At 38.1% G+C, this 72,089-nt stretch overlaps 1 protein-coding gene and 1 long non-coding RNA gene across 5 annotated transcripts; one reads left to right on the top strand and one right to left on the bottom strand.

Moving 5' to 3' along the window:
- The first annotated feature begins 12,827 nt into the window (after positions 1-12,827).
- LOC128817678 (uncharacterized) lies at positions 12,828-15,130 on the top strand. Its single transcript, XR_008440256.1, has 3 exons — positions 12,828-13,044; positions 14,106-14,175; positions 14,663-15,130. It is a non-coding gene; the product is annotated as an uncharacterized LOC128817678 (long non-coding RNA).
- A 32,072-nt stretch (positions 15,131-47,202) lies between these two features.
- On the bottom strand, positions 47,203-70,770 carry SLC35B3 (solute carrier family 35 member B3). Of its 4 annotated transcripts, none has more exons than XM_053977213.1 (10): positions 70,722-70,770; positions 67,049-67,327; positions 65,687-65,808; positions 63,671-63,825; positions 62,143-62,250; positions 59,908-60,005; positions 57,448-57,540; positions 56,935-57,046; positions 53,959-54,028; positions 52,253-52,896 (listed from the first exon to the last, which is right to left on the bottom strand). In XM_053977213.1, exons 2-10 carry the CDS (start codon positions 67,247-67,249, stop codon positions 52,746-52,748), a joined length of 1,110 nt encoding a protein of 369 aa, XP_053833188.1. In that variant the 5' UTR covers positions 67,250-67,327; positions 70,722-70,770; the 3' UTR covers positions 52,253-52,745. The 4 variants fall into 4 exon arrangements, with proteins under 4 accessions (XP_053833179.1, XP_053833188.1, XP_053833158.1 ...); XM_053977183.1 differs by lacking the exon at positions 70,722-70,770 and adding an exon at positions 70,590-70,658; XM_053977204.1 differs by lacking the exons at positions 52,253-52,896; positions 53,959-54,028; positions 70,722-70,770 and adding exons at positions 47,203-47,755; positions 70,590-70,658.
- Positions 70,771-72,089: the final 1,319 nt, after the last annotated feature.

The following is a 72,089-nucleotide window of genomic DNA, read 5'->3' as shown; positions in this document are numbered from 1 at the left end:
GTTTTGTAGGTCTTTATACTGCAGATCTCCTTTTGAATAAAAGCATAACTAAGACTTGAGGGTATGTCTGATATAACAGAAAATGTAACCATAAAAAAAAGAACCCAGAATAGAAATCATCTGACTGCTGACTATCCTGCTGTGCTGCCTGAGGCAGTTACACATTTCCATTGAGTTATTTTATGATCAGGCCAGTATGTTATTGAAATATTATCTCTTTAGCCTTTCTCATTCTGATAAGAAATGACAGGCTCTCAGAACACTAATACACATGGAGAACAAAATATGGAGCTGTGGAGAAAATTCAGTTGGGGCAAGGAACAGCAGCTCAAGTATATTCCTGTAAAAGCTTCCTCACCAATCTTGTGTTGGATTTTAAATAACTGTCCCTATTTTTATTCCAAAGTGAGCATCAGAAACATTTACTCCTACTATTAGTACTATTGTTACTACTGCTACTACTACTACTATTGCTACCACAAAATTTTGTCAAATAATTTAGCAGTATGAAATACTTGCTATATGGAAAGTCTCCCATAATTGGGAAACATTTAAAAGGCAGTGAACTGCTCATTACTGGATTTGTAAAGCATTTTGAGAACCAAAAATCACTGGCTGTTCCTATTGTCTTCCTCCACCCATTGATCAGGCTCCTGGCTGAGAACATCCCTCCCCTTCATGAAACTTTCAAAGGTAAACACTTACACAGATGTCTGTGGAGGGGGTTGCTGGCAGCTGTTGTGGTCACTTTGGGATCAGTGGGAGACAAAGGCAGCCACCTTCCTCTCTTCCAGAGTGCATGGTGTCTGGGTTAGTGTGAGCAGGTTCCTCCTCCTTTCCCACATGTACAGGGTAGAATGGAAGAAGCACTCTGGATGCTCCAGGAATTTGGAAGCACCCTCTGCACAATCAGGCACAACCAGTAGGGGAAAGTGTGTGGCATCATGCATTAGTTGGTACTGGGATGAGCAGTACCCAGACAAACTACCATAAGGAGACAACGATTTTCACATGATGATTTAAAACACAAAAAATGATTTGTCTGTATTACTGATCATTATTTTTGCCCAAATGCTATTAGGGTCACAAGAAAACTTAGTTTTCTATATTTTTGACAGTCTTCTCTTCTCAAATGCTGCACTATCAAGAGTGAGACTCAGCGCAGCTGTTGATGGATTGGGAGTGTCATTTTTTGCCTGCTTTTTGCCCTTCCTTCAAGATTATCCTCTTGTGCAGGGCAGGAAAAAAAACAGCCTGAGCAAGGTCTGAGTACTTAATTATGTATTCATTCCAGCAGTAATCAAGGATTGCATTTAGTTAGTGATGCTGGTTTCTGTGAGTGATCCTTTTTATGGGTAAGATAGCGTGGAAGAAGCTTGGTGAGGATCTTTCTAATGCCTACTAGCATCCTCTTAACCTATCCTATTCTGCACAAAATAGGAGTTAAAAGCCAAAATGGCATCCTGCTTTTAATCCTATACCTACAGCAGAGAGAAATCCTCCAGAAGACCATTTTGTTGCTGTCAGATGAAAGAAATTCAAACTGTAACCTTTTACATCTTATTTGTAGTCACATCATGATTTCAGGTACATAAATGTTACCTGGTTAATTACTGTTTATAGATAAGAATAAAAAGAAAGGTCTCACTCCCTGTTCTGAAAGCATGACTATCCCTTCTCTTCCCCACACCTCCTATCCAAGTTAAATAACTTTCTTTCATGAAATTCCTCTTGACTTTACATTAATGTGAGACTAAACACAAGACCTACAGTTGTCACCCTGCTTCAGAGAGTGGGATATCAAATCCCCTCAGTTCTTACTTCCCATGGACATTATGGCATAAACTGACCTCCAACTAACTTGGAGCGAGGATTCTCAGCTGCTCAGCCCAGTTTCACTGTAGTTACAGAGCTCGTGTGTGTTTTGCTTCCTTGTTTTATAGCGTTAATGGAGAAGCAGATGTTGCCTTTCTCCGTGTGAATGCTATATACAGTGAATCATCTTAGTCTCTCTGTAAAATTTCAACTTAATGGAGTCCTGGCATTTGTGATGAGCTGAGGAACTTAATTTTATAGAACAACCTATTGAACAAGCTGTTCTTGGACATTCCCATCTCAACTAAATGTTAAAAGTATTAAAATTCACATTAGCACAAAAGGAAATTTTGCATGGGTAATCCTTTAATACAGTGTTTTATGGCTCTATTAGCTGCACAGCAGCTGGTGACATGATGAATTTAATCCATTAAAAAATTCAGTAAGAGGTTTAAAAGTCAGATTTTAAAAACATAATCTTGCTGCAAGGAAAGAGAACTTCTCCTCAGGGCCAGAGACATGGTGAGTTCACAGTGTGGCAGGTATACGAAAATACACCTGCATGACAGGCTTTCATATGCTTATGGTTTCACACCTAGCAGAGAGCTTATGGTGATGAAAAACAACTCAGGAGCACACAGGAATTCTTAAAGGAACATGTTTAAGTATTGCATGTGACCAGCTTTCTCTCCATCTCTGTTTATATTTTTTCTATTAAGGGGCTTAATACTGCAGAGTTAAAAGGTTGCCTTTCTGCTTCTTATATGTGTATTCCATATAAAGACCATAACACAGGAAATATTTACTTCTCTTTTGAAATTTACTACCTGCCAAAGCTTGGTATTAAATATACTACATGAAGAAAAATTACAGATTTCTGAAAAGCCCCTTGTTTTTCTTTTTTTTTTTTTTTTTCATACAAAGACAGAGGTTAGCATGTTTGTGTGCCACATGTGTTTTATAAATATGTATGAATATACAGTGTTGCCAAGTTCTTATTTTACCATGGTATTTAGTAGCCTTCTTGAGCAAAATCCTATGGTCACACAGACTTAATAAAAATCTGAGCTTCCATTCACTAGTTTTTCTTAGAAGTTTCTTTGCAGATGCAAAGAAACACATGAAAACATGAATTAAGTTCCTACAGCCTTGTAACCTAAAAAGTTAATAAAAAGTACCTAAAAATTAATTATTATTATTTTAAGCTGTGTTATTTTTAGGACATTTTAATTATTTTTTGAGCCCTCTCCCAACACTGCTGGCAGTGTTATTATCATATATCCTTGTTCCTTTCCAGCCTTCTGGAATCAGCCCTTTACAAAATTAGACTGACTAAAATTAATTTTTCTTGTCTGTGAAGTTTCACTCATGATTTCCCCATACAAATATTTCACCAATATTGACATTCTTCTGGATGACTTATTTTGCCAGGCACAAATATATTCTAGCTTCCCTTCCCAAACATTCACCTTTGCTAGGTTTCCCTGGGGAAACACTACATTGTTGTAGATGGCGGCGAACCCAATGAGAAGAATGATGATGTCTGACTTAGTTCAGAAGGCCGAATGATTTCTTTATTATAATTATGTTATAAGACATTAATATACTATATAAAAGAGGATACTAAAAACTACATGCTACTTTAACTATCATATCTAACTACTCACAGCTCGTGACCCTGTTCTCCAGAGCCCAGACAGAGGTGTATCCGATTGGCCATCAGGCCGAAACAATCCACCATGATCCAACCAAGCGATCACGCTAGGTAAACAATTCTCCAAACACATTCCACAAAAGAAAAACAAGGAGCAGAAATAGAAATTGTTTTCTCTTTCATTTCTCTCTATGTACCTCTATGAAAAATCCTGAGAGAGAGAGAAATGTGCTTGCCACACCACATGGGCTTTTGATCAGGGTAAGCACATCTCTTTATGTAACCCACTGGTAATTTTCATTTATTGTACATCTGATTATGATCTATGATGTACTGTTGCAGATAATAAAACAATGAAGGACACTTTAAATAAATAAGAAATCAGTTCTTTAGCCAATCTAACTATGCCAAGGAAGATTCCACAGTGCTTTAGTAACATTTCCCTTTAAATCCTTCATCAAGTTTAAGAAAAAATCCAGTGGCATAAAATGCTTTTATTTTGTGTATCCTACTTCTTCTTCCTTCTACCTTTGGAAACGGTTGAAGTGTAGGTGAGCAAATACTGTACAGAGACAATGTATTCAAATTGATTGAAAACAAAACCAAGGGAAACACTTTTTTTCTTCATTGTATTTGAAACTATGTGACATAATTTTATTTACTTTTCCTCTGATTGACTTTGTGCTTCTTACTCTTCAGCTGGGTGCATATGAAAGTAAGTTTCATTACAAAATTAAGTCAATAAAAAGAAATTTCTGAAGAAATTGCAATTAGTAAAAAAACCCCATACAAACCCCAAAGCCTAACAGGAATATGTGCTCTAATTTGAGCTAGCTAAAGGCACATCTACATGCTCAGCTGTCTGATGTTGTGCAGTAGCTGTGCCCCTACTCAGATTTTATTCATGATTTGGAGTCTCGGAACATCCAGAGATTAATTGTTAACTGGTATATTAGATATGCAGAGAGATTTAGTCACAGAAACCATTATAGTATTCAACATCCTCTTAACTTGTTTATGGGGGGATCTCTCATAATTTACTTTCTGATCACTTGGAGACTGTATTTCACTAAATAAAGCTCATGTAGGTGCTCTAATTTGCATCTGCTGCATGCATCCACTGTACTAGAGAGGCACCATGACAGTGCCATTCTTATATTTTGGGAGAACCTTTTGACATGAAAGTGTGTAGAATGCTGCACTGAAGAGTTCGACTTCCCTGCTGCTTCATGGTGTCTAAACTGGGGGATGTGGTATATGTGTGCGTGGGGGGATTATGGGTGTCTCAGAGTCCATCCTGGCTCTACACTTGCTTTACATACACTTTTATGGCCATGCCTGACATTATTTCTCATTATTTCTCTCTTCTGACTTACTGTCACATCATTTGAACAACTGCCCTCAGTGCAGTGAGTTGGGTGGGTCATTAGAGAAGTATGCCTTTATAAATCTAACCTCTGGAGTGTGGAGGTTATTCGGGTGGTATATTTAATAATCAGAAACTTGTACTTGGCTGTCCTTAAAAAAATCCTGAGATTTTGCAAAGGACAAAGATAATCTTAAAAAAAAAAAAAAAGAGAGAGAGAGAGATCAAAATGGAAAGCAAAAACCACACATGCTCCTAAAGATCTCTGCCATGCTTTTCCTGAAAACCTGTTTCCAGATAAACTGCTGTGAAGGTTACAACACTAGCTAAAAGAACACATTGTCCTTTGTCCCCTAAAGTGCTCTGGTTGTCTAAAGTATATAAATTTGTATGGCTTTTTTTGGTTTCTTGATTACAGTGGTGTACAATGCAATTAACATCTCCAAAAGCACAGAACGAACTTCCTTGAGATTAATGTAATTACCATCGAAGTAAAATCTAAATTCAAACTACTCTTAATCACCACATACAGTGCAATTAGTAAAGAGAGAAAGAACTTATTTGCCTGTTTAGAGTCATGAAATGTGTTATAATACATCCTTAGTCATAACTTAAAATTAGGTTTATCAGAGTAGCATTTACTAGCAGCCTTGGTTCATTTTTTTGTTATTGCAGTGTGTATCACAGATGGCTGATTTATAGACATTCAAATAGCTAACTGTTTTTCACACTTACAGTACCAATGATTTTTAAAATAAGATTTTGATGCAGGGAGCAAAAACTGAAGAAAGATTTAGAACACAAAGAATAATACATTCACAGAATGATTTGCATATATATGTAATATATACACGCAGACACATACAACATAAATGCTTTGCATTTTAGAACTGTGAAAACGTGGATAAAACATCAATTAATAAATGTCCACATCATATCTCTGAAGTATACATTGTTATTTCACTCACATAAATAACAGAAAAGAGCTTATCAAATGTAAATGGGTGGTTCTTAATGTTTTTATTATTGAGACACACAATTTAAAGTGTTTACTGTGTAGCATAAAAGTGTGTGCCTATAGGCAATTTCTGAAAGCATGCATTCTATCTACAATAATAAAATATTACATCTTTTATTTTGTTACTGGAAATGGCCTAATACGGAGAAGAGCATTTTAAAGATTTCTAATACCTCTTATTTGATAATGTCAGTTAACTTTCTTCTAAGTTTAGATTGTGCATTCTTTTGAATCTTTCATTTGAATCATGTTTGAATTGGGCAAGACAGATTTGTCTGTTTGGCAACTCCATTTTCTGTAAAAACTGCAATAACTTTGTGATATAAATTAACACTACAATTTAATCTATCACTTGTTTGTCATTTAGCCAGTTACTGAAAAAACATTTCTAACTTTAAGAACACACATTGTCCCTATAAAAACAAGGTAATGGATTTGATTTGACAGAGGTCATTGACTGAGCAATCTCAGTACACTACACTTAAAGAAGAACTCTGAAAGATGAGACAAACAGGACTATTCATACTACTTTTTGCTAGCAGCTTCTCAAGAGGGCCCGGAACAAACAAACAAACAAAAAAGACTAAAAAAATAAAATAGTGTAATAAAAATATCACACTGTCTAGAAAAGACAGTCCAAGGTAGTCTAGTCTTACACAGGACACTTCAGCAATTGGATGCCTTTATTATCTGCTTCTAATTTGTGATGTCATTTTGCTATAAAATTAATATAAGCCATATTTTAAAAAGTGAAGGACTGCAAAAAGTCATATAAGGAAAGAGAAACAGGGCTTAGGAGTTATTTTAATGACCATTCAGATAAGTAATTAAGTATGTGCAGCCATCACATTCTATTTGAACAGTACCTGCACGTTGCCTCAGCAGTTATTGAATTCTTTACTGCAGATGTCCAAGCATGTGAGTAACAGGGCCAGGAATATGGGTTATTTTAACCTTCATGACAACTTGGAAGGAAACAGGTATTCCTTGTAAGTTTTTGTTGTCTTCCCTAGAACCACCGACTTCAAAGACTACTGAGCAGCTACGAGGGACACAGCCAGATGCTCCCTGCAGTTATGAACGACAGACTGTCAAGAATATGTTTCCGTAATCTCTGTTTCCTGCTGTTTCACTTCCAGATGAGAGGAAAGGTGGTGATCAGTGATTTGAATAGCATTTTGTCCATGCCCCATCACAAATAACCTTACTTGGAGTCCTGCAGTCTAATGAGGAGTGTGTGGGAGGTTGGCATCTGTAAAATTAAGATGTTAATATTTCACAATAACCCCATTTTATAATGATGAAACAAGCAGTTTTTGTAATGTTTTTAAAGGGAATAAAGAGGCTATAAAAGTATTCATTGCTGTCACTAAATAAGCACTCTGAGGTGAGCAACTTTCATTGGTATTATTTCAAAAACATTTAGCAACAATTTCTCTATGGGAGCTGGAAGAATATAATTCATAAAAAAGTTGTGGAAATACTACAGCAAATTAAGAGAGACTCTATCTAAAAAGCTGTTTTACTTTGTGAAGAACCGCAAACCATCAGTGACAAAAAGGATCTTTTAAGTTGTCAAATAAGGCCAGAAAGGTATTGCAGGGAAATAAGAGCCATCCTGGAAATGGTTCAGAAAAAGAATGTGGAATCTCCCACCTGTGAAGGGACAAACAAAGCAAGTAATGGAAAAATGAGAGCTGACATGTGTGTCATATGTGAAGAAGACAGAGTGGATAACAAGAACTGACATGTGGGAAGATGCCTTTGTCAAATTGCCAGAAGTTCCAGGGCTGTGACACCTTGCTGAAGGCAGATGAGGTTGGGAAAGATGAATGCACCATGCCACCTTTCAAAGGTCAAGACTTTGCAATGGCATTGATGAAACTCTGCCACAGCTGCCACACAATCTAGGTAGGGAAAGAAAGCTTTCATTCCTTCCTGCAACACAAAATTTGAAGGGAAATCTAGTAATTAGCCTATTACAGGATAGTCAATCATTTAACTACTGAAAATCAGGGGAGACATATTCTAATCTCATTTCACTTGAGAAATCCTGTTGCCTTTATTGGCAGAATTCGTGCCACTGATGGGAAATCTCTCATTCTGACTTCAAGAGCAGTTGTTCTCTGGCGGCCTGATTCATTAAGTTAATGGGACACTTTCTCTTGAGTCCTCTGAGAATAAGATCTGTGCACTGATGAATCTCAGTAGTTTCAAAAGTTCATCTAATCAAAGGTGATCTGAATGTCTTCCATCCAATTACTGCGCCAAAGACAATCAGTTTCATAATACTTCCAGATACTGCTCTTTCAGCTGGGCCCATCAAGCCAGGAAAACCGGTTCCTTGCACTTTACTGTACACCTGTATCCTTGCCTGTAGCTCCTGACAACCCAGAGGAAAAACGGGCAGGATGGGGGGAAGGGGAACAGTGGAACAGTCTCTGTTATGCCAGCACAAAGAAGTGAGATTAAGAGTTTAGGACAGATTTGGAATCTGATGTCATTTTGTTTAAACCACTACAATCATTCCTGGATTCTGAACCACAAAATGCATAACTGTTTTCTGTGAAAATTCCATATTTTCTTGTCTCCCATGGCATCTTTGTCCCAGACACTGGTCCAGTGCTCACTTGTCACTCTTCCCTCACATTTTTTACCTTCCTATCCCTGGTGTCCACTTGTTTTTCCTAAGTTACTAATATATGGAGTTTATTCCAAACAGTTTCTTGTTTGTTGATTTTCTTCTATTATCAGAGATGCTGTCTCTTTTGTGCACCTACTTTACCCACGACTGCTGCATTTAGACAGCTACACACGTCTGAGGCACCCTCTCCTGATTGCCAAAATGTCAAAGTGATCTTTGCTTCTAATACACGATAATTCATTGTCCTTACATTCCAAACTATGACCAAGACACTACGTTTTGGTATGACTTTTATGATGTCTAATGTACTCACATGATATTCAGAAAAGGTCTTGCAATAAAAGCAGTAATCCCCATTTCACCAATGGAAACTCAATCAGCAAAACCCACCTGCTTTGTACTTCCCTAGCATTGGTGATTAGATTATGTTAATGGCAGTGTAGGGGAGAATAGGTTAGCTGAAACTGATATATAAGCAGTCTCACTGTTTGTAAGAACCCAGTGCAGACTTCATGGCTCCTTGTCATGCTGCTTCAGGTCGCTTGTCTTTGTCTGCAGCACTGGGCAGCTCTGATTTTCTTGAGAGGCACTGGAAACTAGGCAGTGCACATTGGAAACTAGTGCACAAAAACAAAGGGAAGGTGCTTTGCTAGTCAATTTGGCTGTTCTGATTGCTAAGTGTTGGTGGGCTTGAAGAAGGCCTTACAAAAGATGGGATAAAAAACCATCACACTGCACTGGTCTTCTTCAGCACTGACTGACTGCTAATCTTTCCCATTTCAGTGCACCTGATGGAGATGAGAGATGGAACAGCTAAACTGCTCTCAGTTACAATGGGTGACCTCACTGGGGTCATGTATTTGGTCTGAGTAATTGTCTACGTGTTAACAAGACCCGTATTTAAAGGAACAGAGAACAAAAGGGGTAAATTGCTAAAATTTATCTGCCTATACTATCCATTCTTACTAGGGACTAGCTAGAGCAAATGTTCCTAATTCCATCAAGGGCATATCTTCCGTTTAATGAGCACATAGGAAAGAGAGGCATTGTTCAAGTACAAGGGTTCAGTTTGCAGCAAGCCACAAATCACATTTCATTTATCAGGCCTACAGATGACAGGATATCATCAAATCCCCTGAGAGTCATATTCATTAAAAAGAAATCTTAAGTAATTACAACAATTAATTGACTTGAAACAGTTTCGGGTGGAGAAGGTTTACATAATTCATTTGCCAGACAAAACAAGCCTTATGAAGTTGGGGCAACATATTATTTAGAAGCATCCCCCCCTTCCTGTTGTCTTGAAAAGCACAGGATAACAACAAACACCTGGAGACAACTGAAATAGGCAAACAAACAAACAAAAGACAGGAAAAGAACCTGAACTTTTGTAGCTTTATCAAAGGGAAAATGTTTCACTGACCTGCTCTGATCATTACTTAGAAATCGGAGAATAAAACATTCTCCCATTTCTCCTTGTTTATTCTAAATAGGCAGAGGATTTCTAAGGATTAATTATGTAATAATAAAATTTGAAAATTGGGCAAACTAAATCACTTCACACAGCCTCTGTACAATGCAAACATCATGTGCGTCTAGGTGCAAATTTATCCTGAATCTTCCTCCTGGTTGTGAAATATGCAGACTTATTTTGCTGTTTCCTGTTGACTGATCCTGAATTTCTAGATACCAGAATGCCATTCTCATGCCCATACTATGAATAAAAAGAAATATTCCTCAGATTAAACCTATTATGCTATCCAGTATTTTCTTGTGTCCCCTAACCTGCCTGTTTCCCAGGTTTACTTCTTGCTTTATATTCATTTTACACAGAGGTTTTTTCCTTTTCCATGTGTGTTTAGGATCTAATACTCATGGATTAATGGTATCAGTCCATGAGTAGGGCTTCTAGGTATTACAGCAAACAGGCATAGCACTGAGATTTCCACAGTAACTCCAACTTCTTGAGCTGAGAGAAGTTCTTTAAGTGCTCAGACTGGTTTTAAATGTGTTACTATTTCTATTGATGGCCCCAGTTGGTCTCCACTTCTCTGCACATACATATCAATGTCTTTGGGGAAATAAAGGAAGAGAATAGTCATGGTTCACACAAAGTATTTGCCAGAATAACAGTCACAGAAAAGCAAATGCCTGGGATGTTTATGAAAATGTTTAGATTCAATATGCAGGTATACAATTCATCTATCATATAGCTTTGCTTGAAGAATGAGGTAAATATTATTAAAAAACTTAAAAAATAGTTTCCTACATAATTAACTAAGATCTGCAACTCTACATAAAAAGAAGGAAAATGTTTGATTCAAATGGTTAGTGATATGAAGGTTGACAAAAATCAGTGCCAGTATTTGACAAGGAACAATGCCATCTTTATGAAATTGACAGTTAAAGATAGTTTCTCTTCATGAGTTTCTGGGCTCTGCTCTCTGCCTGCTATTTCCTGTCACTAACAAAGATCCTTGTCTCATTTCAAAGATCACCCCATGATGTCTCCAGGAATGAAAAAGAAATTGATCCTTACTTCTAGTAATGCCATGCAGTGGGAGAATAAATAATGAATTTCCTGTATTTTCTGGCTATCTATAATTTCAAAAGATTAATTTCAGGTATATTCTGTCTATTTTCCAGATATTCTGATTGTTTTTCAAGTCATCATTGCCTTCCTTTGAAGGGTTTGAGCTGCATGCCATGGTGGAAAAACCCACACATTTATGAGTTTTAATGTGGCATCTTTTCCAAATGTACAAATATATAACCCTAAACCCTGTCTGACGTGAATTCCATCACTCTAGTAAAATGCAAGAGGGGCAAGTAATTTTGTTTTTTCTTAATTTGTTAAGCAGTCTACATCCATCAAAATAAGGTAACATAGAAGGGTTACATTTGCCTCAAATTTCTATATGCTTTGGAGTTTTAATTTGCAATTCACAAAGACTGAGTATGACTTTGGTTTTATTGATACAACTGAAGGAGCGTTTTCTATACAAGCATTGTGTTTTCCTTTGATTCTGACCATAGCAAGCAGTATGAGAAAAGAACAGAACATATAAAAGCACTGTACATATTATTTTATAAAAGACTGAGGCAACCAACCCATCACAAATAAGACATTGTGACTGCAGCAATGATTAATGAGACACTAAGTGTAAGTAGAAAAAAGTATTTTCTGCCTAAGCATAGAATCAGAACATTCTGCAAATATTTTCAGTAGTGCACATGTGCTGGAGCCTACAGAGCAGAAGAGATGCATTTAAGTAGCACAGATAATCCACACACTGAAATCCAGAACATTACAAATGTAGACAACCTAAAAAGAAATGTTACTAAGATGTCAATTAGGCAAGCAAGCGAAGTAAAAACCTTACCAACACGAGAAAACTGGAGCTTGATCACAGATCATGACCCGAGCTGGGGCTGATTCCTGCCACAGTTCCCACCGAGGCAGGTCTCACTGAGAACATCAAGGTGCATCTCAGCACAGGCCATGTCCTGGCAGATCCCAAGCTTTTGCCTGCCAGAACCTACTTTAAATAAGCAACTCTTCCCTATGCCCTTATACTATCTCATCTTGGGAGTCTAAATCCAGATACTCCTTGGAGGGGAGAAAAGGCTCAGTGCTTGTGTGTCCCACTGACCGCCAGGCCTGGGGCTGTGCCCCCACTGTGACTCCCAGAGACACTCCCAAGATGGACACTCACCTAAGGGGGCTGCTACGTTCCTCACAGCCCCTGGGAGCCACCTCTCCCTCAGGCACCTGTGGCTGCAGGAGTGTGGCTCAGGGAGATGTGACTGCCCTTGGGATATTTCCCCTTGCAGGTTTATTTCCCAGGGCAGCCTCAGCACCCGTGGCATTGCCCTGCACAGCAATGGGCTGAGCAGGCCTTGCCACCACAGTTCTAAGGGGGCTGTGATGGGATTGAGTCCTGCCTGCACTGGTGACAAAAGCAGAGAACCACAGGACTGCACAACCCTCCTGCCATAATTTTTTTTTTGCCTTTTCTTGTTAAGAAACAATTTAGCAAGGTGGGTTTAAGCCCTGAGCCCCCAGTTACTTTGACCTCTTGTCCTGTCCTTACTCCTCAGAGAGCCACCTCTCGCTGCTGCTGGTTCCCCTGCAGGCCTCCATCGCTGGTGCTGACAGGATCCAGGATCCTGGCCTGGATCCTGGATCCTGGATCCTGTCCATGGCAGCAGCCAGGATTTGGGCTGGCTTAGCTGTTGGGACAGGGCTCTTTGTCACAGCCACCACCGTGCTCTGCCCCTCATAAATAGGTATGGGGACCTGGGCAGGCTGCAGCTCTCTGATGAAGGGAGCTTCTTTCTCTCCAAAGCCCATGAGGCAGAAGAATCATTGTTAAAGAACTATACTGATTTTTTATATGTACTTTGCTTTGTTTTATAAAATAAGGAGGCAGTGTCCTAACTGGTGTGATCCAGCCTCTTCAGTCACACAGGTGCAGATCAAATGAAGTCCAGAGCAGCGAAGGCCTTTGCTTTGTCTAACTGGTTATTGCTGGGCGATGCTGCTGGTAAGTGTTCATCTACACTGCCTGTGAAAGGAATAAAATCCATTTTATGTCTGTATAATTGTGTTCATCAGGTACTGTTTGACCTCAGGAAACAGTCCCTCTATAGCCTTCTGTGCTTCTTTTTCTTCTCAATTTTTTTAAGGCATTCACAAATTAAAATGAAGAAAAGCACAACAGCACTTCTTCAGAGGCTTCAGTTTTAAAACAGAGCAAAAGAGAAAAAAGGCCTGGAACAGAAAATATCTTTATTTTTGCAGGGAAAGCTCCAGGTCAGCAGCCATTCCAGGTTTATGGAAAAACACAGCAATTCTAGACTATGGGTTCAGAAGTAGTTTAACTCCCATTGAAAGGGTGTGGGACAAATTCCTCCCTTGTTGAGAAGACAAAGAGGTTTAAGAAATGTATGTAAGTCAAAGAACACATAAAATCAGAGTAATACAAAAAGAGAAAAAGGACTGCTTGGTGTAATTCACCTTTGCCAAGTATAACCCTGACAGAAGGGGCAGCTTTTCAAGTGGTGTAAACCATTGTCACTCTGCTGACCTCAGTAAAGTTGCTCTGTCAGGGGATATGACCCTCTTGGTAGTTCTCAAGGCACAGCAATAATAACTAAAAATGTAGAAAATTACCTAGAGTTATTCACATATTTAATATTGTGCTTCATAAATCCAAAATTCATGGAACTCAATAGGAGATTTTAATTTAATCTATCGGTTTTGGATTGCCACGTTCAAACTAAGCATGAGTCTACAGTCATGTTACAAACCCTAAAAAAATAGTGTTTGCAGTGGAATTGCTGACAAATCCTTAACCATAGTGGTGCTAGGGAGTCACTATAATATTGTAAATAAGGTGAATAGGCTTTTCTTATCTCATTTCACAGCTGAGCAGTGTATTGCCAGATAAATCAAATCAGGGTAAATGGTTTCATCTAATAAACTGGGTCAACATATAATGTATTTTTCAGGTTTGCACTTTCATTGATTCTCATTTGATTTAAGAAGAGATATTTCAGTTTGTGTTTACAACATTTTAAAATATCTTGTTTGCCCCTTCTCCAGAGAACAAGCAAACAAGAGAGAGACTATGCAAGCTGGTAACATCACAATAATGTCAAGTTTTCTGTTTTCTGTAAGTTCTGCTTTCCATTTTTATGCATCTGGGAGAGAGTGGGGGTAGGGAATGAGGGAGTTACTATCTCATATCTGCATTTTCTCAATAATGTTTTAGTGATGTTTGCTAATGTATCATTCATTAACCATCAGCCACTATAAAAAACATAATCTATCTCACAAAGTGGACATTATTATCGCATTAAATCATTTCACAATATACCTGAACGGTTCCACATGAGGGGCCTGGCCTGACTGAGCTCAAATGCCTTGGGGGCAGACTCTTCAGTAGTAATGAGATACGAGGTCTGTCTGTGATGAATATGATATTACTCGTGTCAGTGGCTGTGGACTGCACCCAGAATATTTTTTCTTACAGTTTTTTCTTTTTCCCTATTGCAAAGGAACTCAGGCAAAGCACTATTAACCCAGTAAATGAAGCTCTAAAGATCACAGAGTGTGCCCATTAGTCGACAAGATTGTGACTAATCCAATTTTTCTTGCAGGGAGCAATTCTAATGCTTCTGTAACATCTGGGCATGGCAAGGCCTGCATTACTGATGAAGCTGGATATTTTTTCTTCTACCTTTTTCTTCATAGAAGAACAATTATTGCACTTACTTATTCCACTGCTTCTCCCCCTCCCCCACATTTTCCCTCTGACTACTTCTGCCCTGATGACCTCTTTGAAGATGCTTAAAATAATATTCCAGGCTGACAGAAGAACCAGAAAGGGTGACTGTGAATGAGGCTAAAAAAGATATCCCTTGTGTTTATTGGACTGTGGACAGAAAATGTGCTTGTTTAATGAAGAAAGAAAAAGAATTAGATTCCCTCAAAACAAGAAGAAAAAGGACCTAGAACACTGTTATCATTCACCACTAATGACATGCTGTCTTAAATTGTCCCAGAACTGAAAGAGAATGTCATCTTGCTTCTACTTTGGTAAAAGCATTGACTCTTTGTGTGACAGCATTAAATATTAGGAACAAGAAAATCCTGCTTTTCTGATTTATTTATTGCCAATTATGGAATTTTATTCTAATATACAGTGCCACTGAGGACAGGCTGGGGCAATTTTGTTTAGATATAACTTCAAAAAATGTTTTACAATAATAAAAAAACCTATCAAATTCTGGTGGCTAACATATATAGATTTTAGAGTTTGATTTTCCTGTGTTCAGAAATCTTCACCTGATCAGAAATGGAAAATATCAAGAGTCCTGTTCTTACGGGTAGGATGGAAAAGGAAGGATGGATTAAGGCCATGTTGCTGTAGCTTCATTTGCAGAGTTGCAACATAGGGAAGAAGTTCAGGGATAGAAAATAAGTCAGGGAATTCTGCACCTAACTGCATAGATCTTTTATTGAAGAAAGTTATTGTTCTCAAAGATCAGCTGCAAGGCTGTGAATTTTAGTAGTGGTTATATTCGGTGTTTCATCCTGAATATCTCTTGTGTATCGCCCCGGTAAAACCATTTTGTTGCATTCCACACTGAGAATTAAAGTTTGTCCAACATTCAGAGCAGCTGAGCTAGAGCTCTACTTCTCTCATCAGCTGCTATTTCATTTTTATTATTTTATTACAGTACCACACACTGTGGCTGTATCTCTGCAGGCAGTATTGTCTCTTAAACATATTACAGGTAGTCCAGATTCTGGAAGCAGAAACACATTTTTCACAACATATTTCTTCTTCTAACTGAAACCAGAACCCAGAGTTGTACATAAACAAGAAAGAAAGATAAAAGGTTTCAGACTATGGCTTTTCTTCTCTTTTCTAGAGTCACAGGGTGTGAAGGACTCTGTCAACTGTCAGTAACAATTCTACTGTGGCTCACAGCATGAAATGTCTGGAGAATGATTTGATCAAGAGTCCTTGAAGAGCTGGTGCTAATGAACACGAGGAGATTCATAAAGGAAGTGAGAGACTAGGATCAGCATTTGCTAATATTTGTAACAATGTAAGTGTAGGAAATAGAAAAGGGTAGAATATTTGAAGGTATACTAACCACCTAGATGTCTGGGCCATTATGGCATGTTAATTTAGAGAAATAGAATAAAGTTAGAGATGCAAAGAATCACAGAAAAAGTCAAAAGAACCAGATGGGGGAGTATTTCTTATGTAGAAGAGTCAAGACAAAGGAAAGGTTCAAGACATGAAATATATTTGATGCTATCAGTCCAGGTGAAATACTAAAACCTGGCAATGCAGACAGTGGCTTTCATCAAGAGGAAATGGAGAGAAAAGCAACACATAAAGGAAATGCCATTACTGTCTTTAGGAAGCTGTAGTTTAGTTTCACAAAGAACAATCACATTTAATTTGAGGCACTATTTATCATTCAACAAGAAAGCAAACCATGAAGTCTGCAGTGTTTTGTTATGCAGTTAAGAAAGAATGTAGCAAAAATATACATTTTGTTACAAATCCCCCTGTCAGGGCATAGCCTAAGTAAATTACTTATTTGAACTCTTCTTTAATTACCCGTGTGGTCTGGAAAATCTGCTTCTCCGGTTTGAGATTACAGGGAAGTTTAAGGTAGGTACTGCTGAGATGCATACATTATGTATAACCAATATTGGTAGCTGAAGTTAAAGTGAAGCCCTCCAAGTCCACTCCAAGCCAGCAATAAAACGGCTCTTGGACCCACTGAGCCAAGATTTCACAGGCACATTTATTTTGGCACTTGTCAATGTGCCCATCTAATTCTGTTGCTCTTGGGTGTTCTCTGAAACAACCAAAACAGAACCCACCCAGTGATGTGACAGGATGATACACAGAATGAGGCTATTGCCATGCCGCTTTCCAGAACAGATTAGCCAGGAACTTGGCCAAATGTGTCTTACATGCCTTTCCTGACAGATGCATGCATGTAGTATTGAAAAGGAGTCTGCAAGACAGGGAACACTTGTGCTTGTGACTGAAGTGATTAAGTATGCAGGTGTTTGTTGGATTAGGCCTGTAAAGCAGATCTTGCCTAACGGCCGTAACTGTTATGGATGTAACTCATGAATCAAATGGAATTAGTTGATGTATGATAATGTTACAGCACTGGCAGAAGAGAGGTACTTATTTTTGCCTTTGAAGCGATAACAAACACCATAAATTTTAATGTCAACTTTAGCTATTATTATCTCAGCAATTTAATTTAATTTAAATTGTTTAATTTTTTTTTTTTTTTTTTTTGGTTGGTTGTTTATTTGTCAAAAGCTACCTTTGACTTTCTTTGGAATAGCCAAATCTGGTAAGCTGTCAGCTAGCTTTTATGAGGCTATAACAAAACTGCTGTTGACTTCAATGGTATCAGGTTTTCATTCACAGCTTCCAGCATGGTTTGAACTGACATGCAAATCCAAATTCAGCTATAAGATGACAGAAGTAGGAATTTTTCAGCCTACAGATTGCTAAACTGTCCGAAGCGTGCTACTTTCTTATGTATATGGCTATAAAAACATTTTGAGAACCTTTGTTGTGCCTGGGTAATTCCAGCAGTGATAGAACTGGAGAATAGTCCTTGTAGATAGTGTTTATTACAATATATGTAATTGAAAATCAAAGCCTTAAAAGCTGTTTTGGTGGTGGGTCATCAAAAATTGACCAATGGTATAATTCAATGATTGTGAAGTTTATTTTTTCCACTGGTGTTTATCATCATACTTTATAATTGATACCTGGTACACTTTTGCTGTATCAAAACCTATTCAGTTTTTTTTCTTAAGTTCCAAGAGAACAGTTGCAACTTAATATTGACTCCAAAGCACAATTTTACATTTTTCATGCCCAACTCTTGAAATACTTTCTTGATAATTAAATTGGCAGTAACTGCAGCCACTGCAGAGTCCTGAACAGAACCTAAGGGGTCACTGCACTACTAACTATGCTTAGACATTAAACTAGTAGCTATTGAATTGTACTGGTAACTGCAGAATGTTATTTTAATGCTTCTAAAAAAGCCAGAAGTATCTGGGGATAAACTGTGTCCCAGCTATTGAGGTACAAGAGTATTCCTAAAGATGGTTCTTAGGCAAACTTGGTAGCATGGAGCTGGGAATAAAAGCTGGGCAGCACTAAGGCTAAATAGCTCCATCTGCCACCATGTATCTCAACTAACATTTTTCAGGTGACCCTGTTAGGGCACCCATCCTAGAAATAAAGTGCTGCACAGGCAATAGGAACTTTTCAGGCTTTTTTTTAATTGGTCTGGTAACAGTATAGCTACACTTATTGCTACAGGTAAGTGGGTGTGTGGAATTGCTGTGCTTTAGCCTCAGCTGCGTAAAGTAATCTATTTCAAAAGCTGCAGTTAAGAATTAGCACAAAACTAGGATATTTCTCACTTGACTTCAGTGGGAATATTTTTCCTCTTCCCTTGAAAAAAAGAAATAAAAATACATACTGTATTTTGTTACCTAATATTGAAAAAAGTTCTTCTCTTCAGTTAGAGGCATTGGAAGTTGGAACAGGAGTCACAGGACAGCAGGTGGAAGGGAATATTTAGGAGCGGTGTTATCCAGAGTTACAGGCAAATGGCTTTGCAGATGTTATGGCCATCAGTGTAAAGCAGCAATCCACTTGAAAATGATCATAAAGGAATGATCACAACAGGTATGCAAGAGGAAAGCAGTCAAACTTATGGGATGCAGTTGTGCTAAACTAATGGGAGCTTCATCCCTTTGTTCAGGAATAACTACAGTTCTCTCAGTGTTATCTCAAAAAATGATTGAGTGAAGTTTGTGCCTGATTCTGACAGGGCTAATGGGAAAAGAGGCAAGCAACATATTTTTAAATGATGGTACAGTAAACGGAAGTGGATCTGCTCGTGTAGTAATGCTCTATTAATTAAGATCATCAGGAGGCATGAGGAAGGAGAAGTAGAAGAGACGGAAATGTTTAAAAAATTATTCAAGGTATTATTTATGAGCTCTATTTCTAGGACTGCTGCTAGTGTGGTACCTCTCTCAAAAATAAATGATGGAGACTGGTGCTGCATAATGGAACAATTTACAAATAGAAATGAAAGAAATGTTTATAATTTTGACCTCAGCGACTCCAGTAAGATCAGTCCTTTGCTGGTTTAATATTGTTTCACAGTTTGTGCTGTTAAATCAAAAGGTTATCTATAATACATCTGGCACTATTAATGCAAAGGATCAGGGGTATTCAACAGACATTTATTCATTATTAATATAGATAATAAAGGATCATTTATGAGGTTACAGATGAGATTTTTATCATCAAAAGCTTAAAAAGGGAAATGTATTTTTGCTCTAGGATAGAGATGAAAAGAGTCAGTAATGGGAAATGTAAGAGTCAACATGAAACTGTCAAATTCATTCTTTTCCTGAAGACAGCTAGGACTTGATGGCAATGAATGAAAAACAAAATAAAATTAAATTTTTTTGCTGTAAAACTGCTTTATTGACAGGGAGGGGCTTTCAGTGGCAGTGTGGTTTGCTCTGTTTTTATCCTTTAGCAAGACAGTTGTGATGTTTTTCCCTCATACAGCTGAGCTTTCCAATGCTTTTTAAGATGACCTAGAGTGGGAAAACATACTTGTGTCTCAAGAACTTCTGGAAGCTGTTTGAAATTGAACTTGACAGGAGTGGAAGTCACAGCTCTAAGGCCTCTTCATTTTTGGGTACAGACATCCCACTTGTATGTTTTGTGTTGTAGATGTGTAAATCTGTGCCTTAAGGTGGTACAATTGCAGTTAGTAGTAGAAGGATATGCATATGTGAAACAGGAGTAACAAAAAGAGAAAAATATTGAATTTTTTGCTGTCTTGTAATTGCTGGTATTACAGAGGTAGAACTACCCCCTGGTGCTACTGAGGTGGCTTATGAAGTGACAGAACTTGATTCATTGAGCCAGTGGAGATTTCTTAATATCACAGGACTCATAACATTAGTGGAGACTGCCCCCTGCATTCCCAAGGCTGTAGTTGCCTAGTGAAGTATTGCCTGTATGAATGGTGAATGCAGGGATATTCAGAGTTAAGGCTAAAATTCTCTCCTCGTTTCACCTATCAGGCTTATCTAGGGCAGTTGCTTGAATCGGCTTCTAGGGTTCTCAGAACATTCAATTATCTTGTTTCCCATATGATCTGCAATACCCAAGGGTGGATTTGGAACCTGATGAAGTTGTTTCTGATCTGAGGGTATGGACTGACCAGTCTGCTTGAGATGACCTCAAATTCTCACTAGGAACAGCGGTAGTAGTAAAATAGAAATAGTTGCATTGGAAAATTAATTTCATTACTTAGATAATTTGTATTGTCTAGAGTTTGGGTACAATTCTGAAAATCCTCATTTGCAATCCCCTTTTCCCTTGTTTGCTTAGGCCTTTTCCATGCCACAAAAAAAAAACAAAAAACCACACAACAAAAGTCTGTATTCCCCTTGGTATTTGTGAGATCTTACAGAACTTGTGTAGCCTTTTCTCAGTCTTGGGAGGCATTACAGAAATGATCTAATATGAGTTATGTGATCCAAAGTGTTTTGTTTGTTAAGTTTCTGCCTTTTTGCTCACAATCTCATTGAAGAAATATTCTAAGGATGTGGAAAACCAGCCCTTTATGAAACTTGATGCAATAGAGAAAAAACATCATCATTATCTGGATGTGAAAACTGGATCCACTTTCCCCTTCCTCCAAACCAAATAGGGTTTGAATGTTTTACATTTGAAACTGTGAATATAAAATAAATATTTTATAAGCAAACAAATTAATTTTCCCTGAAGGTGAAGAAGGGAGAATAATCCCTGGATGAGTTTGAGAACTCAGATTCTTCATCACTTGTCACAATTTGTTGCAACATGATGTATCACAGGGGGTCAATGAAAAATGGAGCAGGGCACAATGGGAATTTCCTTGTCAAACTTACTTTTTTTTAGTTGGCATTCCAGCCTCTAACTCAAACATGATGACAGGTAAGCCCTGACTAATCTAGCAGAGCCTTACAAGTTACCTCCCCAGCTTCCATTTCAGCCTTCTATAGATAGTACTGTTACCACGATGAGTTAGCAGGATTTAATTTGCATGTGTCTCACTCAGCTGCTTTCCCGCAAAATCCACTGAACTGAGTTACTTGTCTGAGTTACTGGAAAAGCAGCTGTAGGGTGACCACTCTTCAGGCTCTGATGTGGGATTTTTAATCCTTACACAACTTGTAAAATCTTGTAAGATTGGTCTTCCTTGAATATATGACACAGAACAAAAATGTTTGTAAACAAACATTTGGCTGCAGAACATCCCTGGTATTGCAGGTGAGTTTTAACTTTTGATTATCCATTCGTTTATATAGAAAACAGAGCATTTTGAATAACAAGTCAGTTTAGACAGTTCATCAAGATTTGTAAGTGCCTTATTCTTTCTCACCTCAAGTCTTTAACAGCAATAGATTAATATATTACAGAAAGTCGTTGTTAGTCCTAGGTGCAGCATATTCTGCCAATGAACAGCCACTTATCTAATTAAAGAAATCACCTTAGCAACATCTGTAGGCACTCCTGGATGCTGATGGAGACCTGTGAACATGCGCAGATGACCTCCAAGCTGCAGAAGCCATGAGAGGGCATCAGAAAGACAAAGAAGCAAAGCAACTGGCAAGTTTGAGAATGTGTGCTTATGTTTTAGCTGGACAGTGCCCTGTATTTCAGTCACAAAACATTAAATCCTACATGACATGAAATACAGGTGCCAAGCTCTTTTCTATCAAAGGAGCTTCTTAAAATTAATGAGCAGCAATCAGAAAGACTTTATATGTGTAGAAAGTGAGGAGAAAGTGATTGATACATCAGGCAAATACATACCTGCCCAAGTCATTAGCATTAGGGAGGGAGAAAGGATACCATGGTTCACAGAGAAAATGCAGTTTATAGAAATACCTCTGAAAGCATTCAGCTAATTAAAGGCCTGGCACATGAAAGTATTACTCACATGAGTAGTCAAAATGGTAATCAAACCACCACTGTAAGGACAACTCATGAGTAAAGGTTTGCTGTCAAGACCTGAATGAAGCAAATGCATGAAAAGCCTGCACTGATGATTAAATCCTGTGCTTGTTAAAATGTAATAATTCCAGTGACAGGGAAGAGATTTGATTAGTGTACTTGGACAGGAAAGCTATGGAGGAGTGATTTATAGTATAGAGAGACACAAAATTTGCAGATTTTTTTGTACATATTTAAACATAATCCAAGGGTATTCTTTTTTACAAAGTAAGGCCTTGTGTAATTGAAAGCATTCTTTGATTTTACTGAAGTAGATAGAAATTTTCTTCAGATCTCTAGTAAAAAAAAAAAAAACCACCTTTCTAGCTTGTAAATGCTGGGTTGGTGGTTTGATTTATTTATTTTCCATATTAAAGAAAGTTCAAAAGGACTTTGCTCTTGAATAATTGAGACTCTGAGCAGATAGGTGGCATAAGATCTGTGCCAGAGTGACTTCTTGTGCTGTAGATTATGAGGAATAATAGTACCTGATAATTGAGTGTAAATTTCATTAAAAAGTCAAATGTAGTCCACTTAATTCTCTGGGAATCTTTCTACTGGCGCAGTGGACTTTTCTTCAAGTCAGCAGATCTACTAGATCTTCGGAGAGTATTTTCTTCTACATTTAAATGCAAATTAATAAGGATTTACTCTGTTATGGTGTCACAGAGAAAAAGAAATAGAGTTTCTGTGACTGGCTTTAGAATGCTCCCATGGCTTGGGCAGCACATCACCTTCTCAGCTAATGTAAATTTGCGTGCTTCCATAGCCTTGAATATAGCTGTGATAATAAGACCAGATGAGGCTCAGGGTCTGCTGTGCTCTTGGAAACTGGCTTCCAGTTACTTCTTCCAGTGAGCCAATAACTTTTTCCTACTGTTCTCATTCCATGACTGTTCACTAACAACAAATATAAAACCTTTGTTTAGGGGTCTGGGGGCCCTGGGACACTACTTGAAAGTAAAAATAATGTCCCTATAATTACCAATGAGACTGCATCTTGAGCACTGTGTTCAGTTTTGGTCTTCCCACTATAAAAAGGACTTTGTCATACTGATACAAGTTCAATGTAGGGCCAACAAGATGGTTGGAGGTGGAAACACAGGATATATGAGGGGTGGCTGAAGAGCTCACTAGGTGATTTCATTTGGAAAGAGGCTGTTTTAGGTGAGATTTTATTTCTGTCTTCTACCATCCAAGAAAGTATAAGGATGGTTCATACTTAAAGGACTATGGGCAGTAGGACCAAGCTGCAATAAGAAAAATTCTGTTTAGATATTAGAAAACAAATTTTCACAATGAGAACAGTCAAATATCGGAACACGTTGCCAGAGAGGCTGCACACCCTTCATATTTGGTCATATTCCAAACTTGCCAGGCCAAGTCTTTGAGCACCTAGTTGGACTTGCTTTGTGCTAGGGTTAAACCATTCCACCACATAGGTCCTTTGTAGTCTAAATTATTCTATGGTTCTGTGTAAGTCTTTTTAATCTCACAAGCGGAGATTCGTTACAACTGAAATACCACTTCCATATATTATCATGCATTAGAAGAACATCATATGTTCATTTCTGGGTTTTCACTAAGCTCAAGTTCTGTTTGTGCAGAATGAAAGTTAAAACCATAGACAGGTTTGTTCATCTTCCAATACAACAGCTATTGGGATATTAAATGAATAGGAACAAATTCAAAGCAAAGGAAAAAGGGTTTTTCATAGCAATTCTTTCTGTACTATGGAAGCTTGAGGTTCACATGGAGTCCAGGACTGGACAGGCTCATTGAGGAGAAATCTGGTGATGATTTTATAAACAGAAACTACCTCTGATCCAGAAATCCCAGAGTTGCAAATTTTCAGAAAACTGAAGTATATTCAAGGCTACTATTGTTTCATACTTTATTTTTATACTTTTCCTTATGCATCTACTATTTATCGCCTTCAGAAAAAAGGTATTGGATTAGATGATCTTTTGATCTGACTTAATATAGCTGTTCTTTTGGTCTTTTCCCCTTTTCTGGTATGTTGAGATAATTTTTTTCCTTCTCCCCTGGAGCTCTTGGCTAAAGAATGCCCAGCCCTCTGGGAGCAGTGCACGTGCACCTTGCTCATTGCGATGGGCTGCTTAATGCAGTCAGGCTCTTCAGAGACTTCAGCTGTCAAAATCTTTCCAATTCTTGACAGCAGGCTTCACAGAGGGTTTATAGAGATTTGAGATTTGATCAAATTTATGCTAAAGGCATATATCTAGTATGTTCTTTCCACTTTCCAACTTTTGCACTAGAGCATAAAATGTGGGGCATATAATCAACGAATAACTGCAAGATTCTTTTATTAGAACCAGAAAACCACATTTTGTCTCAAAAATATTCAGCCTTTTTTGCTTTAAAACTATTAGTGAGACAGATTCTTGCCCTGAAAAATTATTTCACTGCAATTACTTAATTAGTTAAATGAAAAAAGGTGATGAGCAAATGAAAAATATGGTTTCATACTGGAAGGTGTTGGACAGGTTTATTATCATATATCACATATACCAATACTTTGAGTTATGCTGGTTTCTAAACCATATAAGTTAGTCTGGACTTCCAGGGCTCACAGTCTGTAGAACAGTGCAGTTTAAATCCCATTTAGTTTAGTAAACAAGATGCAGAACTGGGGTGAAGAAGCTACAGACTGAAAACAAAATAAAATAAGGAGAACAGGCCTTTAAGTTTGTGCTGTTCATGACCATTCAATACTTTGAATAATGTTCAGCTTCGGATTCATGAGGTAGGGTTACAGAGAGGCATTCCCATGTTAGTTCTACATAATAATTTCTGGGGGGCTGGGTTGAGGGAAGAAGAAGAGACTTCATGAACCTTCTGAAGCCATTTTTGGGGACTACATGCTCACGAGAGATTGGACACTTTGCAGGCTATCCAGAGCCAGCAAACACAAACCAATTTTGCCATGCAGAATCCCTGGTCTGGCCAGCCAGCCCACAGTCCACAGGTTCACAGCCCCGCAGCCTGCTGACCAGGCAACAGGAGGTTGTGATGCAGGTATGACAGCCACACTACAGGACATGGTGCCATAGAAAGCCTGGTCTTTTCACAGCTGCAGGTTGTGTAACTTCTGACTGCTCACACACCTCAGTGGAGCCCTGTAGTCTAGGGTTAAGTCTCTGTCTCTTTGAGAGGGGTTCTGAGTTTATACCATGTAAGAAGGCTAGTAATAAATTTCTCCTAGTCCTTCTCTTTGTAGAGCCAGCCTAGGTTTTGGTGGGAACTATTTCTTAATGGGTATTAATGTAGTGTCGGTCCCATTATGGTTATGATTTCATGTGAGGCCAGAAATGCAAGTAAACTAGTGACTACAAGATGCTAGTAATATTTTATGGGTAGTTGAGAAGAAGACAAATAAAATATCCAGACCTGATATCATTTATTCAAACGTTTTTCATGGGAAAATATCTCTTGATGTGCAGTCACTGTGCAGTCACTAACCTGTTTTTTGTGAAATGCTGTTAAAACAAATGATGGTTCAATCAGCTTCATGTAGGCAAACAGGTGGCAGTGCAGTTATAAACTGTTTATAACAGGAAAGAAAATCAGCTGTGTGGAGAAAAAAAAAAAAAATTTGTTTATGTTTCGATTTTTTAAAAGTTCTGATAATAGATAAAACAAGAACTTGTTTTGTAAAATATCGTAGTGGCCTACTGAGGTATATGCAAAATTGAGGGAAAACCAGTCATTCAGTTTATTCAGTCCTCTTTTCCTCTTAACTCTGGATCCCAGTTTCCAAATTCAAAGGAGCTCATTTTGGTCCACAAACCAAATAGAATTTGGACATTATATCACACTGGAATAACCCTTTGTGACAAAGACGTATTCAAAGCTCAGTGAAGTGAGAAGTATATTAAAACCGGTATATCCAACATATCCATGTGTAGTCCTGAGATATATATCTATATATTTTTTATTACTAATACTAATAAAGGCAGGGCACGGGTGCAGCAGGCCTTAGTTTCTGTCTTTGGGGACTTTCATCTTTAATATAGTCTCTTAAAAATACATGCATTGCTACATTTTTCATTACCCTTAATTTTTTCATCAATCACGTTAATTTATACAGAGGGCACTTAATAATAGCTAATTAACACTTATGACTTTTTAAATTAAAAGACCTTTGGAGAGATTACTGCTGATTGCAAAAAGGTTTTTGTTCCTCCCATTAAAAGAGAAAGAAAGAAAAACTGAAGATCTGGCTTGGGTGTATGAGGGCAGCTTCTCTCTTGCTTCATTGATCATAGAACAAATGAAAACAGCAAAGGCCTGTGCAAAGGCAATACTGCTATTAGCCTACACTCCTGAAAGGTGCCTTTATTTTAACTGATTATTAAGCAGCATATATATTATTCAGAGTGACCTTTAAATAACTGAAAATTAAATTATAATTTACTGGGGAGATATCTAAACCCATGTAGCTATTATTACAAAAAAAAAAAAAAAAAAAAAAAAAAAAAAAAGATGTCATACAATGTCCTGAAAATATATTTTTATTATTACCAAATGAAGTGAAGAGAGAAAAAACGTTGAATTTTGATGGTGGATTTGACAGTGGATTATTGCAATCTCATGGATTGCAATAATATTTTTAATAACTCCCCTGTTATTACAGTGGAGTTACAGACCATGTTTAGTTTTTGACTGCAATCACTTTTGGATATATCAGGGAGCTGTTGGGATTCACACCACTTTCCTTCTCTAGTAATGACAGTATGATTCCTTCCTTTTAATAAAAACTTGTGTCCCTCAAAATTGAGCATATGTGTTAAACACTTCCAATGTTCTCTAAATATCAATGATCTGGCTAGAAAACTTTGTTTGAAAGCATCAGTGAGGACTCTTTTTTTCTTTTTTTTTGTGGTTGCTAGTGTCATTGTTATAATACCTATTCCTATAATAACAGCAATATTTTATGAGGATAATGATCATGATGAAGATTATGAAGATGATGATCATGATTATATCCCACCAATTGATGTCTCCATTCCCTGACAGAGCCCACAGAAATACTTGGTGTCTGGAAGATTCTACCTCAATCTGGTGACGACAGGAAGGAATCCAGTCTAGAAGGACAATATTCCATCCCTGAGGTAACCTCTGACCACCTCCCTTGCAATGGCCTCCCTTCAGCTGCCCAGGGCCTGAGGGAAGGCTGTCTAACACAACCAGTGCTTCCTCTCAAATTCACCCTGGGTCACGATGCTTTTACTCTTTACAGGTGAGCATATCTAGCTTCCAGTAACAACTACTGTTTTATTAATATCTTTTCTAGATAAGATGAAAGCAGGCTCATGGAGTATAAAAAGACCAACATCATCCCTGTTTCAGAGTTTCACTCCTTTTTTTAGGCACATAGCAAAAGGTGCCACCTTGGTTGCAGCAGCATTCTGTAGGCCACATCTCACAGTAAGGCCTGTGTTTTGCACAGTCTGACTATCAGCAATTAAAGCACATAGGATGGTTTGCTGCTGCACCTCAGACTCAATAAAAATGGAAGCCAATTGAAATGACCTCAGTTTCTCCTTGTAAGGCTTTCCCTCCAGATCCTTCACCATTGTTGTAGCCCTCCTTTGGACCCTCTCTAACAGCTTTGTATCCTTTTACATTGTGTCACCCAAAACTGCCCCTGCAGCACTCGAGGTGAGGCCACCCCAGCTCAGAGCAGAGCAGGACAATCCCCTCCCTTGCCTGCCTGGCCATGCTGTGCCTGATGCCCCCCAGGACATGCTTGGCCCTCCTGGCTGCCAGGGCACTGCTGACTCACGTTCAACTTGCCATCCACCAGGACCCCCAGGGCCCTTTCCATGGGGCTGCTTTCCAGCCCCTCATTCCCCAGTCTGTCTGTACATCCAGGGTTGTTCTGCCCCAGGTGCAGAATCTGTCACCTTCCCTTGTGAAATTTCATACAGCTGGAGATTGCCCAGTCCTCTATTTTGTCGAGGTGTCTTTGCAGGACCTCCCTTGCCCTTGAGGAAGTTGACAGCTCCTCCAATTTAGTGTTATCTGCAAACTTAGTATTTCTTCAAGTCCCGCATCCAAGTTGTTTATGAAGATATCGAAGAGCACAGGGCCGAGGATGGAGCCCTGCAGAACCCCACTAGGGACCGTGCTACACAAGGTAATGTCTCAGCTCTCTCACAGCTCCAAAGTGGAGAAAGGAGACAGCCAACAGGGGTGCCAGTTCAGAACAGTGAATGCCTGTTCTCCCCTTTCAGTCAAGATTTTCTGTGGTAAAGGAGTACCGAGTCACCAAAAAAATGATGGGAAAATTATTCACAGATGCCAAGACAGTCTTAGAGCTGGGGCAGCAGGAATCAGTAGCAGTGTTATCAGAGGCAACATGTACCAGCCCAGCTGAGCGATGGGACTTGAATTATGGTGGGGGCATTTGCTCACTTCTCATCCAAGGAAGGAGGCTAGCCTATATCAGGAATCAAAGCAGTGTAACAGAAGAAACTCCTGTGAGAGGGTAGCAAGGCAGTGCAGCATGGCTCTGAAATTGCCTAACATCTCTATGAACTGGAGCAGGATTTACATATAAATGATGTCAAACAAACATATTCTCTGTAATGCCAGTAACCACCTCAACATTATTCATTTTGATATCATTCCACGCTGTGAAAACATGCATAAGCCAGAAGAGCTTTACTGTGTTCTACAGGGTAGAAAAAACAATTATAAATAAAACCAAAAAGCAAATAGTCATTATTATATATTGGCAATTTACTTGATTATGACCCACATAGTTACAACCAACATCCCTTATGTCAGAATTTCATGCCACAAGTGCCCTCACAGTTTAAAATAGAACTGCTCTGGTATGTTCTGTTGAATTACCAAATAACTGAATTATAATAATTAAAAAGGAATTTGAAAAAAACTAAGCTTCAATTTACAATGATTTGCAATTGAATACTGAAATTTTTAAATCTCTCAGACTCTTTAATCCATATTTCCAGAAGGTTCCTGATTTTTTCTCTCCCTACAAACAGACAAACATTTTTGCATCATTATCAGTAACAGCACCAATGACTCATACTTACTTTACTGTCTCAGAAAGCCTCAAATGCTCCACAGATTGAAGTGTATGAAATTTGACCCTGCATATAACACCAGGCAGTGGAAACATCATCTGTTAAAGATCAGGAAGAGGGACATATGTTTAATCTCTTGATTTTCTGCAGAGAGGAAGGTTATAGCAATACTTAACACAACTTGAGACAACACATATTCAAGGGAAGATGGAATTCATGGTAATTGCTAGTGTGTTCTCAAAGAATGGATTTTTTTTCCCCATACTATCTTCATAAGTAAAGAGCAAAGACACTTTACCAGCTAACTCATCTCTCTACTTATCTGTTCAACAATTTAAAATCATGAGCCACTGTTTTTTATATGACAGCAATAGACATGGTGAAACCCCTGGTGGATTTCATTAAGTCTTTGGCAAATCTTCCCTTTTTGGGATTAAATCTCTTCTTTGTCTCTTTTTGGGAAGTGGATGAACATTTAAGGTTTCCAGTGAGTAGGCAGTTAAGCTTCAGGGGCTTAAACTACACGTATGGCTCAAAGTGGAATTTCTCAGAAGGCTTGTTTGTTTTCCCTGGAGACTGAGCATCTGTTTGATCTCTACTGGAAGACCATGCACTGTGAGATCCCCTTAACTGAAGATGTCCCCACCATTTATATGCTGCTTCTGGGGCTTTGTGAACTGCCTTGTCCCCAGGAAGCACTGCTATCATGGCAGTGCATAAATCAGAACTGGAACTTTGATGTAAATGTGGCTGAATCCATTAATTGGTTTAAAAGTCTTTGTGATTTGCATTGTCCCAGAGGACATGCAGTTATAGTGATTCAAAGATCATACCACACTTTGATGTTGTCAGGGCTGGATTCATTATTGCCTGAAATTGTAAGAACAAAGCTTTACATGGACACTGGAAATTCGCTGTGAGCCAGTGCAAGGATGGGAACCATGCTATTCCCTTCTCCAGGCTTAATGAGCCTTGGAAGACCCCAGCACTTTCTTGGTACACAGGAATTTAGTTTCTTTTCTGGATTGCTGTCAGCCTGGTTTGCGAAGTATCAGGATAACAGCCTGTGCACGAGTCTGACTTATTGCACACATTAGGCAGTCTCTCTGAACATCTTTTAGCTGTAAATCACCTTTCAACTCTGTGCTTAGAGTCTCCAAGGGCTGTAGAGATATCTTTGCTCCCAGATAGATTCTTAAACTCCAGAGTTCAAGTCCCATTGTTCAGAAATTGTACTCAGACTTCAGAGCCCAAAGTTGTACTGTGTGTGCAAATTTAAGTTTAGCTCTGTGGACCAGAAAAACAAGTCTATTACTTTCCCAGGATTCAGTTAATTCATTATACTGTGTAGAAAGCTAACACACATGTAAGAAGGAAATCAGATTCATTTTGTAGCCTGCCCAGAAATAATTTTAAAATATACACATAGAATGGAAAAATGGGCAACAAAATAACAGTAATGAAATCAATAATAATAATAGTAATTAGCAATTCCTTTCAGTTTTCCAGACTGGGCAAAGAAGGGTTAAAACAGTTTGTACCAATTATTGACTACAAGATCTGCAAATGATTGCATAAAATTTCCAAAATATGCCTGCAAGCTTCTATTATTGATGTTGTGCCCCAGGACATGCACATATGGATTTAATTGTCTAAAGTGTTTTATTAATTAAATTGCTATGATTTACCTCTCCCATGTTAGCATTTACAGTTTATGAAACAGCTCGTAATTAGGAAATGACTATACTGATGTTGCTTGTTTATTTTGCAAGCAATACATAATAGTGCCACAGTCCTCTTTTTAAACCCACCCTCTCAGGCTACCTTTTTTTCTAGCCCGATTAATAGGCAACTGCTGCTGGTGCGTTAAATTGCTTTTTGGATATGTTTAGGGGTGAAGATAACTGCTAGGGCTACTAATGCTGTTGGAGTGCACAGCAGCATCCTTCCTCCTAGACTGGAAGCTTCACCCAGAGTTCAGTGAAGCTGAAGGACCTCTTACGTTGGTGTGCTTTGGATCTGTCCCAACAAGCAAAAATCAGTCCTTTTTTTCCCTAAATACAGTATCATGTTGATTGTGGAACATCCTGAATACTCTAACCAGATACATACTGCTTTATTCTCAGAGACAAAGTTTTGTGTTTTCTTTACTGGCTCTCAGAAAGATTTTCTAAGATACTCATGAATAAATGCCCTGAAGTTGCACAATTGAATTCATCCAAATGAAAGAGAGGCTGTAAGTTTAATGTGGAAGAATATTTGCAAATGAATAGATCAAAGATGCATCAAAAGGTTACTTAGCTGATGAAATGGATAATCCATCTCTGTCTGAAAGTTAGTATAATTAAATTTATAATTAAATTCTATAGTCTCAAATTTTGCACATTTTTTGTTTACTTGGAGAATGCAGACACCATATAAATGACCCATATGTATATATGGAGGAAGAGAGAGAAGAATGGAGTGTTATTATAGCAGGCAGTTGGACTTGATGATTGTTGTGAGTCCCTTCCAAATGAAATTTCTATTCTATTCTATTCTATTCTATTCTATTCTATTCTATTCTATTCTATTCTATTCTATTCTGGTCTAGTCTATGTGTTAAGACCAGAATGGAAGAGAATGATCTCTTGAGTAAAATTTGCTACAAAATGTCACTTGGTAGCGTACATTTTTTTCCATTCTCCTACTCTTCAAACTAGGACAAGATCTTACATAGGCATGGCCTCTTGTGCTCCCATAAATTCCAAAAGCCTTTACAATCCTTGCTGATGCCAAACAACTCAGTACTCTGCTCTCACCAGCCTCCTACTGAGTTCAGGGAGAGTAGGGATGGGCACAATGCAATTGATGGCATTAATTCAACTTAAATGTGTGCTGGCTTGTTTGTCATGCAAGCTAAAACTCATATGCATCTTTGGTTGAATGTTGCATTTTAAAAAAGATATTTTGCAAAGGAAAGAAGATATGAGGGATGAGAAACAGGACTTGACATGTTCATATAAAAATTGGTGCTTTCCTCTGAAAGTGAATTTAACCTTTCTTGTGAAACAAAATTTTTGCCCTGATTAAGATTTCATGTTATTAGTCTAGCAGTGCAGTAGATATTTGGGTAGTGTCACAGCTTGGATTCCCCTGCCAATGTATATGTTTAATAGAGGCCTTTCACCAGACACCAGAATATAAAGGGATCTTTCAACTAGCTACTGTCATTGTTCTTAGCAGCCTTGGACTGAGCAGCAGAATGAGGTAAAACATGAGGTTGTCTTAGAAAATATTGCTGTCCCAGTGGCTTATTGAGCCTTTGGTGTGCACTGAATTATATTTCAAAGTGGTATATTAATAAAGGAGCTTTTGTGAGACACCATTAAATGGGATTTACTGATTCTGTTGTCTCGACTTTGGTTCTGTTTGATGAATGAGTGAGGTTATGTTCATCTTCAGTTGGGCTGATAAGTTAGTTTCTTCCTCCTTCTAATAGAAATGGAAAATTTCTGTAATCAAACAATGGGCTAGAAGAGAGTTAAAATCAGATAAATAGGGAGTTTTCAGGTGGAGCCTTATTTAATGTCTCTCATTTAATGTCTCAAAATGTTCATCAAAGCCTGTTCTGCTAAGTCCTATGAAGCCTGCTAGGCAGGCAACATCTTTGAAAACCAGATGCTCATTGTAGGTGCAAAAACCCTGAGAATGCTGACCAAAATACCACTGTTCCCTCAGAGGCAGACTCCCATGTGACACAAATATTCCTTATTCCAGGCCAAGGTTTTCAAGCGTTAACAAATTAGTCTCATTCTGGTTTGCTCTTGTAAGTACACTAGTACTCTTATTGGTACAATCACAGTTATGGAAATATTGATTTCATATGAGTCAGGATAGATCCTCCTGCATAAAACCACTGGCAGAAAAATAAAAAGTCTAATCTTTTTGTGCCATTTCCAAAGTTGCAGTGGACTAAGAATACGGACATACCCCAGACTTACCTATCCTTAGGGAATGTAAAATGGTGGTTATTATTCTACACTTGCAGGAGTACCCAAGCCACACTGATTTAGTGTTATCTGTTATCCCTTATTCCTCTTTGATTGATGGAGAGTAACAGGAAGGTGATTTGGAGGAAAAGCCTGATCTGGGTCTAGGTTATTGCTGTTGAGCCTGGGAAAACTCTCATGTACCGAGCTGGGTGCAGGCCATGTTCTGTGTCAGCTTTTCATTCCATCTGAAAACCAGCTGTGCACATCTACTTGGTGCTCCAGCTTTCCTAAGGGTAAACACATGAATGAAAGCCAAAGAGTCCCATCATATCTCACAGGGGTCCTTACCTGTAGCCACTGCTGCCTCTTGGAGGAATCTCTCTTTTCTCACCCACTGCTGAGAAAGATACACTGGAAAGCTCAGATTCCTGCTCTTGGAGTGGCAGAGTTTGCTTTCCCCACAGCTGGGAAGCTTTGAGTAGACTGTTCCTAAACCATGTCAAAGGCTGTTCTCTTTGTGAATGCTAATGTGCAGAGTCACCTCCTTTGCCATCACGTACATGCTTCAGGCATCCCACACCTTCACAAGGTGATTTCATTAGGATTCCAATTAAAAGCCTGCAAAGAAATATCTCTGTTGCTCTTTTCCCTGTAAATATTGTAACTTTGGTTTGCTGATGGAATTTCAAAGCCTGTATCTGTGCAATTAAAGTACCAATTAACTACTTTTCAGTTTCATTTTCTCATTCACTTCTGGGTAAAGTCCCTTACTATAGCTAATAATAATAAAAATGAACTAATCAGAAAAAGAAAAAAAGAAATGCATGGATCCTCAAAGATATGATCTAACCTTTATGGGACTCAGAAAACCACTTAGTACCAGCACTTGTTATAATGTTTAGCTCCATGAGGGCAGCAGCGGTATACCTACTACTGCAATGGTTTTGCCTCTTTAAAATATTAATTGATTGAATTTAAAATGGCAACATCAGTGTCAGCGTGACATCTTGAAATCCCTGCCATGATTTTCAGTGTGTGTACAGAGCATTTCTGGCTGGAGCAGCATGTGGACAGCCTCTGGCTGGTGCAGAGCTCTGCTTGATCTCTCTGCTTGGCTGCTGGAAGCCCTAAAGTGTTTTCTTCCCCTTATGGAACAACTCACCTTTGCTATAATGGAAAATGTAGCAAGCAACAAGCACAGGATATGGGTAATGCTGCTGTGCACTCCTGCACCCTGTTGAAGCTGTTTGCTTCTCAACTAAAAATGACAGAGGAAAATTAATCTAATATGTTTTAACAGATGACTGCTTTTAAAGGCATGCATACATATCTTGCCACAAAACAACTTTCTTTTTTCACCAAAAAAGGTCATTCCTAACTGAGGGCTTGGTACAAAGCCCAAGAGAATCAAGGAGAGTGATTTCTGCTTACTTCTTTAGGCTATGGATGAAGCTCTTCAAGCAAATATTTTTTTTTCTCTCATCCAGAACTCATGTAAATGACATGTAGAATCCCTGATCCAAAAAGGTATTCTGTAAATTGTGCTTTGTAAGAAATAAGGAGCAGAAGTTTTTCCCATGTCTTGTCACATCTAAAATATACCTGAAGCTGTGAAGTACTGCGTATTACTGTGGCCATAAATGTAAAAATATCTCACCTGTTTATATGCAGGACCAGATGTTCAGAAATGCTCGTCTTGCACAGGAGGACCAAATTAAGTAGTCAGAGCTGTGAGAGCAGTCCTTGGATGACTGGTTGTAGCAGTCCTGTGGCGGCCTTGGGGCAGGATATGATGGCTATGGATCCATCCTGCGGCTTCTAGCGTCCATCACCACATTAGTCCATATTTACTATGGTCTCTTTTCTAAGCCACAGATAAAGGTTGTCATTTCAGGTGCCCAGAAGCAGAAGTTAAGCCCTTTTTTTTTTTTTTTTTTGAGCCTTTACTTGAAAATTTAGCCTCATATGTGCCTCTGCCAGTTAGCTGTGAATAAATGCTACAGTAACAGGGAGGCTCCAGCACAAGTGGAAGCCACACTTGGCACCCAGGAAAAGATAAATCTGTCATTTCCTCTTCCGTTTTATCTCTTGCGACAATATTCATCGACCCCAAGTGACATATTTTATGATGGCCTTTTTTTATTCAGCACTAAGCAAAACCTGTATTTCTCCAGAGCACTAAGGGGCCACCAGTGAGAATGTCATTAACATGCTAAAGAATTCTGCTTCCAGAATAGTGTGACCTGTTTGTCTGTATGTTAATAGAGCTCATGTCTAGAAAGATTGGAAGGCAGTTCCACCAGGCATAAGCTGCTCCTGAGAACAATGGACAGGGCTCCTGTGAAATAACAACAGCAATAATAATAAAGTCGGTACCTTTCTGCTTCTATTGCACCTTTCATTCAAACAACTCCAAGCACCCTGAAAATTAATTAGGCCTGACAGCAATTCTGGTACATTGCATTCCCAACAATCTGTTGTGGGATCTGAGAGAGTGTAGGTGGGAAAAGAGTGAGATTTGCCCTAAACTCCAAGGGAAGTCAGTGGGAGAGCTGTGGATAGAAGATGTAGTCCCAGTTCATACTTCCCTGAAGTCAGACTATAAGGCAACTTTGTCTATACAGTGCAAAGAATACAGAGAGTTTAGAATATGCAGAAAGAAATGTCTCAGAAATAAAAGATCCATATCAGTTACTAATTTTCAGTTTGGGTTCCTGAAACCAGCTTCTATATAAACACATGAATAAAACTGCCCTGCTTTTCAGTGACACTGAGCATACACAGCTAGATCTCGGTTTAAGTCTAGGCATCTCAGTATGAATTTAAACTTCTTGTTGAAAGGATCTGGGATTCAAACTGGTGGCAATTCAGCATCAAAGCTAATGGAATCTGATTATTTTCTTGATGTACAACTGGCCTGTCTGTGTTGTGGTTAAGGTGCAACATGTATGGGTTAGAGTAATAGAACCATAGGTCTATAATAGGTCTATTTTACTCATAGAACCAGGTTATGCTGCAAAGACATTTGGCTGACAGGCAGAACCACTGCTGAGAGCTCCAAGTCCTGTGCAGCTTCAGTGGCATCACCTGAGTGCAGGAGTGACAAAAGTCTGTGGAACGTTTCCTCATACTGACCCAGGAACCCAAATCCTTCTATAAGCACAAATTCATCCCCATTTCGTGTAGTTACATCTCTCCTGTAGCTTATCCTCTGTAGGGTTTAAATGGATATATAAGTGCCCTCCTTTCAGCAATATTAAATACTTTTGAAATAAACTCAGAAGACTCACTGCAGAGAATGGAAAAGGTTGTCTCTGTTTCTTATCCCAGTTTCTTTGTTATGTAGATAGAATTAAGGAGAAGAATCAAATCAATTGCTCTTCCTTGCTGGGTCCAGATTTAAAAATACACCTCCCCAGGAAAGCCGTGAATTGCACACTCCCAGCTCAGTACTTGCTCTAGACAGTTTTTTTGTATCACACAAGCAGTGTAAATGGGCTGACTGAAATTTAGTAGGGCAGGGCAGAAAAGATCAAGTTTTGCTCTGTCTCCAGATTTGCATGTTTTGCAACTCAAGATACCCTTGATTTTCCTTGTTGGTCATTCACGGGGACTGATAAACAGAACAAAGCAGGTGCTTCTGTGTAGCAGCAAAAGTTACATCTTTAATCAGAAGGAGATTATGTGGCTCAGCTCTGTACCTGTGCTCATTTGTGCACTTGCTGTTGTGCTGACAGTGGATGCAGAGCAGACCATGAAACCAACAGCATCTTTGCCCTGAAGAACATTTAATCTGAGCAACAAGGAGAAGCAACAAGTCATACAAATAATTACTTTGCTGTAGGAATAAGGTAGCTTCATCTGGCTGACTACAAGGATATGTATTTAAATGAAGAATTTAGGGGGAAAAAGTAATTGCTTTACTGAAATAATGGCAGGTACTTGGGAAGAGATGCATAAAATAGACTAAAAATGATTCATTAGGCAGGAATCAGAAGAGACCTCAAACACACACCAAGGATTTTCTCACTGCATTCAGATGAAGCCAAAAGCTGGCACTGTATAATTACAAGATTTTTTTTAATATAAATTCAGATGGAAAGTGTCTAAAACAGCTGCATAATCTGCACTTTTCGCTCTCATCCATGCCATGGTCCAGCCACATTGTGTAGAAATTCTTCCTGTTTTTCTTCAAGAATTTCCTATTTTATGCTAAGGATTAATGTTGTCTGTCACTCAACACTATGACCTAACTTACCCAGCAAGGTAAATATTAGACAATGACCAGAAATACCATTTGATAAAGTAACAGTAGAGTCTAATAACACGGGGCTTTATCAAAAGAAAAAAGAAAAAGGAGCATTGGGTAATTTCCACTTGATTCCCTTTATGGCTGGATTGGGTTGAAATTAAGTTTACTTGAATTCAAGGAGATAAAATCAACTAAATCATACTCTGTCTGTGGGAATTGAAATCCATGATGTCTAACAATAAAGGGAAAGTTTTGAAAATCCAAGAGATGTGAAAGAAAAAAGAAGCATAATGATTAAAAAAAAACAAACAAACAAACAAGCAGAATGGAGGGGACCTAAAACAGGGAAACTGTGAGAGAACACAACATTTTGGAGAGGGTTTTATGTAAACAAATTTTTTTTGATGCATCTTTTCTTCCATACATGTTCACATCTTACAGAGTTCATTCAAGCTAATTGAATCTAGAATGTTTTTAAACATTATTTTGCTAATTACTATATTCAGAGCTTCGTAGCCATGCAAGGCTATGCCACTTTAGGCCACGTGATATATCTCAGCCTACTGGTAAAACTAGCAATAAAATTTACTTAACTGATAGAGTCATAGCAAAACCAGCAACACACTGCTAATTGCAACAATCCAATTTAAAAGTGACAAAACAGCTAAGGAAAAGTTAGCATCAGCAGATGATAGCATTTTTGACCTTCTTCCAGAGGGCAATGACACAGCATTTTGGTAAAAGAATTAATGTGAGTTAGATTAGGATTACAAATTGCTCTGAGAATTACCTGTCAGCTAGAAGTAGAAGAAATTATGTCTATTTTACTGAAGTCCAGAGATGCAAATTTTGTTGCAGGTTGTGTGAAATGGTTTCCCTACATATTTTTTAACTTGAGAAACAAACATTTTTACATTTTTACATTATTTAAAGAGCATATAATTATGTAGCCAGGTTTCCATCTTGTTTAAAAGGGCAAAACCCCTCTAAAAGCTCCTGCATGAGCTCGTCTCAAAGCGTGACATAGGAGCACAGTATGTGGGGGTTGAAAAAAAAAAGGAAAAAACAGAGAATGTTTAACATTCAGAATTTGTCCACAGCTGATAATTTATTGGAACTCATCTGTAACAAGGTCTGGCACTGATTTATAAGTTGATTTGAAAAATAAATAAAAGTGATAGAAACCTGCATTTGGTTTTAATGATAGACTGTTGCAGCATGAAAAGTAAGGATATGAAACATTGCAAGGAAATTAGATATTATGCCCTGAAGACAACTACAGCTACCAGCCCATTAATTGTTAGATATTTATTATTAAAAATTTCTTTTCATGAGTGACTGCAGAATATTTGCACTCTTGAAGTTGTTAAGTTCTGACATGAATGAAGCATATGAAGCTTGTTTTTTCTTCCATCTCTGTGTGTCCATGTGTGTGTGTTTGTGGAGCTGACAAGGTAGCTGACCCAAGAATGTGATGAATCTTTCCTGCACAAACCAAACACACAAGTGCTGCTTCTGAATTGAGACTGAATAGAATAATGAACACTGGGGAGTTTGCTACTGTTCTGAATTTCAATAGCAAGGGGCTTGGCAGTGCTTGGAAAAAAGTCTTTCTGAAAGTAGAGAGGGCCCCACTCTGTTTCCAGTGAGATGAACAGCATCCCCCAAAAGCTCTGACAATAAGTATGGATAGTGTATCATCTCCTGTGTGTTCCCAGAGCTGAAGCAATTATACACCAAGTGCTGCAGAAAAGGGGAGACAGGTAATGAGTCAAAACCAGCAGTGTATATTTATAAAGCCAAAAAGAAGGGGAAAAAAAAATCTCTTTAAAAAGTCTTCTAAAGTTCTTGGCAAACTAAGGCATTATATCATGCCTTAAAAATACAGAGGAAATCCAATGAAATTAACTCAAACAAACCAAGTTCATGGAAAGAAAATACTTTCTAACACATCCTCCTGCTTCTCCATTCCCACGTTAGTAAACAGCCAGCACTGATGGCCTTGCGACAAAGCAGTATCCCAGGAAAAGAGCACACACAGGAGGCACAGGGAGGTGTGTGAGTGTTGATTGCCACATTGACCTGCTGAGTGACTGTAGGTTCTGACCTGCTTGTAGGAATACAGATACTAACATGCCCTTTCTTTTAAAAGCATTTTGAGGTCAACTAAGGAAAATGGGAAAGGCACAGGGGGAGAAAAAACATAATGTTTTATTATTACGTGGTTGTTAGATTGTATTCACATCTAGACTCACAAAACATTGCCCAAATACATAAAGATAAATGGTCCCTATTTCAATCTGCCTATGATTTTACCTCAGAATTTGCTATGAATTATTAATAGCAGTTATAATAATTAAGTATGCTAATAACGTGACTACAGAGGCTAGGTGGAGGAAGAAAGGATTTAAAATCCTTGTTACTTAGATTGTCTGAGGCAAACAATGACAAGCCTGTACAGCATTTGGATCATAGGAGGCAGCTATTGACTCCCACCAGGAAGCAGTACATGCCTCCTTGTTCCTTTTTTCCTTTCAAGGTTGTATAAACAATTTATCTGCATTTCTCCATCCTCATTTCACTTTGAAAACGCTCTCTAAGGTTTCATGCTCAACACAACAGGACTTCCGAAAGCAGGGATGTATTCAACTCACGGTAAAAGGTATCTGGTACTTCATCCTTGGGATGTGAACATTTCTTTCTCCATAATGAAATATAACTTACAGTTTACATTACTGTTCTTTCCTTGCTGATATTTCTGAGTTGTTTCTATTGAAGATAAAATCAGAGAGGCCAATACTTCCTCTCAGAACATGGATTTAAAAACAGAGGAACATCTTATGCAGTGCAAAAAAAGAGAGGCAGCCATTAAAGAAGATTCATAGTTATAGGCAAAGATATTAATAGTGGGGTTAGCTCTTGAAATGAGAATTTATAACATGCCTTAACCTAATCCCTCATTAAGATAATTTATTCCCACCCTCAAGGTCTCACATCACAGCTAGCACTAGGCAAATAATTAGTAACAAACAATTCATTTGATCAATTTCAACTCCTCTTTTAAAATGAATTGCTAGCCAGTGTAGTACAGTTTTCTCAAATATATTTATAATTCAACATTATTTTCCATTTTTTTGTGACGTATTTGTAGCTTGGTGTTTAACCAGGAAGAGATGGGTGCTTGATGGTAGCTAGTCAAGGCATTTTGAATTTTACTTGCTGAACACTCATGTTTTCAAGATTCAAATATTATTTCCCCTAAATTAAGTTGAGTACACGAATCTTTTAATCCAAAACTCACAGATGACAATGGGAGCTCTTTGCTCTGGGGTCACATTGCCCAAGAGACTCACAGCTTCCTTTGTAGTAAGGTGAGAGAGAGACCTGTTTTTATCCTGCTGCTGAGAGACCATCCTTGCATAGTGAAGTTGCAAGCCTAGGTGCTAGTTAAGGTAGCCTTAGGAAGTTACTGCTCCAGAAGCATTTCCTGATGAAACTACATCAAGTATCCAAACACTTGCTGAAGTACTGACTACGCTTCTTGCTCATCTGCCCTTCTGCCTGCTGTGGAGAAACCTGTGGGAGTCTAGTTAGTAAACGTGGCATCCAGAGGACTGAGAGGCTGTGAAATGAATTGGGGTCCCTGACACAGCCCTATCTGGGCCACCACAATAGCCCTGGAATGTATTTTCAAACTACATTTTTTCATGTTATATCAGTCAGAATGAGAGCAGCTATCAAGCTAATGAAATTAATAAAATAAATAATAAGACAAAGGAGAGCAATACAGAGGTTATGGTACAAAGGCACCAGGCCGGGATCCAGCAGGTCCACATTAGAGTCACTCTCTTTTCCTCTGAAGTGGGGAGAAATATATTGTCATTTTTCATGTGTGGATGACTGCCTGTTGGTTTGGTTTGCTTCCCATGAAAAGGTGACTTTGCACCACAGGGCTTTTTGGAAGGCAGAGTTGGGTATGTGTTACCCCACAAAAACAACCAAAGCTACGTGGTTCAAATAATCTTCCTAAGACAAGTACAGTAAATCCAGAAAATTCAGTTAAAGTTACACTTATGAAACTAGGAAGAACAAAGCAGAGAAGGCAACTAAAGCCCTCAGCCTCTCCTCAGCCTGCAGAGACATGAAGCTGACAGACAGGCATTCAGTGACAGACAGGCATTTTAAATCTTCAAATTAAAGACTTTTAAAACAACAGTATACATTTTCTCTTCAATGTTTTACCCTTTACATGCCTGGATGCAAAACAGGGAAAAAGTGTGGGGTGTTTGGGATAAGAGGGTAGGTAGGTGGGTAAAGAGATAAACTGGGTTGTTCTGGTTGGGGATAGTTATAACCTCCCCACAAAATATATATTATGTGTATTTACATTATCAAAATGTGAACTTAAATTTAATTTAGCTCAAGACTCCTTAGGATAAACGATTAAAAACCTGTTACATTAATGCCAATTAAGAAATTCTACTAAGTACTAGCACTTAATATTCCTAATCAGGGCACCATTAAAAATTAAAAATCCTCATGCAGACCTTTACTCCAAAAAAAAAAAAAAAAGGCTAGAGCAAAATCAAAGGAAAACAAGTATGCATTTTGACAATTTTTTCTCCCATTTACTTGCTGTTTTAGAAGACTTTCAGAGTGGCAAGATCTTGAAAGGACAAGTAAAACAAAACCCTGGTATTTCTCCACATTGAGAATGTACTCTGGATGCCCTGTTAAACTGCCATGTCAGACTTATTTTGGAGGAGTAACAGAAACGTGAAGATCAGATTCCCAGGTGTTGATGCTCCAACTATAATGCTAATAAAATATAAAGAATAAAATTGGAAAGACTATTTTGTGCTGATTCTATTTTGTCCTGTAAAACTGGTAAGATACAATGTACCTTTAATATAAGACCTACATAAAAAACCTAATTATTTTATTTCAGTTCTCTCCTAGCTACAAAACTGCCCAAGTAAATTATGTTCCACAATGTGGTGGGAAAGTGCCCATCTTTTCATCCTCTTATTTAAACCTCCTCTATGAACTTGTAACATTACAGCCTTCTCAAGTAAAAGGGACTGAAAGAGACTCCAGGAGCCAGGATGACTGGTGTGGTAACTCAAATCACTGGATAAAGACCTATTCCAGCACTTAACTAAAAATGTAACATCTTGTCTTAGATCAAACATTATTTCCAGTAAGTCTGAACTGTTCTTCCTTGGCTTTTGTTGTTCCTATCTTTTCTACCACCAAAATATTCCCTACACTTTCCCTAAGGATGAAATTTGTTCTCAGCCCAAGCCAAATCATTACTCCAGTTTGGCTGTTGAGTTTGAAGGAGTTTAAATTGCTGAAACTCAGCCCCAGGGAGGAGCCGGTTGATCTCATTTTGTGGTAATGTGTACGTTTTTCCTTTTCTTCAAGAATTTCTTCAAGTCTCAATTTGTATTCATGGTTTCTTTAAAAATCATTAATTGTTGTTCATTATTCTGCAAAACCCCACTAATTTCATGCATAGTAAACATATGAGCTCATACAAGTGTGCTGTCCTCCATTTACAAGGCAAGGTCTCAAATACTTTCTTTTTCTTCAGGAAAGATGTTATTTTTTTGGCAGACAGAAGCACTAAACTCGTCTTCAGCAGGAGATCCCAAAGATATGAGATTCTGTTCTCTTCTGAAATGTAAGTAGCAGTTACAGTCTTCTTGCAGTGAAATAACAATAGATCTGCAGTCTACGCAGCTCATATGCGCCAACAGGTTTCATGGGACACTGTGCAATGTACTACAGTCAATAGAATTTGGACAAATTTGTAGTTAATACACTTCTTGCAAACTAACAATACAGATTTTCACAGATAGCTGTGGAGAAACAGGGAATTGTGTCTGAACAGAACTTTATTAATACATTGTTTAAAAAATAAGATGCGGTAGTGCCAGACACAGACTTCTGAGCAACAAATACAAGTAAATCACTTGGTTTGCTTTTGGATACCAGAATTCCAGCAGCAAAGAGATGAAATTAAGTTAGACTCATAAGTGTCAGTTATTTCACTGTCAAAACAAATCTGCAATTGACTATATGGTAGTTAAGAGAGTCAGGATGTAGCTCACACTTTAATAGAAATGAAATTACACCTGATAAAAAAATGTGTTGGTTTTATTTATTGGTAGGATAATATAACATGTATAAATTCAGACTTAATATTAACTGGATTAGCAGAGAGGGAAAATGTTCATCCCTACAGAAGCAGGCAACTCACAGGCTACTGGTGCTGCTGTTTTGATAGCTGGACATTAAAAGATTGCAAGAAGTGGGGCTTTGCTGTGATTTTTCACCATCTTTTCTGCTAAGGAGACTGCTGAGGTTATGAGGCTACATATATATTCAAGGAAGTATTATCTGCATCCCTCTGCTCACTCCCACATATTCTCCAGCTTTTTGCAAAATGTAACTGAGTGCAGGTCACAGACACATCAAAGCTGTTGCAAGGTATGGAAGAATGTGATTTTATACTGTCAGCTATTCCACAGTAACATCCTATGTTCTCAATACATATGAGATAATTTATGGGTTTTTCCAGGGAGAAGTGTGCACACACGGGCAGCTCTGACTGCGTGGAATTTTTCTGAGTCTCACATCACAGGAATTTGTGGACACAAACTCTTTGCTGTCTATCATCCATTTTAAGGAGCAAAACATTTACATACTTTTGAGGATGTGGTCCTTATTTTTAATAATTCAAGACATTTGCACAAAGAAATAGTCCATGTATCTTTTGCTCAAAAGGAGAACAAAATGAACGTTCAATAAGGGCATAGTTGTCATGGTGAAAGGAATACAAAACGATAAAAAAAAATCTTGCACAGTACAAAATTAGTAACTAGAATGCCAGGTTTTTAAATGTATTCTCCAGTTATAAGAAAATGAAAAGGGTAAGGGCAGAGGAGCAAACATGGAGATAAAGCCACAAGCAATCCAGTGTGGGTTGCACCTCTGACTAAAATAAAACATTCTCCCAAAGGAGAAACATTCTCCCAAAGGCTCATGTCCCCATGCAGCTACCTCAGCTCTTTTTCTGTGCTGCCTTAAAACATCAAAGAGCAGAAAAATCAAGCCTTTTGCAAGAAATAACAGAGGTAATGGATGTACTGCCAGGCCTCCCTGCTGTGGCAGTTTGGAAAGGATGATACACTATGCACCATCTTATTTGCTGTTGTGATGAGTTTCAGACATGTACCATTATTTACTACATGATGCTGAGAAAATAATGCAGGTTACCAATTCTCTTGAAGACAGATTGCAATAATAGAAATGAACATGGACAAGAAGAGATGCAGCTTTTACTATGAGTCTCAATAAATAAACTAAACAGAGGACAAAAGCCTAATATTGAAAACTACTTATAAATAACCCCCTGCACCATAAAATCCTAATTAGGAAAAATAAATTAAAAAGAATCAATCTGAACTTCCTAAACTGTGCAAAACACAAGTATCTCCATTTTCCAAAAAAAAAAAAATCTGATCAAACAACCACAGCTCCAGAAGAAGAAATCTAGCATATGGAAGAAATTGCACATTAAATCATAAACAGCTCCCTTTGGCCACCTGTATACCTATCGAACATGGTTCAGTAATTTTCAGTTTTGCACTGATATTCTCAGATTTGGAGGACCTGCACTGAAGATGACCAACAGAAGCCATCCTTTTTCCAACCACAAAGTCTCAGCATACCTATATCAAGCAAGATACACATTTAAGATGAATCTGTCTTCACAGTTGATCTCCACAGACAGGAAGATAAGTGTTCCACAGAGAGGGGCAGCCTGATGCTCTTCTGTAGTTGTTGAATTTGATATTTTCAGAACAGTATAGTAAAGGCTCAACGGTATTTAAATTGTCTTCAATTCCTCTGAAAAATCCCTGTCCTGATCCTTAGTTTGATTACTGAAAATTGCTTTGTATCTGTTGCATTCAATATTATGCACTGTAAAAGTAGGATGGCCAAGAATTAGTACTATTGTTCTCCAACACATCTTGATTTTCACTCCTTTCTTTATCCTACCACAGTGCAGAGTGCAGAAATATAATCTGGTAAAAGATATCACATTGCACCTTTCTGATACACAGCTACACCTGTTCTCCATACAAATTTAGCTCTCAGTAGGAAGAAAGCTCTTCATTAGTGACATTTTTACTGAGAAGCCAAACTATATATCATTTATACACAGCCTGTGCTTCAACTTCCTGGAAAAAAACCCAAACTCTCATCTATCAAAGAATAGATTCTATTGAAGCTGTGTTTTAATGAAAAATTTACCAAGTCTAAGATGGTCGATTCAAGCAGCCTTTAGTTATGTGCCTGGGGATCCAAAAGCTTCAGGCAATAAGTGGTCTCAGACCTGGCAAGCATGCAAGCATGATAGCTTAATCTCAGGCTGTTTTAATCCCAGGAAAGATGAAGTCTGCAAGCCAAGCTTGTACAGCCAGGCATGAGCCATTTACTAAGAATAAGGAGTCCAGGGAAATCAGGTGTGACTCAAAATAAGGATTAGCTACCTTTAAACCAGTTCTTATCTACAAAGTTACACAGAATTTGTTTTCTTTTATATATTCCCTAACAGCAAGAATACAGTCTTCATTTGAAGAGGCCAAGCACTCACTCAGTTTTTTTGTCTATAAACTGCACTACACAGGATAGTGTAAACTAGGTATACAGCACTACCAGCTGTTAGCTTGAACTGCTTATTAAGGGCCACTTCTAGTGTATTTCTCACTAAAAAGATTTTCCAGTACCAAAATTTGGATAGTACATAAAATAAATAATCCTAACTTAAGGCTAAATCAACAAAAGATTAAAGGCATATTAAAGCCTAAAGAGCTTAAATTCTGCTTGTTGCTGCCTGAAGCCTATACAAACTCTTCTTTATGCATTAAAGCCTTCCAGGGGCCTCAAATCATCTTTGAGAACATAGAATAGTTTGGTTTAGAAGAGAACTTTAAAGGTCACTTGGTCTAACCCTCTGCAATGAGCAGGAACATCTTCAATGAGATCAGGTGGCTCAGAGTCCTGTCCAACATAACCCTGAATGTTTCCAAGGACAAGGCATCTACCACCTCTCTGGGCAACTGCTCCACTGGATTGCCACTCTCATTGTAAACAGTTTCTTCCTTATACCCAATTCAAATCTACTCTCTTTTAGTTTAAAACCAGTATCCCAGCACAACAACCCCCAATAAACAGTTTGTCCGTGTTTCTTGCAGACCCCATTATGTACTGGACTTTCGCACAGATCTGCTCCCACGACTGCCTATTACTACAGAACTGTATTTAAGAGGAGTTAATACTCAGGTTCTGAACAAGTGAGATGGCATCTACCACAGATGTTCATGTTCATGCAGAATGCTGATGAGAAGGCAGCAACCAGCGTAGCAGAATTTCCAGCATATTTGCGGATCAGGCGCCGCACCAGAGCAACAGAGAGCTTTGCAAGATCTAAATGTAGAAAATAAAAAGCAACTTCGAACTCCTTCTGTATTGACAGTATCAATTTCAACTACAAGTGTCTACATTTGCTCAGAGTCACATATCTTGTTCTGTACTGAGCAGCAGTTACCAAAAGAAGGTGTCTCCCCATGGGATTGTGCTCTGAAATACTCCCTGTGCAGCCAGAACCACACTATCAGGTTTTTTCAGCATGGCTTTGCCAGCTCCAGCAGTTACTGTAGCCAACTCAGAGATATTTGTTTTAAGCATATTTATTAACAATTTGTAAACAGGAGAAAAAGTGGAAGATAGACAAAGACAGTAAGATTGAAGATCACAGAGTGACTGAGGTTGGAAGGTGCCTTTGGAGGTCATATGGTCTAACCTCCCCTGCTCAAAGCAAAGCCTCCCACAGCCAGCTGTCCAGGACCATAACCAGACAGTTTTTAAATATATCCAGTGATGGAGACTTCTCAACCTCTCTGGACAATCCATGCCAGTGCTCAATCACCTTCACAGTAAGAAAGTACTTCCTCTATTCAGAGGGAACCTCCTGTGTTTCAGTGTGTGCCCACTGCCCCAGTGCTGTCACTCCTGGCTCCCTTATCTTTGTGCCCTCCTTTCAGTGTTTGTACACATTAATGGAATTCTCCCCAGCCTTCTCTTCTCCAGGATGAAAAATCCCAGCTCTCTCAGCCTTTCCTCACAGGTGAGATGGCAGAGTCCATCACCTTCTTGTCACTTTGCTGGACTCTCCCATCTAGCCTCATTTCCCTCTTTTGCTGGAGAGCCCAGAACAGGACAGGGCACTACAGGTGTAATGAAAATTACAAAGTAAAATTTTACACTTAAAACATAAGTAATAGAAAAAAGAATTAAAAAAGGAAAAAAGAGAAGAGGAAGGATAAAACTGAGAAATCTAACAAAGAAAACATCTAAATAACCAAAAGTAGAGACAAGCAATACATTACTAACACATCTCAAAAAAAACCAGCATAACAGTACAATCCAGGTGTAGAGAAGTGTTAACCCAGCATTGTATTCTAAGCTGACTATTTGTGCATGTATATTCTTTATTGCAATAGTCTTTGCTTCTCTACAAGCGAATGGCAAAGTGATACAGACCCCACAACACATCATTATGCTTAATTCCTCATGTGATGATAATTCCTCATAGTTTTCCCATGGCAGCAGCTTTTGACTAGTAGCAAGGTGAACCAGTCACCTTAAAGTGAAGGATATTATGCTTCTCCTAAAACTGCTGCTGCGTCCGGCTTGCTTCCACAGCAGTGCTCACAGAAAACAACAAATCAACAAAAAAATGGCAATGCAAAAAACTTCAAATAAAATGCAGAAAAGCTATTTTATGGCTGTCTTATTTTCCCTTTAAATAATACTTGTACAGAACAAGGAACAGAAACAATTTAACATCTCTAATGCTAGGGGTAAAAGAAAACTGACTTTACATTGGTACCATTTCATTTAAAATACAGATGGGCTCTGCTGGACTTGGGGCACATTGGACTTAGGGTATTAACATCTATTCCTTGCTCATCAGACTTACCAAGGCAACTTTGGGCAAGATAGCATTTATGCTACATCTCTGAAATGGAGACAGGGCTTTTCTGCCTCATAGGCAAGACTGAAATTAATCTCTATAAGCTGAAACTTCAGGAGTTTTATATTAAATATTAAAATTAATGTAAAGACTTTTAAACAGGTAAAACGTAAAAGGAAACTCTTTCCACTAACAAATTCTGAGCTATTAACTAAACCATATATAAAATCCCTCCAGAAAAAAAGTATTAATCCATTTAATTACTTCCTTAACTTGTGAAGTTTACTTATTATTTCCTGCCCTCCAGAGTATACATGCAATTTTATACCTCTTTTCAGAACAGTAAACAACTCAAAAAGTTTCCATGATTGAACAAGCAGCAGTCAAACATGAGAGAGGGGCTTGTTTGTGCCTGGGAGCATGGCAGGCAGAAATAAAAGAAACAATTAAGACACACCAGGTTAGTGAGGAAGGCACTTATTAAAGCAAAAAAAAAAAGAGCCCTTGAAATAATTTATTTCCTCTTCTAGTTCTCATTGGCAGGCAAGGGAGAAGAGAGATCTTGGAAGATGGAATGAGGTCAAGGAGTTAACTCATATGTGCACTCATCAAGACCTTTCCAAAAATAATGAAAAGTATGAAAGACTTTTTCATGGAGAAAAAAGGATTTAAAATAATCACCCAGATGGTTATAAATGATATCAAACAAAATCTGTAATGAGACCAACCTGCAACAGTGTGATGTAAGCCCTCAAATGCAGGAAAAAACCTGAAACAATCCACAGGGCATAAAAAGAGAATGTTGAAAAAGGATTTCGCATCCAAAAGCAAGAAAGACAAGTAAGGAATAAGGAAGACAAGTAGGAATGATATAAAGCCCAAGCTTTAGCTTAAAATGTTTGGTATGGTCAAAGCACAGGAGAGGTAAAACAAGATGAAGAAAAACAGTTTAATGCAGGATGAGGAAACACTGTAGGTTTGGAGGGCAGGGCATTAGTTCTTCCACACTTGTATTCCCACAAAGGTACCTGCATAATCAGTTCTGCTGATACTGAAGTACTAAAATAATGAAGAAATCCACTGGCACAGTCAATTACTTCATTGTGTGCCAGACAAATGCAAAAATGTAATATAAAAGCAACTGCAAATGCATGCTGATTTGCTGATTTAGGAAAACAGAGCTCCCTCAGCTATCCAAAGGATAGGATATCCAAAGGAGGCAGAAGCCAGTATCACAGAGGTAGATTGCTGACATCAATGGAGATGCTGGTCAGATTTAAATTTTACTGAGAATTTCAATGCTGTTATAACTAATTCCTACATCATAGATTTTTTTTTAGAGAGAGGAAAAAGCTGTATAGCACAAGAATAAGAAACAACTAATTCACATTATATTTAGATAACAATTTTCTGGTGAGAGAATTGATTGGTTTTTTCCTATAGTTTCACCATGCCTACTGCAGAGCCCAGGAAACAATAAGTATAAAATGCAATAGTTACTGTGACCAGCCTTCAACACTGGGAAGGGTTAACCAACATCCCAATATAAGTGCTCTTACACAAAAAATAAATAATTTACAGTTACTTTGTGGACAAGCCCTTATTCATATTTCATAGACAACACAAAACTAATGTACATATACAGTACAGAAGACTCAACCCCAAAATTTTGTAGTAAGAACACTTGCAAGTTTGTAAGGTTTTCTAACTTGCATGCACTATGAAGCTTATTAAAAAAAAACCCACAACCCCACAAACAGCAATTCACTGAAATTAAGGTTTTCTTAAAGAAGGCATGAAACTGCACAGACCATGATGTGTGGCAAATTATGAACTAGTCTAACTTGTGTGTGCATTTTCTGTAACATACATATTGTTGATTGGCAAGTACTAGACTCACACATATGAGAATAAAGGGCTAACTCTTAAATCTATGCTATTAACAGCAAACATACAATATCCACTTGTATATAAAAATAATTTTGAAGTATACCAGTAAAACAAAACATACACTTCTACAGTTAAGAAAATTATTAAAAAAATAAATCAAAACTTCCCCTAATGACAGCTCATTAACTGTCCTGTATACAATAGAAAATAAATTAAAAGGTGAATTATTGTGATTACTATTCTCTCCAAAGAGAGACAATAGAGACAAAACTGGATTATATTAACCCTCCAGAAACATACAGACTACATTTGAATTCTAGTCAGAAACTTAGTGATTGACTTCTCATCTATTTAAATAAAACAGATGCCAGATGAATTATATTTACTATGACTTTCTGCATATATTGTAGCTTTCCTGAAGGTTAATAAAATTTAGCAAAAGATAGAGTTTACAGATGGCAGAACGAGGACTGTAAAATTATCTTGACCTCACTGGAAAGACCATTTAGTGAAAAGAATGCAAAGGAATGTTAAGAGTTGATAAGTACTACAGGGAAAGAAGTGTATCAATCCCCTTGACTTGGTGAAATGCACTCTTATACCAAATTTGAAATTGGAATGCTTTATCATAACTTACCATAAAACTTTGGCTGCAACATGAAAAATGGACAGCCATGGCAGGCCATCTGTCTCTTTCAAGAGGTATCTGTTCATCAAACTCTCACCTCTCTATCTCATCCAGGACACAATCAGTCATGCAGCAGCTGGGAATTTAAAACCCAAAACTGTTCCATGCAATAAATTCTCCCAATTTGGCAACAGCGGGTTTGTATGTGTTGAGTGGCTTTGCTGACACCCCAGAGAAGTGTCAGTGCTGGGCAGAGTGCAGTTATGACAGCACAGCTCTTCTCTTGGTATTGCCATCGTGCTCAGCTGGCTGCTATTCCATGCTCTATTCCATAACATATTTAACATGGCAGATGCGAGCTACCAAATTAATAAGAAAAATTTAAGGCACATTTTGTGTCTGTGCTTTGATTACAAGCTCCTTTGAACAGCAATTCTTCCTAAGTGTCTGAAAAACATTTTGTGTATCTCAAATATTTTCATCAACTAGTATTTCTGAGAAAAGGCCATCCTGTGAGACTTTAAAATTCTTAGTATGTTCTTTCTAGCTCTATATTTTTATTACCTAATTAATTTTTGTCTAAGTTGAAAGAACACACACCAAGATGCATCTAAGGGACACAATAACAAAAAAACCATGACCATGTAAGAACAATGATTTGTAAGGTGATTAGTATTTTTAAAGTGCTGTTGTTAAATATATAAAATAAAAGAGATGGCAAGTGATTCAAACGCAAGTCGACTATAAAAGAAAGAGCGATAAATGGACTTAGTCTTCCTAAATTTATGATGAAAAAGACAGACTGGTAGCACATTGTCTCCTCCTGTCACTGAAGAAAGAGAACTGTAATCTGTACCCTAATCCTCTTAACTTCATCAGAAGACCACACAGACTGACATAATACATATTCCAATCACATTACCCCAATACTGAAATTGAAGAATTTTGATTTCATGATATAAATTTAAGAACTTCCATGTCTCTTTATACTGCTATGATAGAGAGGGCCATAGGCCATGTAAAATTATGTATTTCACCACAGATTAAGCAAATAACAGTTTCTTACCCCACTGTTTCCATCTCACAGCAAGAGCATGAATGTTGACTGCAAAAACTCAATCTCAGTTTTGTGACTTGCAAGCAATACTCAAAAAGAGTAACACTAGTATTTCAATAAAAATTTCAATTATTACAATAAATATCAAGTTCTGTGATGATCTAAACAATAGCTTAAACAAACCCCAACTTTTTTATTTAAAATGTAGAAGAGTGACAACATACTGTATTCTAAACTTTCCACCTTTAAATTCACAATTTGGTCAATTAGTTGGTGATTAGTACAGTATTACATTTAAATTACCCCACCTAGACAATTAACAAAGAACCACTATTTTCACATCAGCCACACGGCCAATATTATTAAAATGCCCAAACTAGTCTTCTACTGTGTCCCACTTGAGTGCAGCTTCTCAGCAGTTTGCCAGGAGCTGCTGTCCTTCATTGCTGATAAAACCATCTGACAATGGCCTACAACACCATTTGTGATGAATTCAAGTGCTCTGAAGAAAGGGCTCAAGAAAGTGTGCATTTATAGCAGTCTGCAAGCAGACAATATGCCTTCAGCTCCTTTGGTTTTAATAACATTCCCTTTGGAAAGTGAATCAGTTGAAGACTATTCCAATAAAATAGTAAGTCAAAGTCTAGACAAGGCATGAACCACTGTCTATACAGTTTGTGACAACGTCCTTGATTTTCTTTCTTCCACACTTTTTTTCCAAAGACCAAGCAGTGAAGGCAGTTTGATTTTGTCCATATTCTTACTGTAAACATTAAGAAAAATACCAAGGACAACCAGTAAGCCTGACCACACGTACCTAGAGGAGAGGCAGAGGAGAGGAAAAAAGTTATCATTAGCACTTTATCTGTAGCAATTACATACCAATATTTGTGGATTAAACAAACCTCACATTAAGAAGAAAAGAGTTGGAAGAAAAATCCCCCAAAAATCAATGGGCTCTGAAATAGAATTTCCCTGAATCTTTATTATTACTATCTTTCCACCCTTCTTTTTTCCTGTCCTGGCTGGAGAGCTTATTGAAATGCATTTATTTATAAATTAAATAGTGACTAAACAGTATCTGTTGTTTCTCACATTAATAAAATGATCCTGATGGGTTTTAGTATGTTTTGCCTTCCTATGGTTATGAGAGCTATACTATCTGTTACTGGTCCGAAGTGTTTTCTCACTCAGTGCCTTATATCCATACTTCCCAGTGTAGACACATTTTTGTTTCACCTCTCCATTCTTTTAAGCCTCAATATTTTTAGCTGGGGTAAATTCCATTTGGGATTTGCATGCAAGCTTTTTTCTTAAATCAATTTGTATATAGAAATAAAATAGAATTTTATGTTGTTTCAAACCTGAAGTAATTAAAATCAAAGTAGCAGCTTAGCTGCATTTTTCAAGGTAAGCTCTTTCTTAAAATTTAAAAAAGGGAATAAACCCAAGCTCAAACATTTGGCAATTTAATATATCAAGATAATACAGTTATTTAAAAGGGCTGGCTAAGAATTCAAATATGAGCTTATAAAAGCAGGAACAATACCATAAAGGAGAAAATTCCTTCCTTAACACAAATTTTCCAATACAGAGAAAGTACCCAAACAATTTATAATGTATCATAAGCACTAGAGATTATGATTAATTTTCTTTGTTGTCTTCATTACATTTAGAAAAATGTAAACTCTTTGCTCTAGTATAATTAGCATCAACAAACCAGTCAATATTTACAATAGAGTGCCAACATTTGTACAAGATATAAAAAGACAAGCATTAAACCCCGAATACGATTAATAAGTGTAGTTACATATCCATGATGAAGAATGTAATTTTTTATAAAATACTTTGTAAACCACTAAAAACTATAAATACTTACTGTAATGTGAATGGCTTTGCAAAGAACAAAAATGAAAGCACAATGGACATTGCTTTTCTTCCTGTTGTTACTACAGAGGAAAACAAGTATTAACCTCTTTAAGAATTCAGTTACAACAAAAGAACATAACAAAGGCTTAGCAGGTAACCTCATAAAATAATTGTCTCACTAAAATGATGATCACACCCTTGGTGCAAACACAGACTGCAGATGCACCAGTGCAGCGCAACACAGCACTGGAACCACGTGATTTTTGGAAACAAGTACACTTTGCCAGTAGTACCATCTCCAGTCACACTACCTGTAGTAAGGAAATTTCCAGAATAAGACTTGCTATTTAATAATTTTATGTTAATCAGCCCACAGTCTCTGAGAGCAACATGCAAGTAACTGATGATATTAACTCACCTGTTTAAGCTTGGATGTAGACCAAAAGTCAAATATCTGGCCATTTCCACCTCATGTTATTACAACTCTGTGGTGTTGTGGGCTATATTTTTGAGTGGAATGGGATTATCCTCTCACCATTTTTTTTAAGTTACTAAAAATTTTTCTAAGAGTGCAGGGTATTACGATTTTGCTTAGAAGCCTAAAGAGACCAAGGATGTCTGAATTCAATCACTGCATTAGGAAGTTTCCCTCAAAACCACTAAGAGACATTCTTCTACATGTGATCTGTTCACTAAAAAGAATCAAGTAGTAAGAAGAGTGGAGAACACAATCCTGTTTCCAAAATGGAGACAAACTCTTTGGTTGCTCTGAAATTAACTATAGTCCCAACAATTATTTGAACAATTTCAGTGCTATCTGCAATGAACAAGGATAAAGCATTACTAGCAAATTGTGTACCAGGAAACATAGGTAGTTTATCACTGAAAGAAAATCAATGAATGAGTGAAAGTTGTAGGAAACGTTTAAAAACAAAGTAAGAATGAAGCCAGACACACAAGTTTAGCTATGGAGGCTAAGGGCTTGAGAAAGTATTATTCTATATGATGGCACAGGGTTCTCACTTGAGAAAGATCCCAGTACAGGGAACAGTAGGTCTGCACCTAGAGAATATATCTTTTTTATTATCAGAAACTATTTTGCTTACCATGAAGTTCCTTTAACTATACCAAACTGGAAAGTCCTATTTGTGTAACTACATCCAAATTAGTCTTACTGCAACACAGTGGCAAAAGGAACCAGTGACTACTGAATATTTCCACAGTGCTTTGGCTAGAAAAGCAAGTTTCATTCTTCCCAACTCTACCCCACAAACAAATATTCATTTAAGAGTGCTTTATAGTAGAAGAAACAGCCTTCACTACTGCTACATCTGCCCCAACTTCAACTTCTTAGTAATAATTTTCTTTTTACATTTTAAGAAATTTATGCACATCAAATAAAATGATTTTCTATTACATGAAAAATTAAAGGAGAATGAAAAAGAAAATTGAGTTTTAATTAGAAAACAGTTTACAAATGAATAATTTAAAAAAATGGTTAAATTACTTCAGTTTTTCTAATTACAATTATTTCTGTTCTTTCAAATCAGTTATTAATTAAAATATTTATGTAACCATTTCCTCCTAAATTAAGTGCCTTTTCTTCTTTTTCCCAATTAAGTCTGATAATTTCTCATTCTGCTAATAGAAATACAATTTTCATTAAACTCTTTCACCCCACTCCCCTCAAGAAGGGGGAGGGTGGATGGGGGAGCTGGGAGGGACAGTAATGAATGTGGTGTTCTTCCAAGGAACAATAAACATTTTCATATTGCTACAGGCAAGACAGAAAGGGCTCAAGTGGTAGAATTGTCAAGGTCAGGCATAAGAAAATTGGGAAAAAAAACTACAGCATTTTAAAACTTTTTTTTTAGTACAGTGAGACTTTTTTTTTAAAGAGGTATTTTAATATGTGAAACAACCTCTCCCCTGGGTCAATTTCCAGTCAGGAGTGCTACTGAACTTGGTTAAAAGCAAATACGAAACAGTTATGCTGCAGAGGAAATAACTGATAGGAAAGCACGCAACCCTCAGGTCAGAGAACAGTGATGCATTTTCCCTTCTACTACTGTGAATGAAGTAGAGCTTCACCTAACAGAAACCAGGGTGTCTTTTAGGGAAGAAGAAAGGAAAGTAGATGCATGACATCTTGCTACACCTTCCCCCCATCAGGCCCTTCTGACTAATGTTTGCAGTTTCACTTGCTTAGAAACAATGTCAGTGCCTACTATGCCTTTCTAGAACATCCTTACTTTTCCTTTTACATCTTAACTGATACACATCTTTTCCTTTCTGTATTTTCCTGTGAAGGCAGGCCAAGAGACTTGGGATTGTTCGACCTGGAGAGCCTCCCCAGAAGGCTCTGGGGATACGCTATAGCACCTCACAATACCTAAAGGAGGCCTGCATGAGAGCTGTAAAGGGACTCTTTACAAGGGCATGTTATTACAGGACAAGGGGGAATGGCTTTAAACTGAAGGAAAGTTGCTTTAGATTAGGTATTTCGAAGCAACTCTTCACTGTCAGAGTGGTGAGACACAGATTGTCCAGAGAAGCTGTGTCGGCCTTATCCCTGGAAGCCCCAAGTTGGATGGGGCTTTTGAGCAAGCTGGCCTAGTGGAAGGTGTCCCTGTCCACAGCAGGGGAGTTGGAACTACATGATCTGAAGTTTCTTCCAACCCAAATGATTCTGTGATTAAATTTCAACTCCTCCATTTAGAAGTGTTTGCTTCTGCACTAAAACAGCATGGACTATATGCACAAGTTTACTTAACAGGCTCTTCACGGTTGAAACTGTGGCACAAAAAGAATCAGGAAGATCTCAAACACATTCTACCATGTGAAGATCCATGCTACACAAATCAGTCAGCACAAAGAACAGAAAAAAACCCAGAGTAAGAACAATTCTCAAAAGCTCTGTCCTAAATAATAGAATAGGATTACTTTGTTTTTATACAAAGGCAGTAAAAATATCATTTGTTCATACCTGTTACAGCGAGAAGGGCACCAAAGATTTTAATCAAAGCTAGAACAAAGGATATGCCAAAATACCCAGTCAGGGAGAAAAGGAATGCATAACCATAAGTCTGAACTGGATGCTGCAACAATAAAAAAAAGCCGGTTAGGAAAATGTAAAACAAACCCTGAGGTGTTGCAAAATGACATAAAACTACAGACTTTAATCAACTGCTTGAGCAATAATAAGCTGTTCAACAATGCATTCATGCAAAAATCCTTATTTAATTTTAGTTAAATAATGGAAAATAATAATGAAATTATAAGCTCATAAATCTGGTCCTGTGATTTAGTTGCTTTTCAAAATATTACCTAACACATCAAAAACTGGAAAAACTTGCTTATTGTATGAATTATATAAGTTAACCTGTTTACATGATGAAAATAGAACTTTAGAGAGAGAAGTAGTAAGATTTTCTGAATCATACAGAGCAAGGTTTTCCAATGAGGTTCTTCATAGAAAAAGGGAAATCTTTACACCTACCTTTGAGCAAAATGTTACTGCAGGGCTTAATCCACTAGTGCATGTTAATCCAAATAAAATATACACAAAACCTATTGAATAGGAATACAAAACCTAGAATAGTGTAAGAGAAAATAATTACTAGGTGATACTATACAAAAGGACAAAATCAAATGCTTTCAGATGCTTGGCCCTATTAATATGCTTAGCAACTCAGAGCTGAATTTGAAGGGTTTGATGATATTTTTACTAGTATTTATATAATAGTTGATGTACAGTGAAAAGTCAACATTAAGTGTTAGACACATTCTTCCTACCCACAATAACATAAAAAGTTTGGAAAGCTAGACAGTTAATTATATCCTGAGGTCAGTGTCAACTGTGTTAAATCCTTCAGGTTCAGGATTTTACAGCCTAAATAAAACTCCCCACAACTATGCAATTTAATAGTCTGGAGAACACATTACACATATTTCATTTTCTGCTACTTATCCAACACAGTAAACACCCGCATTACAATAAATGTACAAAGGGTAGCACAGAATCACCAGAAGTGTCACGTTAAGTTTCATCTGTGTCACTTCAGTTCACATGCATGGCACACATGCATCGTGGTTATAACATGCAGGATTTCCAAATATGACCAGTTTTGGCCTAGTTGAGTGCTCAGAACACTCAAGAAACAGGTAAGCTCTTTATTTTGTCTGCAATCTTACTCAATTCATAGGTGCACTGAGCAACAAAACAATCTTCATCTATCCTTTCCCACACTGAGCCAACAGAGGTAGAAACTGAAACTGTCCATCCATCCATCGGCATTCAGCTGTTTGGGCAACATTTAGTAGGCTTTTCTTGTCAACAGAACTACTCCACACAATACTGGCTAGAATGAGCTGATCTACTACGCTTTCAAAACTCAGTGTGTTGTTATATCTTAGTTATTGAGAAAAAACTATTAAAAATTGTTAGCAATTCCATGAGACAACAGACCTCTTATCACTGCTCTATAATAAAGAAGGATGCATACATGTTTAAAGAGGAGACCTGCTTTCAAACACCTAAAAACTAATGACCTGATCCTCAGAACTTTTACTTACACTGTTTATACAAACAGAAGTCAGTCCCTAGTTCTTCACATGCCTCTGCATCCAGCTTGTCTCCCTAAGTACCCAAAGGCTTCACTTTTCACAGCCAGGAATAAGCACCACATTGCTATTTCCTTGTTAGGCAGTGTAATAGATGTCACTTCCATAAAATGACACATAAGGCAAAAATCAGGTAAAACATTCCAGAACACTGGTTACTATTTCAGCCACAAAGCATCTTTTATATTTTCACAATTGCTTAAATCCAGGGAAATTTCCAAATTTGAAAGAGTAAGAGAGACCCTGTGGATGACAGGTTCCTTTATTGTTCAATTTTATTTCCTAGATCACTGTCCATTAAACATGATCACCAATTCCAATTGAATTTTTACCCACAGTCTCAAGTATAGAAAATGATTTCCAAAATTCTGCTTCTGCACCAAATTTCTCTGAACAAAATCCTCAAGTGGAATGTCTAAACCACGAACAAAACCTTTATATCCTAAATCATTACACTCATTCTCTACAAGTAGCATGAGTAGTATGAAGACCAACATTTGTCAGACTAATGCAGAATAAAAAGCAAAGTCCTGGACACAGCAGGAGTTTTGTAGGTAAGGCAGCAACAACTGTCAAATGCAAAGTGGACAAGAAAACAGCTACAGACCATGCCAACTATAGAAAACAAATTTCAGTAACTTTTTACCTGTGGCATATTCATATCATGCCCTTAATAGTGAAAGATTTACTTATTTACTCAACTTCAGAGAAAATATGCCAAATTCAAACAAGTTTTGTCTAAAAAGAAAAATAACCTCAGACCATATGAATAGATAATCCGCATTCCAAGTAAGTATATTAAAAAAACTGAGCAAGAGATTTTCACAATTGTATTTCACTGAATCAGGAACAAAAATATTCACCCAGAGTTTTACAGATTTCAAAAGATTAAAAAAAACCTGCCTCCCAAGTGCTAGCACACTCGAGAATATAAAGAATAACAAGTAAAGTAAAGCAACATGTTCTATGCAGCACATGCTCAACTACATCAGAAGAGCAGGGTGTATTTTTCAGAGATTAAGCACATGATCATACAAAAAACATTACATTGATCTCAGACCTGCAGGGTAGACAAAGGAATTGTTGATAGAAATGAGTGTTTCTGTAGTTACAATATACATTTGAAGTTGCACATAGAAAGCAGCACCCTTGAAAGGTTAAAAATGAAAAAGAAAAATCAGGAGAAGTCCTCAGACAAACAGAAAACCCCAAGAACAGTACACCAAGAGCTTTTCCTTCCATAAACAAGAGAAAAGCACATTAAGTCCATGCTTTGTCAATGAGGCCTTGTCTACGATAAAACATGTTCCTTTAAAATTGCAAATGTGGTATTTACCATTTCTGAATTAGAACCATTGTGCAACTTCATAGCTTTTTCCTGTACATTTCCTATAACTGCATCTGCACAGAGGGCAAGGGATATTAGGACCACACCTATTAAAACAAACAAACAAAGCATCTTCAGAATATTCACCAGCAAAATGGTGGCAAAAAGTCCAAGGAATAGAAAAATAATAACCACCTCTCCCCTACAACGTATTCTAAACATCAGCAAAAATATTTCATGACATCAGTACAAAGAAGTGCCTACCTCCACTCTCCCTCCACCAATTAACCCAAGAGCACTGTGTGACTCTAAGTTTGATGGGAATATCCAGACATTGCTATAAAGAAGCCAGCTGTAGCTTTTGTAGCAGCAAGAGCAACAGAGTATCAGTTGCAATCAGTTAATGAAGATAAATAACCAGAGAAAATACTCTTTTTGAGTAGTTAATCCCACATTATTTTTTTTCCTGACAAAGGCAAATAGAAATGTTAGATGTAAAGGTAAAAACAAATGCAAGAGGACTGACAGTAGAAATCTTCAATTACTGAAACATTGTTTAAACACTGTTTTTAAACATTGTTTAAAAAAAACCCAGGTACAAACTCCACGGTTTTAGCTTACCATTTATACTCACAACAAAGTCACTACACAGTCACTACTGTAATCAGCTTTCCAATAACAAAAAACTGATAACTCTAATCATGGCAGTCACAGTTCATTTCCCAACGTACAAACTTTCATGATTGTTGTATTTAATGATGAACACAGGTTGAAATACCACTTTTCTTAAGTATACAACATTACAGAAGATACTAATCATCAAAATGCAAATCAAAACCTGCTCTAGTGCTTGGTTCCTTAAAAGATTATGCAAGGAAGAAACTAGAAGACTAGAAACAAGCCTTGTTTTATTTTCTTAATCCTACATTCTTACAGTCAGAGGTAACATGGGCCTTAACATTTTTAAGGCCCATGAAGTTTAAGGTGGTATTTTCTTGGCAAGAACTTTAAACCAGTGTTTTCAGTTTGGGAACCATTTCCTTTCCAAGGCTAGACTTTCCAGGTCTCTTCATCATTCAAGATTATCAGGCAGTGGAAAAGGTATAACTCAATGGAAAAGACATGATAATATGAATAATATTGGTAATGCTAAAAATATAGGTATCTCATCTGCATGGATTCAGCTCTGGTCCAAAGATACAGTATCAGCTCCAGCTCAGCAATTTCACTCTATAAAGTGATGGATGCAAGTCTCCATGGGCAATCTCCATCATGATTCATGTTCCAGCCGTGCTTAATGGGCTAGGCACACCACTGGACAAATGCATGGTTCAGCAGTAGACTGAGATGAAATGGTTACCTGGAACCTGAAGCACCAGTGCACATGGAGAGGAGAAATGTGAGGACAAGAAAAATATTAATCTTACGCCCATTACACAGTTTGGATTGTGAGGAGAATTGTTTCATTCATTGTAGCAGTGCTGAGCAGAAGCAGCAGCAGCAAAGCCATGGATAAGACCAGCAGTGTTTTACTGGATGTAAAGCGTGAGTAAAAACAATTGGAAAACATGGATCCAAATTAGTTCTGAAAGAAATCTGCATGGAAACAGTTCTACACAAATCATTGAAATGAACTCTGGAATTCAGTTACCATTTGTCATTTGACAAAGAAATTCAACTAAGTTTTTAATTCCAAGCAGGTTAAAATCCTTGCTTTGCTTCTGATTTTAGATAGCATTAAAAGGTTAAAATGTGAGAACTCCACCTAAAAACTACAGCAAATCTGACTGTGATCATCCATTAATATAAAGTAAATTGTTCTGAAATAGAAAAATACTTAAAAATTTAATTAGAGAAGACAACTAAGTTTTTAAGTTTTAAAATTTTCTGACTGGATTTTATCATATTTATTTCAATATATATGTACTGTGGATAAGTCTTTCTTGAGAACACATGAGACATTTCAACCAAGAAGGTGCAGTTTCTGGAAATTTTAGGAACCTAAGAATTTACACTTTGAATAAAGGTCTCTTCTGCCACAGACAGAGCTCAGCTAGAGCAAAGCTACAATGAAACTTGCATTTTCAGCAGGATACCTGAAGGCACTCAGGTATCAAACAAGAACTTTGTCTGATAAACAAGAATCAGACAAAGATTCAAACAAGAACTCAGAACTTCTATGGAATGCTTATTGTAGGAAAACCCAAGCATTTTCTTAAACTCTAAAATATAATATGTCTTTACCTGTCAAGTTGAAGTTTGGTGCAACTGTGCTGTCAGCTAAAGTAAACCATATTAAACCAAGGCTCATACATAGGGCAGCAGACACGTCTACAATATTGTAACGTTTTCCTACAAAATACAAACAGCAAGAATGGACTATTAGCACACTCAAAATTTTGTTTATCCTGTTTAACAGACTAGAAGACAAAGGAAACATTGCTCCAATGTCATTCTTCTACTTAAACAGAAGACTCAATACTCTGGCCTTTTACAACCAGACTTAGTTTCTTCTACAGAAGAAATTCCTACCACAGGTGAGGAGGATCCTAATGGGAAGTACCTGATTCTTGTGATCAGCTTTGGTTTGAGTTCACAGTTACAGCACTGACACAAAGCACATCCTCCCTGACAAAGCATTCCCTTAGCAACTTCAGGACAGCTCAGATGTTTCTTAATACTTTTCCCTCAAACAAGACATGTCGGCTGCCTTTACTGATCAGAAAGAAGTCAATACCAAACACTAACAGACAACTTTGGTATTCTGAGAACCCTACACTGTCTTACAGTTTGGGGGAGAGAGTTTGTGGAGGGGAATGGAAAAAGAAAGTAAGGACATGAAAAAGCAGGGGTTAGTATATCTTGTTTAAAAAAATGTATTCTTTGCTCAGAAGCTGAACTTTAAACATAAGCTTCCAAGGGAACTGTGTTGAACTGAATTTTTTAAACAATAATATTTAAAAAAAAATTTTAAAAAATAGCTTCTGAGACTGCAAACTGCTACAACACAAAAAGTTTCACAAAGCTTTAGGGAAATAAGTCACTTTGCATTAAAATGATAAAAAATTACTCCTAATAAAAGGTAAATACTGTGTAGGCATGTACCACGTAAAGTTGAAATATCCTCTAAAAATTCAGCTGTTTTTCAACCAGAAGGCCAGAATTACCTACAGAAACAGAAATACAGCATTCTAGATTTTTTCCGTAATACTTGTCCATATGGAGCTTTACTGATTAAATTTTTGTATATTGAACACAAACTTTTATAATATGCTTAACCCTTCTAAATCCAGAATCACTGAAGTATACTTATTCACATAACCACAACCTTTTTCTGTTTTTCTCCATGCAAATTCAGGTGCATTTCTGATTAAACATTTAATCAAAATTTAGGAATTAATCTTTTCAAACAAGAGTAGAGATTTTCTTCACAACTCATGGTTGGATTTTTTTTTCCATTTCAAGTTTTCCATTTCAATATTGAAATTGTTTCATTTATGAAGTGATTTAGTTTAGAAAATAAACTTACACTTCTTAAAAATTAGGAAAGCTTTGTAAAAATGAAGTTTTGCAAGTGACCTGTATAATGTTTTTCCCCATATTTTCTGTTGATCTTATTATATTTTCTCAGAAGATGCTTCAGACATTCTCATTTTTCCTCCTACGGGAAAAATTCTACCAGTGAAATTACAAAAAGTACAGGATTCCATCTATGACTGCCTCCCAAAGAAACAATTTTAAAAAATCATCTAATAGCAAGACTAACACTTACCTTGTATAAAAACTCCACCTATCATAACTGGAATCAGCTTACAGCACTTGAAGATGACTTGAGTAGGGTAATTCAGATATCCTAAAGAGGTATTTGACAAACCCATAGTTCCCACTGTCAAAAATGCTATTATCATGTAGGTTTTGCCAGGAATTCTACAAAACATAAACAGACAAATCTTGGCATTACAGACTCACCTAGAGGAGATTTAGCTTGAAAAATTCAGGTAAAGAAATACTGTTGTAATACAACATCATCTTTCTCACTGAATTTCACTTCATAAAAACTTAAAAATGCACAAAAATATCTGATTTCATATTTCATTTCTTTCAATTACTGTAAATAAAAAGCACAAATGCAAGACAATAAAAACGTCATTGCTCATGAATATTCAAGAAGTAGTTCTTTAACCTCCTTCTGAGAAGGTATGTTACTTAAACAAGAATCAAGACAATGGTTTCAGGTCAAAGAAAATGCAGAAGATTGGTATACTGAGATAACCTAGATCTTAGTTCTGTCACAGGTCAGTGTGACAACTTCTTTGGTGAAGTTTTCACGTGAACCTTGACATTTTTTAAATGAAGAAAGTTGAAAAAGGTACCATTTTTTAATGAAACTCAACGAAACTAAGAGAGCAGTGAGTCATACACCATGAACAGAGAGGCTTGTTGAACACTTTCAGATGTTTTGTTCACAACCTGATGAAATTATCACCTGACAACAGATGATCCAATAGTTACTTTTGTGCTCACTTTGCCATTTTTTTAGTTATTGCTGTGCATATGTTCAGCTATTTTTCATGCATACTCAGAAGCACACTAAGAACATAAGGAGCTGTCTTGCTGCAATCCTGTCTTATCTGTAACTCATTATGTGATGTACACATACTCTGAGGCATGCAAGAAAAATTTTAAATTTAAGAAATATAGATTACTGCATGTCTACAAGAAGATGCCTAGGTTATAGAAAATAAAATGTAAAATGCATTTCAGATCTACATTTCCAACACAACTTACTTGAAGGGTAATGCTCTGTAAGCAACTGGTAATAAAACCCTATAAATACAAGTAACCCAAAAGGTAACTGTGCAATATTATCTGATTCATCTCAAGAAGTCAGATAACTTGAAATATAAGCTGTCAGTGTTTAAAATAAAAGGAATAATTTATCACAATTATGTTGTTTGGCTAAAAAAGAATTTTATAATCTAAAACCGGTATATGCAAAATCATCCAAGGCTGACTGCAGGTAAAGAAAACTACGTATGTTCAACTAGAATATAAGGCAACTTTAAAATTCATGTACACCATGACAGCCTATATTCAAGTTTCCAGAGTGCCTCAATAAACTTTGCAGAGACTATAGATGGGTAGGAGGCTGCAGAATGGCTACACTGAGTCAGAAAATATCCCATTTCCATGGGATGCAAGACAAAAATCTCCTTTGGTCAACTGCAGTGAAAATACAGAACAGTTTTGTGGCAGTGTTATGAGTGGTGTCTTAAATGACAACCACAACACTTCAGCACATCCTTTGAAGCAAACCCACTCAGCTACACAGAGTAAGCAGAGACCAGACCTCTGACATTCTCCAAGATGCACAGCAAGTTAGAGGAACTCTTGGTTGAGGAGGTGCCAATATTTGAGAAAAACATATTCACTGACAGATGGCTTCAAGTGCTGTGAAGTGCATTGGCTCTATTCTAGATGTGATAATCCCAAGCAACACATATGTGAGTCAGTCTCTATGAGCCACCTTAAGGATACAATATGTTCTGTAAGCAGGACAGTGACAGCAAAGTCAACAGAACTACTTACAGGTCCAAAATCCAAGTGGGTGCTTCTAAAATATTCCCTTAAAATATAATCATCCAGCAAATTCACTTCCTTTTATTTACAGAATTGCTAGCAATGCCTCACAGTACTCACATTCAAAAAACAGAAGTTAAATTTACGGTAAGTATCAAATACTTCTAATTTCATGGACAGTGGGTAAAATGCTTGGAAAAACACATACCTTCTTCTTTTGTCCTGAATCAACTGCAATTCTATTAGTCCAAAAATGGAATAAAATCCAAATTGCACTAAAGTGAGGTACCAACCAAAAGGTTTAAAACCTTCCACTGAAAATATCAATTCCTATAAAAACAAAAACCCACCAAAGTCATGTACATACACCAAAATATTAAATGGACAAAAAAAATTCAACAGACCTTTTTCCTTCATGTACATGCAAATCTAGCCTTTGCAGTTGCTGGTTATTAACTATATTTATCTGCCATATGTAACTTGCAAAAATATTGAAAAAGAAAAGACAATTTTGGTTTCCGCAAATGAAAGAAGAAAATTTACTGCTGTTGTAAATACACTAAAATTAATGGATCAATTCATTAGGGGAATATATTTGATGCATTAGTAATTATCTCATATTACATATGGCTTCTTGCCTGCCTTTTTGCTGCTCTTCCATTCATTTACTTCAGTAGACCATTTTTATTCAGATTTTATAAATATCTCACGATAAATTCAACACAAATTTTCTCTAACAAACATGCTTACTGATAATTTTCAACTCTTAGGAATGCACACCTAATATTTTGAGTGACGACATTAAATAGCACACTGTTGGAATATTTCAAACCAGAGCAATTTGTTATGGACAAATACATACACTGCATAAAGACTTATGTAGGTGTATCAGTTATAGAAACAAAAGGCTACCTAATATCTGCCTTTTTGAGATTCTGCTTTTAATTACTGATCATGTTCTCCTAACTCTTTTGAAGTTACTTGATGTTAACAAACTTCTCAGGTGCTTTTGAAAACTAGATTAGAAACATGATTTTTGATGATCAAGTTTTTTAATCACTGCTTTATTGAGAATACTCAATGAATCTAAAAATAATTTTAAAAAGGGAACAGAAATGTAGCTGCTCAAGATAAGAGAGAAAAGATTAGCAGAATGATAAATGTATAACTAAAATGGCATAAACATTATGGTCTGTTTAACAAATTACCATAGTACATGTTTCAACTCTGTCCTGAGAGCAGAGAGAAAAATAAGACGACTGTAACTGTACAGTACTTATGGAACTTAGGGAGATTTAAAGGTTTCAGCATCAATGAAGACTTTGGTGTATCTTGCACACAGAAGTAAAAGATCAAGTTATGAAAATCCAAGTGATCTGAACTTTACAGGCACACGAACCATAATGGCAACATAGATTATATATTACTTGCTGCCCTTGAATACTGATATTTGCAATAAATATCTAGTTTAAACATCTATACATATTAAAACACACACTATATTATTATGCTATTGAAAAAGACAAGGGGTAGGAGGAATTGGCCTAAGACTTAAGTTCATAATATTTACCTGTAAATATCCATAGATTAGATAAAACATAAAAACTCCAGAAACACAGATGAAAAATTGAGCAGGTTTGCTAAATTTGCTGAGATTCATGCCAAGAACTACAACATCATCTACTGATTTGATATGGGGAGACATAGCTTGAGATTTGGAAGGTACACTGATGGAAATGTATTTTCTCGATGAAGTGAATTTCAGATCCATGGTTCCTGGTTTGCTGCATTCGGGGCTATTGCTGTCTTCTGCCTGCTTTTCTCCTTCTGTGTGTTTTCTGTCTGAAAGCTGAAAGAAATGCTAAAGTCAGATGGGACATAACATACAGCCTTCCAGCAACAACAGTAAATGAATGTGACATTTATAGGGAAAAAATAAAGGTTTTGGAGTTTTGTTGAATTGTTTTTATTCACAAATTTTACTTGTCTTTTCTGATGTCCAAGGTTAACACAAGTTAGCTTTGTTAACACCAAAGTTAACACCAGAGGCCATCAGCACTTTATGAAAGTAGTTTTGCTTCATTCCTACACTCAACATAGCAAACAAACTAACCAATCAATCCCAAAACACCAGCAACAGAAAACCAGCTTGAGTTTCTCAACAGCTCTAACTGGTGCTATCATGTACTCACGGGAGTGACTGCCTGGGAGAGAAATGATCTCTGTGACCAACTCACAGTGAAAGAACTGTATAGAAGCACTGTGGTTCTGCTTACCTTCCTTCATCTTCTCAGCAAAATACACCAGACTAGCTCACAACATGGGAAGCTAAAAACTACAGATTTGCTAAAACCTACAGATTTGAACCTATGACCAGTTACAACCATGGAAGCTGAAGAAGTTATCCCCTCATCCTCACGTATATTCACTATTTCTTGCACAGTTTTTCAGAAAAGAACATGGATATTGGAATAAGCAGATTGAGATGCCAGTCTCAAAAATCAGACTGCTTATCTCATGAGGTCTATGATACGGCAATTGCTTTAGCATTTATCACATGAAGTTATTTCCACATGTAACAGAAAACAAAACTGGATGACTGAAGCCTAGAGAAGGAATGTAGCAGCTTAGTAGACTGAGATGAAAATAATTCTGTTCTCCAGCTCAGCAGACAGCAAACCTGATATTTGATGGGTTTTTTTAAATATAAAACACACTGGTCAGCCAACTGTCCCAAGATTTTTGTTTGTCCCAGCTGTTTAGTGATTTGTTTTTCCCAGCTTAAGAATAATTCTCCTCATCACACATGAATAAAAAATGCTTTCCCCATTGTTTTTAAATTGAAAATGTCCCAGTATATTAATACTGGATAATGCAATAAATGTAGTCTGCAAAAACACTGGTAAATACAATATATTATATGATACTATAAATTTTAAGGTTAGTTGAAAAACTAAGTGTTAGTATGAAGCTTGCAATGTGCTTATGTTTTCTTTTTCATATGAGCTGCTATCAAGTTGGAACAAGACTTACACTAGAGTTCTAGAAGAACATCTTGAGGAGTATAACAGATGTTTAGGGATCATAATAATTATGTGTGCTTAAATTCATAGCTCTTCACCTCAAGATCAGAAGTGAGAGGTAGAAAGTTTACCCCTGCGGATTTTTAGCTAATCCCAACATGAAGTGACCGTAAAACAAAAGAAAAAAATGTTTTAGACTAATTTTAGTAAAACGAGAAAAGCACTAATGTCAGACAAGGAGGCATGAGTGAGCCTTCACATACAATATAATAGAGTTCTGATCACCCTCAGAGAAAGACTGAAAGAACAATGGCAAACAAGGGTTATCAGGATGGAGGAACAGGTTGCCCATTTCAGGAACTGAAATAAGATGAAAGCATAACTTGTGTAGCCTAACAAAACCCCAATGAAAAGGAAATAGATCTGCTTTCAATACAAGTATGGACTACCACTAAGGAGAAAAACAGTATTAATTTGAAGGACAGAAGAATGCGAACAAGTGGGTATGAAGTGATCACGAACAAATTTATGCTTTCCAAATTATCTGATTAGCCAGCTTTTGCTCAGGAACTGGCTGGACAATGATCCACCTGTTGGTGGAGTGATTATTACATCACCTGTTTTGGTTTGCTTTCTCTTTTTTTCTCCACTCCTTAAAAAAATATTTATCTCAATCCACAATGTTTTGTTTTATTCATCCTTTCCTCTCACCCCGTAATTTTTTCTTTTTTTACTCTTCCTTTCCTCTCACCCCATCCCTCTGGGGGTAGTGAGGAAAGTAAGCAAGTGGCTGTGCAATGCTGAGCTGCCTACCAGCATTAAACCACACAATTAACATAATCTTTGATTTTGAACTATTTATATTAAAAATATTTCCTCAGGAACACCATCAGATTTTACAGTCTCACCACTTAAATTTTGCAGATTACTGAGTCTGTCATGAAAGTGGTAAGAAATGCTGATCACTCCAGACACACCCACAACTATCCATAAAACTGATACATGGCAATTGTTTTTCTCTACATCCTTCAAAGAAAATTATGTAACAGCTGAAGAAACTGTAAATGTATGTATGCATTTGAAACAGTCTCCACCCAGTAATTTCATTAGCAACAGTGACAGAACTCTTCTGAAATTCACAACGACTTCTCAAACTGCTAAGTATGAAAACTGTTATTCCTGCTCCTCTCATCAAAATTCCTCAAGCACCTAATTCATGTCTTGAACAAACATACAGCAAAAATCTGTCTTATGAGGAGTTAAGAGCTGTCCTGACTTGTGTAAAATACCAATTTCCCTCTTTTCTTTCTCCTCCTGTGTGTAAAAGTGTAAACAACAGGTTCTTTAGATCAATGACTCCCTGTTTCTTCCCCTTTAAAAAAAAAAGTCCCTTGCAGATGAGTACTTTAACTTAGCACACAAAATAATGATTATTATATAAAGGAGAAACAAATGAACAAGTGAGTAGAAAAGCAAAATTTCTTTTGTCTCCAAAAAGTTAATTACTTGTACTAAGCATGGAAAAAACATCAGGAAGGAGCTCGGGCCTTGGGTGGCCAAGGTGTTTTAACACTGAAGAACATCTGTTAAGCCCATCATTTTGGAAGAAAGCAGCGCCTTAGTCCGCTCAGAAAAACTGCTCGCCTGAGACACACAAGGCAAGCTCCATGACGCTCCCAAGACTATGCCAGAAATGCTTGGTGGCAGGACAGCACCTGCCACCACAACAGGGATGCGCCAGGTGACAGGGAAGCCAAAGTCCACCTGCGGGAAACCTGAGCAGATACTTTGCCTGACGCTACCTGCGTCCTGCTCCGGAGGCAAAAGAGGGAAGGGGATAGGGTCCAGCATGATCCCCGAGGCTTCCCTCTTGCCCACTCGCCCGCGCCAGGCGTGTCCCTTCCCGAGCGCCTGGCAGCTGTCCCGGGCAGGGCTGCCACAGGCTTTCCAGCCGCCACAGGCCGCCATTCCCCGCCCTTCCCCCGGGAAAGGAACCCGCGGCACGCCGCCTCCTCGGGCGGCCGAAACCCTCCGGACACTCCGTGTCAGCCTCCTCCCGCTCCACATCCTGCCCCCGGCGCTCCTCACCGCCGCGTCCATGGCCCCCTGATGCCGGGCGACGCTTCGCAGGAAGCGACCCCGCCTCCTTCCCGCTCGCTCCCCGTCCCAGAAGGAGGGAGGGAGGGAGGAAAGGAGTGGGGAGCGGCCCCGCCCCCGTACCTGTCCGGCGGGCGAGGAGGGGCACGGCGGCTCCGGCCGGCCGCCCCCGCCAGCGCGTCCCGCCCGCCCGCCGGGACCGCTGCCTCCCGCGCGCTCGCGCCGCCGGAAGTGGCGGCCGGCAGGCGCCGGGGATTGGCGCGAGCAGCGAGCGAATCGGCACAGCGCCGCTCGCTCGCTCGCTCGGCGCTCCGCTACCCGGCCTGAGGCGGGCGGGGACAGCGCCCTCCAGCTCACGCGCTTAGGGACCGCCCACCGCGCCTGAGGGGCCGGGCCGGGCCGGGGCCCGAGTCAGCATTCCCGGCTCCAGCTCCCGGAGGCGGCTGCTGAGGGGCTTCCCCACGTGTCTCTGGGGGAGACCGGGTAGATCACAGAATCGTTAGGGTTGGAAGGGACCTCTGGAGATCTAGTCCAACCCCCTTGGGCAGGGTGACCTAGAGCAGGTGACACAGGAACACGTCCAGGAGGGTTTGGAATGTCTCCAGAGAGGGAGACTCCGCAACCTCCCTGGGCAGCCTGTTCCAGTGCTCTGCTGTCCTCAATGTAAAGAAGTTCTTCCTCGTGTTGAGGTGGAACTTCTGTTTCAGTTTATGGCCATTGCTCCTCGTCCTCTCTCCAGGCACCACTGAAAAGAGTCTGGCACCATCCTCTTGGCACCTGCCTCTGAGATATTTACATGCATTAATGAGATCTCCTCTCAGTCTTCTCCAGACTAAACAGGCCCAGCTCCCTCAGTCTCTCCTCGTAAGAGAGATGCTCCAGACCCCAAATAATCTTTGCGTCCCTCCACTGGAACCTCTCCAGGAGCTGCTTGTCTCTCTTGTACTGAGTAGCCCAGAACTGAGCACGGCGCTCCAGATGTGGCCTCACCAGGGCCAAGCAGAGGAGTGGAATCACCTCCTTCCACCGGCTGCACACGCTCTTCCCGGTGCACCCCAGGGTACCACTGGTCCTGCCGGCAGGGCAATAGCTCCGGGGTGCCCTGCCTCGCCGGAGAGCAGCCGGGACGTGGGGAAGGAACCCAGGGTGGCAGGAGCACCGGGAGGGGCTGAGGAGCTCCTTGCCTGCCCGGGCTCCCTGCAGCTGCCAGGAGGAGGGACAGGGACACGTGTGGGAGCGTCACTTCGCCTCCCAGGTGTGCTGCGGTCAGGCGCTGCTGTAGGTCCGCAGCGACTGGGACTGCCTCGATACTCTGGAAAAGCCTCCCGGAGCAGGCGATCGTATTTCACACCATGGTGACATCAAGATTATTTGGAGTCCAGAAAAAGGTTTTTTTCCGAGGTTTGTTTAATGCTCTGCTGTTCTGATGTGAGCAATGAGTCACCCACCCACAGCTGCTGCTTTCATTAAAAAAAAAAAAAAAAAGAGAAA

This window comes from Vidua macroura, chromosome 1 (assembly GCF_024509145.1).
Source record: "Vidua macroura isolate BioBank_ID:100142 chromosome 1, ASM2450914v1, whole genome shotgun sequence".
NCBI lineage: Eukaryota > Metazoa > Chordata > Aves > Passeriformes > Viduidae > Vidua > Vidua macroura.
Note: the sequence above shows the minus strand (reverse complement) of the source record. Positions and strands in the feature narration are given on the sequence as shown.

What these genes read in the sequence shown, in the direction of transcription:
- SLC35B3 (XM_053977183.1), bottom strand. An exon ending in CAGTAACATTTTGCTCAAAG is followed by an intron (nt 57,047 to 57,447) that starts GTAGGTGTAAAG and finishes TTATTGTTGCAG; the next exon opens with CATCCAGTTCAGACTTATGG. An exon ending in GCAAAGCCATTCACATTACA is followed by an intron (nt 52,897 to 53,958) that starts GTAAGTATTTAT and finishes CCTCTCCTCTAG; the next exon opens with GTACGTGTGGTCAGGCTTAC.